Genomic DNA, 71820 nt, shown 5'->3' with positions numbered 1-71820 from the left:
GCTTTAGTCCCACCACAATTGACACATAATCAAATTTACATACATGTGCCGTGTGCCTCCCGGCATTGCCGTGTCGTTCCCGGCACCAATACAAAAAAGAATGGAACCACTCCATCTCTTTCCCATGGATGTCGTAAATGGCGACTAAGGGATAGGCTTACAAACTTGGGATTCTTTTTTTGGGCGATGGGCTAGCAACCTGTCACTATTTGAATCACAATTCTATCATTAAGCCAAATAGCTGAACGTGGCCATTCAGTCTTTTCAAGACTGTTGGCTGTGTATACCATGCAAGGGATATAGACGTGACCATATGTAGGTATATATGTATGTACATCCATGCATATAATCTCGTCTTTATCCCATAAAGGTTAGACAGAGCCATCAATCTCGCTAAGACTAACAGGCATTACTCAGCTGTGTACCTCTCCAATCCTTTCAATTTCTAGTAACAAACGCGACAGAAGCCGCGGACAAAACCTAGTTTACACCTTCGGGCCTGGTACGTGTTTCCATCACCCTGCCGCCTGTTCGTTATTACGACGCGTGAACCGTGAATAAGAAGGATGCGTGTGTCCATTTGCATGCGATACGATATTGCGGAAACGGACTGTGATCGCAGATCTTGTCGGGTATTCTAAATGATTATGTACTTTGTACTATTAGTTTGATTCTCTATGTGGTAAAGTACTGGAATCTTCTAGGTAATAACCCAACAGGGTGAGTCCGGTGAACTACTCCGACCTCTAGAGATCTTTAGCCGCACAAAAAATGTGGCGCAAGATTTGAAGCGGTATCGAAATAAAGGTGTTAAAGTTCTTTATTTACAATACAAGAAATACTGAGGTCCTTAGCTTTGTTATGTCTACGTGAGGCGTACCTTATAGCCTAGTTTAGTGTACTATCAATCAACTTAAGGCACAACGCCATAACATTACCGTAACATGGGTTTGACTTTTTATAATATACGAGTATAGTATCGTTGAGTTAGTATCTCGTAACACAAGTTTCGAACTTACTTCGAGGCTAGCTCAATCTGTGTAATTTGTCCCGTAGGTATATATTTATAATTTATTTTGTTTATTATAATTTAATATCAATTCGTGGGGCAACAAAATCGGTTTAGCCGTTTTTGCGATATTGTCTTGTAAAAAAATAAAAATGTTCTCGAGTTATAAGATCGCTAAGAACTACTAGTTGTTGAACATACATAATTTTATATGTATATGTAAAAAACCGTAGAGAAGACAAGAGAATTAAAATATCGTCGTAACAATCAACGGACACAGTCCCACCTGAAGTAAGCCCTAAGAGTCACCTGAATAATATTCAAAGAAATAGCAAAGCTCCCCCCACTCCTCCCCTCCTCCCCGCGCCGCACCCCGCACCCCGCACGGCGCATACGTGTGCAAGGTGACAAAGAATTATACTAATATGGAAGTGATTGATTTGTTTAATCTATGTATGACTAGTTTTTACGCGAAGTTTCGCTCCCGTGGGAATTTTCAGAACTAAGTCGAAAGGTAAAAAAGGAGTGTTTGACTTTTACAATCTGCACGGAAAGGGACTTGAAGTAGCTGGCATCTACCTATTTTGACTTCGTTACCCAGACTATCATGGAAGCATCCTACACTCAGTAATACATACTTATAGGTTTATAAACTTGGCATTCGCCTAAAAGAAAAATCCCAAGTTTATAAGCCTATCCCTTAGTCGCCTAATACGACATCCTTGGGAACGAGATGGAGTGGTGTAGTAATCCCAACTAATATTAAAAATGCGAAAGTAAGGTTGTTTGTTACCTCTTCACAGTTTACTGCACCGATTTTCATGAAATTTTGTACATGGAGAACAGAAAACAATATACGGTACTTACTATTACTATTTTTGCACGCAATGTAGATCGATTTGGCTTGTCAGGGATCATAGAAAACATACAAGGTCTCGGTATTCGAACCCGAGACCATCCGCTTGAGGCAAGCACACGACCACTGCTTCTCAGGGACCGCCTGTACTTAGTATATACTATTTCTTTCGCCCGGCTTTACCTTTCTAAGTTTAATTTCTATATTATAGTTTTAATTGGTCATATTTATTTACATTTACAGTTTATTATTGTTTAAGTGTTTATTAAATATTTATAAACATTTAATAAAGTTAAGAAAACCTTCAATATTCTCTACATCTAGCCGATGTCGAGTAACGAAGTATTTCAAACGCTGCGTCCGAACTATTACTGTGAGCACTCTCAGCCCTCTAAAGTAATAACGCGACTTTTATTTCAAATAGAAACGACACGTTTACACGATCAACACCTATTTAGTTTTAACACATGACGTAACAATTTCTTAATAAATGTTAGATGTTTTATTTCAATTTTTTTTAAATTATTATTTTTATCCCTTAGTGAAAAGGCCTCCCTGAAAAGTTTGAAAGCCTGCGTTCAGCTGTCTGACTTAATGATGGAGTTAAGATTGAAATAGTGACAGGTTGCTTGCCCATCGCCTACAAGTAAAATCCCAAGTTAGTCGCTGTAGCGGGAGCGATGATTCGGCTCGACCGCCACCAAAGGGAAGATCTTCCGCCAGGCTGGGGTGACGCCTGGGGAACCGCGCGACAGACGATGTTGTGTCGGAGGTTGTATATATAGCTCCAATCCGTGAAATCTTTGAAATCGCGTCTTAGAGTCGTTGCTACTATTGGTTGAGCGCGTCAATTTCTTCGCGATGATTGACAGTTGTTGTGTGATTTGATGTTGCGGCGAGTGGCGTAGAGATGTCGCCACAGTCGCCTTTTACGATAATAGTCCAACTCTCCTAAATTGCAATAAAAAATGTAATATCCTTTCTAAATCGACCTGCTTCGAATGAAATCGGCAATAATCAAATTTCACTTAGCAATAATCTCGGTGTAAAAACAGCGGGCTACTGCCCGATAGTATCGACGGGCGCTAATGACGTGTGGTACAAGTGACAGACGACAGCTGTGTGGACACAAATTGTTCACATTTATTTGTGTAGAGACGTTTAGTTGTGATAACTACATATACATATAGTCACGTCTATATCCCTTACGGGGTAGACAGAGCCAATAGTCCTGAAAAGACTTCTTTAAGAAAATAAACATACCTACAGTAGCGTCCCAGTACATTTTTGATCTTATAATGTATGTTAGGAAAAATACCTCTTTTTTTCAAAAAGTTAGTGCCACAACTGATAGAAATTTACGTAATAAACATAAATTAGTCATACCGTTTCATAGGCTTAGCAAAGTCAGTAAATCATTTATGGGGAACTGTATACGATTTTATAATAGGTTGCCGGAGTCTGTTCTTGATATGCCCTACCGAAAATTCAAAGAGTATGTAAAGAAAGTACTTTGTGAGAAGGCTTATTATAGGACTGATGATTACCTTAATGATAAAAACATCTGGCTCGAGCTTGGCACAGGAACCTCGTAATTAATTGTAGTTTAATTTGAACTTAAATCAAAATTTCAGTACACTCTGTACATAAATCTTTTTAAAATTGGCAATCCATAAAATATATATATATATATATATTTTTCTTTTTTCAATATTAAATCTCATAAATATATAAATCTCCCGTGAACAATGTATTCTCCCGTCCACATTATATTCTAAGTATAATTTAATATTGTGAAGTTGACGTTGTTAAAGAAAATGCTGCAGTGCAGTTTGTTACCGCTTCTTCTGCACTGACGCCTTGGAAGCGGCAGTAAACTTAGTTTTTAAGTAATATATTTGACGTCAACCAAGTTGTTAAACCATACGACAATTATTAAGCGATATAATAATATCCTATAATAATGAATAAAAAATTTTGAATTTTGAATTTTTGAACTGAACTAACTGAAGATTGAACTAATATTGTCAGAAACAGATCAAATAATAATCGAGACTATAAACTACAGATTTAATTTTTAATGATTTCGTAACGTTTCTTGCAAGTTTTTCAGGTGCGTCCTCACCTTACTGAAGAAGATCCTGGGGTACATCTGTGACCTGTGATTTCAGCCTCAATGGTGAATGATGCTCTAACATCATCACCCAGATGACAATCACTGATGAGGCAGTTAAAATGGTAGAATATTATAGTGAGAAAATTTAATGATCTTTGGAGGAATTGTCGACACGGTAAGAAAAAGAACTTTAATACTATGTAAGATATAAAAATCGCTCCCCGCTCATGCCTCACAACATCGCTCTATAGACTGGTTCTCAGAACAATAGCAGCGAATCATTACAGCTTTGCGACACGCAATCTGCGTGTGCATTATAATGCACAGCTTGTGATTATGTGACAGGACTGCATTTTGTCATATGCGAAATGAATTTTATAGTATCTGTTGAATTCTAGTAGAAATGAAGTCTAGTTTTAAGATATGAATAAAATGTATATATTTAAGGTCTATGAATAAGTAACAAATAAGTTTATGAATTTTTTATGAACTATCATCCTCATGGTGTTAGATCCGGTTACCTTTCCGGAGAGGAGCCCGGGGTGCGCTTTTACGACCATGATCCTGGATTGTGTGAGTCAGGCTATTCACAAAGCGACTCCCATCTGACCTCCGCAACCTTTGCAAGGGAATCATGGTTAAATATCAGTTGTCTGAATATGCAAGTTTCCTTACGATATTTTCCCTCAATGTACGAGCACTCAAACTAATGTACGTAACATAGAAAAGAGTGATTTGTTCATGGCCGAGGGGCGATTTGAACCTGTGACACACGCACAACTTGCGCATTTTAGCCTGGCGCCTTAGCCCTTCGAACGCCGACGCTCTCTCGTCGAATTAAGTATGTTCGAATTAAGTTGTACATTGTGGTACGTTTATTAAACTTATCTAATTGTGAGTACAATATTGTGAATACAATAATATATAAACCAAGCCTCTTTCAAGACGGGTAGGCAAACACTACATCTTTCCACTTGCCACGATCTCTGCATACTTCTATCGTTACAACTTTCTTCATGCAAACTCGGCGGATCAAGATTCTCTTAACCTGAGCTTTATTTGCAAGCAATGTAATTGTCATGTTGCAAGTTGGATGTCGGAAAAGGCGACTAAGGAAAAGAGTAATAAACTTGGGATTCTTCTTGCAAGCGATGCGCTAGCAACCTGTAACTATTTGAATCTCAATTCCATCGCTAAGCTAAACATGGCCCTTCAGGCCTTCCTACCTTGTCTACCTCAAGAGATAAAGCCGCGATGTTATTAATCATCGTATCGCAAGCGGATGTACGCCATTATACCGGAGGTCCTGCCTGCCTGCTACATACACAGACAGACAGCTCTCATTGAAGACTAGGTCTAGACCTGAGACTACACAGTAGGTCATTTAATTCATACTTATCATATTCGTTCTATCCTTACTTCGAAAGTTACAAATACGTCTGTTCCTGTGTCAGTCTGTATGTTGTTTGATGTCTGTGTGTATATATGTATACTTGGATCTTTAAAACTACACAACGGATATAGATGCAGTATTTTTAATAGAATGAGTGATTCAAGTGGAACGCTACCCGTGTGAAGCTGGGGCGGGTCGCTAAGATTTGATTTTGAGTTTGTAACGTCTAAACACAGTAAAGCCTCCACCAACGTTGATGAAATTTGGCGCCCGGAAAGTCGAGACCTTTGTCTTCTTTAGGCTACATTGCATTTCGCTCGCATTAATAAACGCTTAACATTCGCAGTGATCGCATGCGCCATACAAAAAGAATGAAAATCCTTTGGCACTGAGCGGATTTCTCACGGGAACAAAGAACAGAACTTCTCACCTCCGCTCGTGTGTCCGAACCTTACTCGTCAGACGTCTCCCGTCTTTGTGTTCTGATTAGACAGGCGTACGGCCCCCGCACAGGAATCAATGTGCAATGTGTCTGCTCGGCGGAGTGATGCCTGTGCTAAGACTTGTGTCAGAATTCAATAACGAACTATAATTACATTAGCATTGGATACGATAGTTAGAATTGGTTTCCGGCAATGTTGGATCTGTTATCTTTATCGCGCACATAACGTCACTTACCAAGCAGTAATGACGGCCAGCAACCTGTCACTATTTGAATCTCAATTCTATCATAAAGCTATACAACTACGTGACATTTTAGACTTGAAAAGACTTTTGGCTCTATCTACCCCATAAGGGATATAAACGTGAGTGTATGTACAGATGTATGTAAGTCAATTACGTCATTATCCCTTAAGTAGACAGAGCCAGTCTCGAGAAGACTGAATGGCCTTTACCTGTGCTTTATGATGGAATTAAAATTCAAATAGTGAGGCGAAGAGGGCAGTTGTTAACCTTCGCGTAAAAAATTAGATTCCCAAGTTTATGAGTCTTGATTCTTCTTACCTACACCTTCTTTTTGTTACAATTGAGTTCTTCTTCGTATTGCCAAATACGTAATTCAAAAATCCGAAAGAATAGTATGAACCTCATTTCTTTTTTTGGAGACTTAATATTTTTTTCATTACTTTTATATAGTTGATGAACGAAACTCCTAAAGCTGGGTCTACTCCAACCAGTTCTAGGGTCAGTTTTACGTGCCTTCAGGCAGCTACATTATTTTTAATATTTTGGTCTTTTTCGAACAGAATCGAAAAGAACTACAATCACCCAATCTGAGTCTAATATAATAACACTGACTTACACAAACTGTGCAGTACACACAAACTTATACCATTCTTCTTTTTGTTGGAGATTAAAAGTCGGTTTTGCAGTGAAGTCATTTATTTCGTCAGTAACTAATATGCTATTGCAAGATGTATATATATCAAGAAAGGAGGTTTGTCATTGGCGGTCAGCCGGTCGACGCTCAGTTGAGTTGTCGCTGCGATTAGTCGCAGGACATTGAAGAATTATCAGACTAATGATGATGCGCTTACGGTGGGGGAAAACATCGTAGGGAAACCTGCATATTCTAGCAACTGTTACCATCATACGAATATGGGTTAAGGTCCCTTTGCAAAGCTTGCGAAGGCCAGGCGGGAGTAGCTTCGTCAACCTAAATGTCTACCGCCGGGAGGAGAGATAAGGTGATGATGAGAGTTACATACGATTTCTTAACATCATCAGCTCAATTTCAATTTATCACTATTTGAATCTCTATTAATTTGTATGCAACGCGAAAGTTTACAAGTATTATTTGAATCTCTATTCCATCACATCACATCATCGTCCACATTCTATTCTAAGTTTAATTAATATTGTAAAGTTGACGTTTTTGAAGAAAATGCTGCAGTGCAGTTTGTTACCGCTTCTTCTGCACTGACGCCTTGGAAGCGGCAGTAAACTTAGTTTTTAAGTAATTTATTTGACGTCAACCAATGTTGTTGAATCAATAAGTCATACAGCTGAACGTGGCCTTTCAGTCTTTTTAAGACTGTTAGCTCTGTCTTCCCCGTGTGAATTAAGAAATATTTAAATGATGAAAATGTCGCCCGTCTACAACTCAACCGAAAAACTTTAAAATACTCAATGCTCTGTCAGTGACAATCTTCATCTCGTCTTCCGCGCCATTCCGAGCCTTATCGCCTAACGTTAGAGTGCAGTTCACATTGCACCGTAGCGACAATCGGTAAACAGCGATATCGTTTCGCTGAGTCGCGTCTGTATCGCCTTGCGAGGCTGACATAGCAAATTGTGTTAATGGACAGAAGTTTATCTCAACAATTTAATACGCTGAGCTTGCATGCTGGTCTGATATCTGTATAGTTGCATCAAATTGTAAAAATCAATAAAAAATGCGTTCTAAACTTAGAATCCTTTTTTGGCGATTAGCTTACTCAATGGTTCTTGGAGAGCTTAAATTATTATTTTAATCTCTGTTCTGAGCTGATCCTTAGTCTAAGCTTAATGTGACGACGATAGTGACTTTTGGCTCTATCAGTTGTAAGGGATAAAGGACGTAATAAGTGTGTGTACTTAATGACAAAGTATCTAGTTGACGTCGGAAAAACCATTAAAATTAGTATATTATTACACAATTCAAAAATACCGTCAAAAACATGAGAAAAAAAGTAAAAACAAAAAAAAAATACTGTTCTCCCACACCAACTAAGTCGTTTTTTTTTTACGTCGACGTCCGTGGGTCCCACAAATGGGTGCCCATTGCAAATTTCAACAAACTCATTAGAGCCGTTTTCGAGAACACATGTACAAATATATACTCAACAAATATTGCTAGTTTAAAAGATTAAATGTGGATGAAGCAATTAAAGTTACAGAGCTAGATCGTACAAGGGTTTGTAGTCTGAGTATAAAGTAAATATGTGTGTAACACTTGACCTTCTGGCCACGCTGCTGTGGCGCCCGAGAGGCATCGCAGCTAAAAGCTATTGATTCGCGGCGTCTGCAGCGGAATGTGTCAGCACATACACTGACTACATATTCCAACTTAAAAGCAAAGAAACATATATAGGTACATACATATAATCACGTCTATATCCCTGGTTAGACAGAGCTAAGAGTCTTGGAAAGACCGAAATGCCACATTCAGCTGTATAGCTTTATTTATGCAGCGTAGAAACATAAACACTAAAAAGTATGCCTAAGAAATGGTCAGGTCAAGACAACCCTTAACCGCCGAGCTTGCATGAAGAGAGTTATGAATGTGGATGTAGCAAAAGCAGAGATCGTGTTAAATAGAAAGATGTCGTGTCAACCCACCCCTCTGGGAAAACGGTGATATTATTATATATGTACCAATTATCTGGGCGCCGGGGCATCGCTCCCGAGGGAATTAAGATTTTTTAGTTGTTCTAGGTTATATTCTACCCGAGTACCAAAGTTCATCCAAATCCGTTCAGTAGATTTTGCGTGACAGAATAACAAACGTACACGCACAAAGCCCTACAAACTCTCGCACTTAGTGTGCGAGAGTTTCATTTGTGACTTCTAAACAAGTAAAGCATTAGCCAACTGGTTTGAGTTGTATCAAATGGTAATCAAACCAGAAGGCTACCTCAATAATTTAAATATAGATGTTTCATTAAATTAATTTCATATAATATAAATATTGTATCAAATTGCAAACAATCTAGAAAGCCAAATAAAGACTTAAAACATATGTGACCTAAATAAACCAAAAGACAACAAACAACAAATAAAATTAATAAAAAAAAAACTCTCGCACACTATTAGTATAAAGGATTGCAAACGCTACAAAACATTGTAACCGCCCATTCCATTGCTAAGTGCGTTACCGCGGCCACAGGACGCCATTCCATTCACTACCAACAGTATCCTTTTACCGCTGCACTTATTTCCTTACTCGGCCGTTACAACGCAGGCTTTCTGAGGAGTCGTGCCCTGAGACTCGTTGCAACGCCTATTGTACACTTGACGTCTTGAAACGCACTTGTTGGCTGGTAACATGGACGTAGAGGTGCTAGATGATAACGCAGGTAAAAATGTATTTGAAATCAGATTTTTACCGATTTAAACTTATCACTATCTTTTTCTCGTATTGGTCGTAACACTAATGTATGGCGACGAGTTGGGCGAAGCAGAAGCGGAATAAAAACGGAATAAACGCGGTGGAATCATTTCTTGACGCTCATAAGCTTAATGAAGTATATGCATTAATAAAATCACGCCTCTTTCTCGGAGGGGTAGGCAGAGACTACATCTTTCCTCTGACGACGATCCCTACATACATCTTTCACAGCAGTGTTCCCGTATCACGCTGGTCCTTATTCTATTACTCAATTTAACACTGATCGAACTCCTCGCTCTCATTTCCAACGCTTTTATTTTAATTGTTTCCTCCTGCGCTACACCTATCACTCCCATATATTAGTGTTGGGACATTCGGGCATCTAGATGTGTAACCACTATATAATATGGGTTAAGTTCCCCAGTAAAGGCTGCGGAGGTCGCGACACGAGAGCAGCTTCTTGCAACAAAGTTGCCCAATCCAGGATTTTGGTCACAGGAATACCCCGGGTACTCTCTAGAGAGGTAAAGTCGTAATGGATCTAGTGAACCTACATCTGTGACGGGTCAGCTCTCAAATATTAATACTTCACCATCAGGACTCTCATTGTGCTGTGGCAGCGAGCGACGAAACGGAATCATAATGCTTGTGGGTTTTTAGTTAGCTTGCAGCGGCTTGCTACGGGTTACAATAAGCGTAATACTTGGTATGTACACCCAACAGCGTATCATATGTATTTATTTAGATAAACCAGCAGTGATTACATACTTACTTCATTAAAAAAATATCTTTTAATAATCTTAGTTCTAATGTAAATTTACCACCAATTAAAGGTCTACACAACATTTTATTAACAACATAAAACTAACAGTCACACTGATCCAAACTTAATATGTAGTATATATGTTAATAAATTTCACAACTTCTTTTTAAAAACATTGTTAACCATCCGAAAATATTTGCAAACCTGGGATATCGCGAGACTATTTACACATTCTGTTTGAGGGAGCGTGACAGCCCAGGCTGGTCCTAAACGATGGCCACTCAATATTTTAGTTTCGGGGTGATGATATACCCTGTTATGTAATGTCACCCTGAATAGAACTCTATGATGTGGTAATAGAGCGAATTCGCAGTGAGTTTGGGCAGGTTGATGTGCTGTCTACTTTACCTTCCTAATAATAATACTAAGTCTTAGATGATTATGTGAAGATGTGTTAGAAAATAAATGTCCGTTGCCGTTGCCAGTCGGGTCTTGGTACTTATTCTTGGCTTACTTCTTATATAAATTATAATAAATTGAGGATTTACAAGGCAATAAGCATTTTTAGAGCCACCAGGTTACCACCAGGCAGATTGAGGAATGCACTCAAATTATTATCAAAAATTACTAGCTTTCTAACCTACCCTATGTCCTTCTGCGTATTCAACACTATATGCATGTATAATTTCATAGTAATCGGTACAGTGATTTTCTTGAAAGGTGAACAAACAAACAAACATATCTATAATATTAGTACGGATTTATTTGAGTTACAGTCGTAGCTCCTTCGACATAAAATGGAAATTGTCGTTAATTCCCGTGCCCTGGGAATTATGGGAGACTATTTCTTTGTGCACCGTTACACTCCCCAAAGAACTTGCTCAATTTTACTTTTACTTACGTTCACGGCGTTCAGAATTTTATTGATAAAATATCATAAAACCTTACGAAATACTTTTTACACGAATAAATGCAAACATTGGAACGCTATAATTTTATACACTAGCCGTACTTGTATTTCTTCAATACATCTAATTAAAATTTCATTATGTTTTTAAATTCAAAAACTATGTGATAAACAATCAAATGTTACCAGTTTTGTGTTTTTGTGACAAAAATATATCTGACTAGTTCAGTTAAAAGGAATCATTCAAGAACTATAAAAAATGTTACTAAGAAATGTTAAATTTAACAAGCATTTCAAAAATATATTGAAATTATTCAACGCAATCTGAAAGCCGTCATTTTTATAGATGTTCATTCTGTCAGTAGTTTTAGTTTTGGCTATTTGCTGGCGAAGTCAAGCGGACACTCGTAAAACAAGCAATGGTGCGTAAGTTCTTGGTAAATATTAAATAAAACTAACTAGCCTTTACGCGTGGCTTCGCCCCGATGGGAATTTCTATAAAAATAGCCTACGTTATTCTCAAGGTCTGTTCTATCTCTGTACCAAATTTAAGAGTCATAAATGTGGATGAAACGAAAGAATGAAAGAGAAAGCAGGGATCGTTCAGGAATCCTTCAGGAAAGAGCGATTTTATATGTATGTCTTTACAGGTTCCGCCTCGGATCCGCTGTTGGTCAAGTTGCGCAGCCAGCTCATGAACAACAACTACGATTATGAGCCGAGTGCGAGGTGAGGGTCACTCTGTACACGCAGAATTCTTCTGTTAGGTGATGTTCTGTCTCCTGTCATATCTCTGAATCTCAGTTCCATGCAATAAAAGAAAAATTAAGCCGCAGTTAAACTTTGAACTGATTTCTTAAGGAGAAAAACTGGCAATCTGTCGCTATTTTTCTTGATTACCGGAACCGGAATACCGGATACCGGAACATCCAAGTTTCGCCAAACCTTAAAGTTTATACCTGTTCGTTGTTCTTTTGAAAATTTCAATATAAAACAAATATTAAAAAGAAAACCATTTGATCAAAACCTTAAACTATCTGTTGCACAATTCGTCATGGATCTTTACATGGTTAAAATAATTATTGGAAATTAAATACTAATGATCAATAAGTTTGACTCATCAATACTGACATATTTTAAGCCGTGGAGCTAGACGTGGCTTTATACTCTTGAGACCAGGGCTCTGTCTACCCTGAAAGGGTTGTATAAGAACGTGTAAACATGTATTGTTTTAGTTTACAGTACTTCCAGACTTTTGCCTCGTCATAAAATATGAGGAACCATTTAATCATGCATTTTTATATGTATCTAAAGAGCCAAACAACAGGATGTGGCCTGTCAGTCTCTTCGGGACTGCTGGCTCTTCCTACTAAAGGATATAGATGTGATTATATGTATTAATCTAAAGAAACTTCATTTTTTCATGACAGTGATGAGAAAGCAGACCAAATGGGAAATGAGAGAGGCTTCACAAATGAAGACAAAAATAACGTGATGAGTGTGGAGAGTTTAAGGAAGGGTACGCAAACAGACTATATCTTTATTTTTAAAACAGGAAAAATTACGACGACAGCAATCAAAATTAATAATTAAAGGTAATTGAGGGAAAACATAGCTCACTATAAACCAACAACCTGCACAGTCTGACAGTGGACGTGTAACCGTGATAGAATATGGGTTTGGTTCCATGGAAATGTTGTTGAAGTTAGACGGGAATGCCTTTGTAGGGACTTTAAGCTGACGCTGCAAATGTACCGACGTGCGGGCAGTAGAGCCAGTCGTTCCCCGCGCGTCTAGATTTGGGCATTCAAGTTGCATAAACATTATGTTAGCTTAACTATACGTAATATTGTGAGTTGTAGGTACTGTACTTCTGTATAAACTGTGTAAATTAATAAATCCGGACTTTCGTGAACTGCACTCACTAGTTTCTCCTGAACATTGAAACCTTTATTTCCTGAACATTAGCTTACGTACACCTTCGATTGAAAACCTTACTTACTCAATCCAGGACCAAGCGTTTTGTTTTGTTTGCTACACTTTTACAGAAAGTTTAATTTACGTCCATAATGATAGTTGTAAATCTTTTTGTTTCAAAGACCTGAGTAGAGCAAGGGATCGGAGCGTCCTCAACGGGTACATTTCTGACACGAGCGACGTCAGAGAGAGCGGCGATACCGAGACTTCTACTGTTAATGCCGGTAAAGGGAGACACATTGAACTGCGGTACTTAGAATCAGAAACTCATGTCAACGTTTACTTCTGAGTGACTAACTCCACGTCAAGTTTAAAATAACAATTTAATTAAAATGTCTGTTTCTTACATTGGTCTATTTAAAATTTTTGATCGAAATTTCTATAACCAGGTGTGAACACCAAGCGGACTGAAGCCAACGCACTCGAAGTGGTCTCGCCATTTCTACACGCCATGGATACCACGACCGAACTGCCTTACAAGGTCTTGACGGTAAGATGTCGCAAGAAGTAAAATTCTAACTTGTGCCTGGAGGACTAACTACTAATTCTAACATGTGTTAGGGCTTATTTTTGACAAAATATGGAGTTGGCAAGCGTGGGAAAAGAAGCATTCAGTGATGGCAAGACTACGCGAAGCCACTCCTCTAAGAAATTAAACATTGCTTGATCGGTTTACCTTCATCAAGTAAAGATTTTATTACCTATAGGAGTGCTATTAGAGAGTTACAGTCAAATAGCCCAAGAACAGAGCAGGCAGTGTATCTCTGATGTTTGAATAAAGCGTTCAAATATAGTGTAAGGTAAGGTCTGATTCGAAATCAAGATCTATATGATTAATTTTACGTTCTACATCAAGATCCATATATTTAAAGTCGTCCGTCTATCTGGCCGCCGGTGTCCGTAGCTTTTGCCTTCTATGTTTGTAGTTATTTTGCCGACACTGTACAGGCACGCGGAGCCAAGCGTCGCAGCGGCGGCGGGCACCACTACCTGCGAGTGGCGCTCGGCGACGCCGTGGTGGTGGCGCCGCTCGACGCCGGCCCCGCCCCGGACTTCAGGCTGCCCAAGTAAGTTGCAGACTCACAAAACCAATGCAAAGTAAATCTTTGATACATTTTGTGAGCGATAGACCGCCAATTGCCAATAATTATATCAAAAACTGTAATAAAATTGATATTTTCAATACATCGACCAATGAGACCAAGAATTATTTTAAAAGTAAGAAATATCGCGTCTTTTAATATTTTTAGTATATGACCTCTCAGTCTCTGTCTCAAACAAATTTAAAAGAATTGCATGGAAGTTTCGAGTGTGTGTTCCGTAAATGTTTTAACTACGCAACCCATTGTGCCACTTTCTCGTTTGTCTCACTTGCCACTCTGCTTTTAACTCTCTCTCTCTCATCATCGCGTAATCCCAGTAGCACCCACCGCGATTACTCGGTACCCGGGGTCCCCTTCTGACTTTTTCTCCGCGTTGTCCGGTTCGCATCATTTTCAGTTTTCAAACCTTTGAGCTTTTAACTACATATACCTAATAAATTGGAAATGTTTCAGGAGTAGAAGACAATACATGGAGGGCACCGATGGCGAGACCAGCGGTGATGACGACGCTGCAGAACCAGAGTGACTGCATTAGATTACCAGCACCAAGTGACTGGACTCTTGATAATGATTGTGAAAATAATATAGTACCTATATTTTCTAAGTCTTCATTGTTTTATAACTATTGCTAGATAGCTGATTACGTAATGTTGGGCTTTGGAGTGCTCCGGTGGCATTTTGACGGCCTGCTTAATAAAGCCTTCCTGGAAGCCAAATCTTAAAGAAAGCAGCCTATTAGTTATAATTATGATGTAGTTAATAACACCGTTCTTATTCTTGACCCTAAATTCGGAATAGTATAAGATCCCGATTTGTATGGTGGGAATATTTTTTTTAAGTAAATAGTCAATAGTTTATGAATATATTTTTGTGAATAAGAATCACTTGCAATTTGCTCCTACAAACTTCCTTTCTTCCATTATAAATTTTTGGCTGAACATCAACCTACAGTTTACCATCAACAAAAAACCATACCATCAAAAAAAGAAAACAGATACACCAAATTCCTGGTCACGCAATTTTTACAGCTCTAAAACTGTGAGCAATGTGGACAAAGAACAGTGAAATGAAGGTCATAGAAAACGTTAGGCGAACCCTTGACGGCATTACGACCATTGAAACCACGAACTCTCTGACTCCAAGTTATGGTAGTGTTAGTGCAGAAAATAATCAAAGCACATTCCCTATAGCGCCCCCTTAAATTGTGTTCGTAAGTTTTTTATGTAAATTAATACTTGCATTTTAAAAATTGCGCTGATTTTTAAAGCAATGAAATTAATTAGCAATTATTCAAAACTTAAAAGTATTCCTCAGAACCAATCAGTGTTGATTGGTGATGGTCAATAACAAATACTAGCAGTAATGTGGGAATTTCGTCCATTCAACCCTTCGAAGGGTAAAGGAACCAAACTTTTAAAATGTCAAATATCTGATTCGGCTTCTTTCATGTATTTCCGAAATATGAAATTCTTTCCGCGAAATTCAATTTTCTAGTTGTTAACTACGTTCCAATGTCCATTTTAACGACACATTTCATTTCAAAGTGTAAGTACCGTTTTTATAGATTAAACTTTAAACTAAAAAAGTAGAACTTTAATAAAAGTGGAAGCGCAACAAGAGCAAAATGAACACGGGATAGACGTGTGCTGCAGCAATTTCAGAGCAATCTCAAAGCCATTTGGAAAACACGAAGGCATCTGAACCTTTCATGGCTTGCTATCAAGCGTTTAGTTTCGCAATCTGGCTTTACTGTTGGTTTATGGCCGCCATTTTATTATGCACATAACTCGACGTGTGGCGGCATGTCGGCTTTCCGAGCGATGCTGCTATTGTTCTGTTTGCAGCTCGCCGCCGCCGTGAGCATGAAGAAAGGTACATTTCAACTGCTTTGTTTATAGACTCTTTTATATTTCGAGAATCTTCAACGACCCATACTTGAGAGTTACTAAAACATGAGAAGATTTGATTTGTTTGTTATTCTGTTACCTATAACGCGTAAAATAGACTTCTCAAATAGCAAGCGATCATGTAACGGCGCAACGTAGATAATCCACCCAATATGTATATAAAGCTTAGAGCGCACGCTATTTCAAACTTATAAAAGCAATCTTCTGATGATACTCTCCCCATCAACCGCAAATAAAAACAATATGACACATTATAAATATACTTAGTGAACAAATAGACTGTAAAAGGAGAAATAGCAAAACATTTTATGACGTTGTTAGAAATTTTATAAAATCCTGAACGATATTCGTATACAGAATTTTTGTAAATTACTATGGGACATTTCTAACATCACAGATAAGACTTGAAATTAAAAATACCGTATTGGCTATTTCAGACCTTTCACGCATCACTGCCCACAAGACGCAAGACCTGGTGAGCCTGCTGCAGCAAGATCTGCGCAAAAACAATGACGACTATAAAGACATTCGCGAACCAAACACAGATGCCAAACCGAATGAAAAGACAGCGAACGGTGATGATAAAAAAGACGCGAATGATATAGAGGAAGTGCGAAGAAATTTTGGTAAAGAACACAAAGCTCTACTTCAGAAGCCAATGTCTAATGATAAAATCACAACAGAAGGTAAACAGATCGTGTCATACAATAGCCTCCCAATGTTAAAAGATAGAAATACGAAGGCGTATGATGATTTTATGAAGCCGCAGGATAAAAGTTCCCAAGCAGGAATCTCGAAGACACTCAACAGACCGATGTTTCAAAACAAAAATCTTAAAACATTCAATAAAATTCAATACACAAAAACTGGAACCAAAAAGTCAGCATTTGGTAGGGACTATCATTATAACAAAAAAACCACTTTGAAAACATTTATTCAAAAGATATCAAGTATCTACAAGAATGTGATAGGAAATGAAGTAAGGCAGACTAAGAAGGATGCAACCAAAGCAGATACCAATAAAGGTGAGAATTAGTTAAAATAAGTAGTCTTAAATGCACATTGAACGACAGACAGATGCGACAATGAATCACATAAAACTTTACCATAGATAATCATCATCAGGTTTCGAATTATTTGTGAATCCGCAGATTCAGTGTCTTATTAACATTTAATCACATTGACATCGTAGCAACGGCAAGCGCCGAAGCCCGGAGAAACAATGGTGAATTCGAGAAAGTGCACAAACTGTTCGACAAGCAGGGGCTGCTGAACGCTTACCTCAAGAACGGCACGGCGCAAGGCGGCGCGCCGCGGAACCGCGCGTACGAGATCGACTCCGACAACGAGGGGCAGCAGGAGCCGGAGTTCCTCAGGAGCGAGGAGCTGGACCTCGTGCCGGCCACGGGGGAGAAGATCGCGGCTCTCAAGAGAAGAGTAAGTTGTTCAAGATTCCAAAGGGCCTCGTTTTCTGAACAGAGACTGTCCTTGTCCAACTAAGGAAAACCTTCTTCTTTCCGGAGAACTAGGTTTCCGCAATTGGTCCATTCTCTCGCGGTCCTTTTTGCATTTAGTTGAACCCTCTTCGCTCGAAACATCCCAGCTCCCTTAAGAAGCGAAGTACAGGTCCCTAGGTTTTTAGGGACGGCCTCCTCATGGATGCGTAACGCGGCTTTCAGTTTTATCAGACTCCACGCAAGCTCTGCATATTGGGTTGTCTGTAAAACCTAAAGTATAAAGTAGGTGTTTGTTAAGTGCAAAATGACCAGTAATTAAGCCAACTAATAGTCGTGAACGCCTCCTTGAGTGCGCCGACATGCGTCGGGAATAGCGGCTATCCCAATTGGATAGTACTTCCCTTGCCTGGCGACAGGTTTTAAGTCCTTGTCATGATTGTGCTTGTCATACACAAATTTGCGATTGAGTAGACCCTCCCTGCTTAAATGAGATCGAGGCCATAGGAAATGGTCCCGTGGACTCCAGCAGGATCCTTTCTGCGCAAGTTTGTCCGCAGCAACATTTACTGTGACTTTTGATCAATTGTAGAGACTGGATTGTACTTATGAAATCTCTTCAATGACCTTTGACAATAGAGCACAAGAGCTGAGTCAATCAGTGCTCAGCGGAGTTCTACCGCCGTCCGTCAGGAACCATGATCAGGAAGAACATGTGTAGGCGGTGAGCTAGCAATCTGTCACTATTTAAATGTCAATTCCACCATTATGCCATACACCAATAGGTTCCCGGCACCAATAGAAAAAGAATAGGAGTTATCCATCTCTTGCCCATGGTTGTATTAAAAGACAACTAAGGGATAGGCTTATAAACTTGGAATTCTTCTATAAGGCGACTATTTGAATCAATTTTTATCATTAAGCCAAACAGCTGAACGCGGCCTATCAGTCCTTTCAAGACAGAAAAAATAAAAACGTTTTTTGAAAAAAGGAATTTTTTTCTTAGCCAGTATAGTTTGCTATTCATATCTACTTGTAATTACAAGCGGTGCGCAACAGAATTAGGCACGTACTCTTCCGAGCTTAACCGACACAAGAGGTCAATTCGTTTACCGATGCCCAGGGCCGCCTCTGCTACCGCTCCGTGCTGCACCCCGAGGGCCCCAAGTACGACAGCAAGGGCAAGATCTACGTGAAGGCGCACGCGGAGGGGCTGCGCGGACACCGCCACTTCGGCCACACCAAGAAGCCCAAGCGGGTGCTGCCGCGGTGCTGCAACTGCTGCAAGAAGTCGGTGCTCGGCTGCGAGTGAAATGAGAACCTTGTTGGCCGACAACTTGTTTTATTTATAGCTTTTTGCCAAACAATTCGACCAGACCTTTTTACTTCAGGCGTGATGAGAATCTGACATGTTGTACTATGTTGGGAATCAATGAAATAAATGAAAGAACCAACTTCTGACAATATTATATTATCGCTAGGAGGTAATTAAACTTAACATAATAACATCGGCGACGGCTGCCTCTCACTCCAACACATTCGCCCTCTCGCTCACACACACACACGCGCGCGCGCCCACGTCACTAGTCAAATAATTTACAATGTACAATCAGCAAGGAAGGTGATAGACGAGCGCAGGCACTGGCGCGCACATTGACCTGGAGACTAGTTCTCCCACAGACTTCTACAGATTTGGCACGCACTTATAATTCCGTCCGGTAGCAGGCTGATGCGAGTATATCTAGCACTAACAATTACGAATAAAAATCTGTAACATTTGGCGGTAAATGTTATTCCAAATATCATGCTTCACCCTGCCTACCCCTTCGAGTAAGAGTGAAGTGAATTTTATGTATGTATGTTCTTCTCCAGGCTATATTATAATATGTACTTATACAAAATTTCAAGAAGATTAATTTACAATAAACAAATAAACTTATTTCGGTCAAACATAACAAGCAGGCCAAGCACAAGTCACAGCATCAAACTGTTGCAATGTCGTCTATCACCTCCAACAGCACTAGTTCTCGTCCTTGTTCACTCGCACTCGTATTCTGGTCAGTATTCCAGCTCCGGTTGGAATTACATCTCTCTAGGACGCTGCAGTTTCATTTTAAATGTCACCGCAACACAACGCCATAACTAGCTATTTCTGAACGGTGGTTTTAGCTCCCTAGTTTCCAGCGCCAGTTAGACACGTATGGCGACGAATTACTTGATAATTTTTTGTGATGACTGATGACACGTTACAATTTAAAAAACTTTCAAGACTTCCAATACTTCGTTAACTGCGAATTTCTATAAAATTCATAATCTTTCTGCAGCGAGTCACAAATAAAAGTATTGTATAGTAAGTGTACCTATATTTATATGCGGCTCATTGTATTGAGTAAATTTATCGTAATAGCGAATCAACGCAGGCCGAGAGAAGACAGGACACACTTGCAATAAACACGAGGTTGTGATACCCGGAGCGCGAGCGCCGCCCGGGGTCACAGATACAACAACATTGTTTGCACAGAAATGTATATTTTATTTGTATGTCACATTTCCCTCGACTTTCGTTGACGCTGGATTATTTTTAAATTAACAACAATATCTCTGCATGTTTAAACAATTTACATCAGCAATAAATATATGCTATTTTATTACATTATCAAACGGATACAGTGTGGGCGTAAATGTCGACGTACAAAAATATGGTATAAAAAGAACTTTTTACAGAGGCTTCCTCCAAGAGCGCACACAAATTCGATAAAAAAATGCTACTTACAGGCCGGTGCCGGTGGGCCAGGGTCGCAGCAGTTTATATTGAATTTCCATCCTATCCTATTTATAAAATAATATTGACATGTACACAAAAAGATTTTGCATAGAATTCGTACAAAACACGAACCTTTTTGTGAAGAAATGTTATCGCCCGGAAGACAATACAAGGAGTGTATGATACACGTCACAGTTCTAACTTATTATATATTTATACATTAGCGCAGACCGCAGGAGAGCAACGCTTCAAATCATTAGAGTCTGAAATTGATTTACAACAATCGTGGCATTTCAGATATTTCGTAAAAATTTCTGTACAATAAATTTAGTCTCATTCGATCTACGCTAACTTTACATGAACGCAATATTATAGTGCGTTTCTTACATGTCAAATCATACGTACAACATAAACATCAGCGAGCAAGACAAACTCACTGTTTCCAGTTTCTAACTGTATATAGTAAGTAGGGCTATTTACAAAATCGAAGTGAGCGCCACGTCCGCCGCCATTCAATCAACATCAAGCGCTTACGTCCTAGTTTACATTTATATCTATTGTAATTATAATTCACGAGGTCTCCGTACAAGACTGGCAGTAGATTGACCGGTGAACAAACAAATCATTCAACTCTGCAAGCGCCTGACTCTGCGTCGCGTACAGACATTTCAACAAGTCTACGAGTAGACACACTAACTTTATCTATTTACAGAAAGCTCAGTCCACTTCACGGACACCATCACGTTTCAAATGTTTCAACGTTACTGGAAATATGTATAAATCTAACACCGTATAATGTCAATATACAAAAATAACAATTTTTCAAAGACAACAGTTTTTGAAGTGTGTATTTTTTTTTTACTATTTTCGTGGTAAGTCGCGGTGAGAGCGTAACATGTTCGTGTCGCGTGACAACGAGGGGAGACACGTCCCTCCTGCCGTGTCGGGTGGCGTGTCGTCATAGACAGCGACGTGCTCTACAACACATGTACAATCTCGCTACAAGTGTCAGAAACCCGTCCGTTAAAAAATGGATCTTAATACATTACGATGAAGCACACAATTCTTATAAAACTCTGCTCTTTCACAATGAACAGGTTTTATATTTAAGGATTTATTACATGTTAAAATCAATTTGTGTTCGATTAGCTGTTGTCTGTGAATGTAGTATGTATGTAGTTGATCGAAGGTTATTTAGTAGTGTTCCCGCGAGCTCAGTGCGGGTACTCGCCGTACACGTACTGCACGGGGCGCCGCGGGGGGCGGGGGGGAGACGGGGCGAGGGGGGGCGAGTTCCTGTGCGGAGAAGATGATAAAATATTATCAAAAAGAACAAATTTAAAATAATATTTTTATAACTTTCTACCAAAAACAAAAAACCGAGCGAAGCTCGGTCAACCAGGTACTTTTACTAGTTCGTGATTAATAATTTAACTTGTCAGTACAAACCGGGCCGGTCACTTGTGCAGGCCGCGCCGCTTGGCCTCCAGCTCGTAGATGAGCAGGCGCCACATCTTGACCACGAACACCTCGGCCTCGTCGTCCAGCACCATCTGCACGTCGTCCAGGATGCCCTGCGGCGCCGCGCCCGCCACCACCTTGCTGCAGATGAAGTCCACCAGCGTGGGCTCGGGCTCGCCGATGTACTCCACGATCTTCTTGTTGATCCACGGCCGGATGCGCTTCTCCATCAGCGCGCTGTCGATCTGCAAACGCGGTACCATTGACTGGACCATGACTGTGTTGGCCTCAACACCCACCAGAGATCTCCCACCAGGACAGATATTATTATTTAACCGTCACCACAGCCATTCAACCATACGAAAAATCTTCAATGAATTGTAATTAATTATTAACTGCATAGTAGGCGTGATAGGTCCAAAATGGTAATTTTATTGACGCGCTCGTTTAACGTGCTCTCGAAAGTTGAAATCACAAGATAACCTAACAAACCTCCCCGTAAGCAAATAGTTTGTGTTCGTTATAGGTATGTGTACCTTGTCAGTAATATTTTTTGTGACACTATTTATTTGTGTTATTGAACTAAATGAATGTGTAGACGGCGCTGAGACAGCTACCTGGTCGGTGTCGAGCTTGTACTGGAACAGCAGCCCCTTCTGCGTGGGGATCCGGTCGATGAGCGACTTCACCTGCCGCCGCTTGTCGTCGCCGCGCTCGCCGGGCGGCGGCGGGGTGCCGCGCTTGCTCTTCTCTTCTTTTTCTTTGCGCTCTTTATCCTTTTCTTTCTTGTCTTTAGCTGTACAATATTTTGTTGATTATATAACCTTAATGTTACAAAAGTAAAATACAAACAACAACGAAGGTAAGTGATAAAAATGTTTGGTCAAGTGGAGAGGATGAATAAAAAATGTTAACTAAATGAATATACAGAGTTTGAATGACGTTGGAAGGGGAAAGCCAAAGCGAACGTACGTAGTGAGAGTGAGTGAGAGTAAAAGTGACAGCGAGAGTGACAGTGAGTGTGAGAGTGAGAGTGACAGTGAGTGTGAGCGAGTGACAGTGAGTGTGACAGTGAGAGTGACAGTGAGTGTGAGTGAGTGACAGTGAGTGTGAGAGTGACAGTGAGTGTGAGTGACAGTGAGTGTGAGTGAGTGACAGTGAGTGTGAGAGTGAGAGCGAGTGACAGTGAGTGTGAGAGTGAGAGTGACAGTGAGTGTGAGTGAGTGGCAGTGAGTGTGAGTGTGAGAGTGGCAGTGAGTGTGAGTGTGAGAGTGAGAGTGAGAGCGCGAGTGACAGTGAGAGCGAGAGTGACAGTGAGTGTGAGCGTGAGAGCGAGTGCGGCAGTAGTTACCGGCGGGCGGGGGCGGCGCGGGGCTGCCGTCGGGCTCGTCGTCCGCGAAGGCGGCGTGCGCGCGCCGCGCGATGCCCGCCTCCTCTGCGGGGGACCACAAAAACATCAAAACGATTTGAAATTTTGTATGTTTGTAACGAATAAACTCAAAAACTGTTCTACCAATTGTGACGAAATTTGGTACACAGTAAAAATTACGCTCGTCTGGTTTCACACTAAAATCAGTAGCTTTGTTTCTTTTCCAATGAAAATCAGTTTCACTGCGTTGAAGAGATTTGCTTCAATTTTTTCTTGGATAATTATTACATACATACATGTTTTATATAAAGATATTTATAAAAAAGAATAGTTATGTTTGAATTTGTGAACTTAAACAGGTATTTGTAAAACATGCCAATAGAATCAGGGACCAAGTGTTGCCTTACACTTTGAAATCATTAGCAATAACGTGCCAGTTGGCATTAACTTCTACAGCGACCTACTATCTTACTGCAATAGGACAGTGCGACTGACCGTTGTTGTTGTCCGCGGCGAGGCTGTTCTTGAAGCTGATGGTGATGGGCGAGCTGGACGCCGGCGTGCTCGCTTCTGTGCCCGCGCTCTGATCACACAGACACACACACACATTAATTTATTATTAATATATCCTAATCACCTGAAAGCGGTCTATCAGTCTTTTTGGGACTGTTGGCTCTGTCTACCCCGCAAGGGATATGGACGTAAATATATGTATGTACAATATAGGTGTTACATCTTTCGTGCTCAGTGTCACATTTATCATGTTGACAAACGAAGAAGACGAGACTTAAATAACATAATGTCTAAAACTGTTAAGTGACAGTCGTTTGACTTTCGTGACCTTATCAAGAGTAAAGATTTTAACACTAAGGGAACGCTAAGATTCTTCATTTATATCCGTAAATGAAAGATGAAATCTAGGAAAAAAAATAAAGCATAAATAACTAGAGACAACATCAACTTGTAAAAACAAGAGCAAGCGTACGATGTGTAACATCTAACATCTCACCAACAACACATGCTCTCAGGTACGTCAATATAAAAGGTACTGACGCCGCCTAGCAGAAACTTTTGGTTGTAGGAAACTGAAATTTGGTATTTAGCTTTTTTTCCTCAGTTAAAGTGGATATCCCAAAATTCCCACGAGAACAAGAATTTAGGTTTTAAAGCCAAAACTTATGATAATTTCATGATCTTAAGTCAGTTGAGACAAACAAAAAAGGGTATTTTGAGGCGTTTAGTGTGCTACAAAAAGTAATTCCGTTATTCCGGACAATAGCTAGAAACATATAAGTTATCTCGGCAGGCAATCATAACCGCAACTGAAATGACTACGAGATATAAAGTCAAAAGCATGCCAACTTACCCGGCTTCCTACCACACACTTCCGTGCCTTCTCGCGGCACTCGCAGGTTGCGGGGAGCGAGAGGAGAGATGTTACACATTAAAATTATTGCTATTTTCATGTATGTTAACATGATGATCACAAAAATAAAATTCTCTTATGAGAAGCCAAAATGAATCTATAGATCCCACTGAATTTTTGCATATAGACAGTAACAATGACTTTGTAAATACGAATGTTTATAAAAACTTGTGGGGAACCACATAAGCGAAGCCTTGAGCAAAAGCATTTATTATTTTCGTTATTATGGATGTATTATACGCGGTGGCTTGTTAAATACCAGCCAAATATCCTGATCATGAATCACATCAACTTTGCTGAACGTCAATGAAAATAGTACAAAATTATGTCTCTTCATTAAAATTGAGCTAGTTTTAGCCAATATGGCTCTTTAAAAGTCGGAACTTGTACAACTAAAATTTTCATAAAGCATATTTTAAAAGAGAAGTGAATGAAACCTGAAGAATGAAGTTATAAAGTGAGCAGGATTGCAGTATATATTAAGTTTATTACCAAACTTTAACTAGAACTAGTTAGTTTGCAATAATTATTTTAGTCCAACGTAAGTCAAACCAATTTGGCTGACATTTAAAGTTAGCATTATTTTAAACGGTATTATAATAATGGACAATGTACTCACATGTCTGTGTTGCCGCTCTTTCATCTCCGGAGAAGGCGGTCGCGGGGGGGTGGTGCCGCCTTCCGAACTCTAATACACGGATAAAAATACAATTTTAATCATTTTCTCAAACAAAAGTCATGGAAACATACATAATAAATATGACTGATAGTGTACTGAGCAAGGTGTAAGACAGCGATGTGTTGCGACACCTTGGCTGTTCAACCTATACATAAGTAGTAGGCAAAACTTTCATATTATAAAATGTTTTCGTATACGAGGAGCGTCATTGATAGAGTAGTCGCATATTTGTACTATTGCAATGTCGCGGTAATTGACCGTGAAGTGGCAGTTGTGTGCACTGACCTCCCTCTGGCGGCGATGCCTGTGCCGGTGGTGGCGGTGCGCGGCGGGCGGGGCGGGCGGCGGCGAGGCGGGCGGCGAGGCGGCGGGCGGCGTGGGCGGCGAGGGCGAGTCGGACTGGATGGGCGAGGCGGCGGCCGGCAGCTCGCGCGACGCCGCCAGCCGCAGGTAGCGCGAGCGCGAGCGCTCCGCGCGCGTGCGCGCCTGCGACGGGAACCACACGCTCACACACCGGTAGGGGAGTCAATAACACACGACTTATAACATTTGTAACGTATCAAAAAGGAGGGCAAACGCGACAGCGGCGCACTCCGAACTTGATTCGGTGACGATGCCCAGGTTGGTAGAACCATGATCGGTCGACTTCAACAATATTCAAACATCTCTAGTGAAAACACAACTTAAAAAACAGACAGTATGTGTGACTGTGAGAGTGAGTAAGAGTGACAGATAGTGACAGTGAGTGAGTGTGACAGATAGTGGCAGTGAGTGATAGTGAGTGAGTGAGAGTGACAATGAGTGACAGTGGGTGACAATGAGAGTGAGTGACAGTGAAAGTAAGATTGAGTGAGTGACAATGAGAATGACAGTGACTGTGAGAGTGAGAGTGACAGATAGTGATAGTGAGTGAGAGTGACAGATAGTGACAGTGAGTGACAGTAGGTGCGAGTGACGGTGAGTGACAGTGGGTGACAGTGAGTGACAGTGAGAGTGACAGTGAGTGTGAGTGCTCCACTCTGTCTACCCCGCAAGAGATACGTCACCTCGTCTCTAGCCCGCTGCCGCTCCCGCGCCCGCTCGCGCTCCCGCTCCCGCTGCTGCGCGGAGTGGAGGCTCACGTCCACCAACAGCTTGGGTTTGTACTGCTCCTCGTGCGACTGCTTCGCTCGCTCGAACGCCGCGGCGGCCGCTGGGTCGTCTGCCGGTCTGAAATAAACGAAAAACTATTCACGAAAAAGGTCTATAACATCAATAAGGTGCGGTGAAAGTCGCAGATTTCACCCAGAGTCAACGCATACAAAACAAAGCTTATCTAATAGGAAACGTTATTACTATTGTTTAACCAAAACGTGTAATATAGGTGTCACTTGTCCCTGTACACAACATCTGACCCTGTACACAACATCTGACCCTGTATACAACATCTGACCCTGTACACAACATCTGACCCTGTACACAACATCTGACCCTGTACACAACATCTGACCCTGTACACAACATCTGACCCTGTACACAACATCTGACCCTGTACACAACATCTGACCCTGTACACAACATCTGACCCTGTACACAACATCTGACCCTGTATACAACATCTGACCCCGTACACAACATCTGACCCCGTACACAACATCTGACCCTGTACACAACATCTGACCCTGTACACAACATCTGACCCTGTATACAACATCTGACCCCGTACACAACATCTGACCCCGTACACAACATCTGACCCTGTACACAACATCTGACCCTGTATACAACATCTGACCCTGTACACAACATCTGACCCTGTACACAACATCTGACCCTGTACACAACATCTGACCCTGTACACAACATCTGACCCTGTACACAACATCTGACCCTGTACACAACATCTGACCCCGTACACAACATCTGACCCTGTACACAACATCTGACCTGGCGCCGAACACCGCCCGCCTGAGCTCCGACAGCTCGCGCTGCTCGCGCTCCCGCTCGCGCGCGTCGCTCTCCGCCTCGCGCACTGTATACAACATCTGACCCTGTACACAACATCTGACCCTGTACACAACATCTGACCCTGTACACAACATCTGACCCTGTACACAACATCTGACCCTGTACACAACATCTGACCCTGTATACAACATCTGACCCCGTACACAACATCTGACCCCGTACACAACATCTGACCCTGTACACAACATCTGACCCTGTATACAACATCTGACCCTGTACACAACATCTGACCCTGTACACAACATCTGACCCCGTACACAACATCTGACCCTGTACACAACATCTGACCCTGTACACCACATCTGACCTGGCGCCGAACACCGCCCGCCTGAGCTCCGACAGCTCGCGCTGCTCGCGCTCCCGCTCGCGCGCGTCGCTCTCCGCCTCGCGCACGCGCGCCCCGAGGCGGCGCTGCAACTCCTTGCCCTGAAAACAGACATCCACGTCAACAAATATTGCAGAAGAAAAATATGCCCTTATCACTTCTGACACAGACATTAAATGTTTCAAAATAAATGACGTAAGAATATCTCCAGTTTTAATTTACAATCTTTATGATTGGAAGAATTAACGAAAGCATTTGATTGTGTTTTTCAGTACACTTGATACTCACTCGTAAATAAAACTCGTTTTTATTGAATTCATAATAGTAAATATTTTGCCTTTTATAAAAAATTCAAGCGTTATTAACTTGTATCCCAAAATTACTTTGCATTAAACTTAATATTAGACACGGTATTCCACAAGGGTCAATTCTTGATCCCCTGTTTTTTGTAAATATTAGTTTGCCATCAATTATAAAAGGTTACTTTTATTGTTTGCCAAAGAAATCAAGAAGATAAAGAAACATTCTACTTATAATCACGTCCGTTTTCCCTTACGAGGTAGACCGTCTCGAGACTGAAAGACCCCGTTTAGCTGTATGGTGTAATGATGTCACCTTATAATATTTATGGTCGTCCCTCTCGTCGTCGTAGTCCTCGAGGAACTCCTTGAGCCGCTTGGCTTCCTTCTCCCTCTCCTCCTCGCGGCATCTCTCTCGCTCCTTCTCCTTCTCGTACTCCTTCGCTTTGCGGCGCTCGCGGCTCTCCCAGTTGCGTAACCTGGATTGAATGGGGATTGATAAAGTTTGAGTTTCCTTATAATTTGGTAGAGCTCCGCTGTTGCGGAAACTACAACAGAAACATTACTCGATCACCTCAGACGCGTCGTGACGAAAGATCAGGTGAAGACTACTATTATTGTATATGTATTGTAGGTAGTGTATGGTATATGTATTGTAGCGTGAATATATGTATGTAATATGTGGATGAAGTGGAAGAAGTATGCAGGGAGTGACTCGCTCCGCACAGCAGTCCGTTCTCTCCTCAACATGTATAGATAGTGAGTTGGCGTACCTCTCCTGGTAGGCGGCCTCCTTCTCCCGCGCCTTCTTCTCGCGCCGCTTGCGCTCGCGCGCCTCCTCCTCCACCTCCTTCTCGCGCCGCGACTCCGCCTCGCCGCGCGACCCCCCCCGCGACCTCCCCCGCGACCGCCCCCGCGAGCGCCCCCGCGAGCGCGCGCGCGACCGCGAGCGCGTGCGCGTGCGCTCCCGCTCCCGTTCGCGTTCGCGCTCTCTGCAACGACGGCAATAGAGTTATCATTTCATTACAGTAATACCACTTTCATAAGTCGCCTCGGCAGTTTTCGGCGGCCGAGAATAGTGCACCTTACTGCCGTATGAAACTCAAAGAAATGACGACGTTATTAAAACTAAAAATCGAAAAATAAAATCTCTTGCTATCTCACTCATAATAATGCAATAGCGAGGTCGCCTGCTGGCAAACATGATGCTTTGTTCATAAAACTCAAACCTTAGAAGATCATGTTTTTCTGCAAGATAAGAGTACGAGCTGTACATACTATGTAATCGGGTCCCAGGCCTCCACTCATGTGGCGAAGAATGCAACTTAAAATACGCGAAGATGAGGCAGAGAGCGAAAGTAAATACTATCTCGAACTAAACTAAAAATGATCTGAAATTTTTCGTTAGAAAGAATCTTATTTTAATCTAAATTACACATCGCAATCTTTCCGATCACTTTAAGATTTTCAATCAATCTTTACCATTGCTCAATCGACGCTCAAAAAAAACGCAATGTGAGTACAAATTATAAAATTACCGGAGTCCCGAAGCGTCCCGCTTGGCTCTGTATATCTCGTGCCGCGTGCGGATGTACGGGTACAGCGATGGTAACACTACTAACGACATTTCACAGCTTTTAAAGACTATCAATTATTACTTTAAGTGTCACTTTGAATCTTGTTTTACAAAGTTTGTTCTAAAAGACTCGATCAATTTAATTTAACACCCATGCACAGTGTATACAAATGTATACACAGGAAACAGCTCCTCCCAAAATACTTCAGCACTTTTGTATTTCACAGAGTATAACATAGAGCATGTTCCTTTCTATTCAGATTTGTATAAATGGCACCACGCATGTCCAACGTTGAAACTCTGTATTGATATCCGCAATTTGTATGAACCTAGGAGAAATGGCGTCCGATAACGATATGCGAGCGCTGCCGCTGGCGACTTACTAACCACGCCTTATCAATGGAATATACCTTTAGATTAATTTTATGGCCAACCCGCAGGTTTCGACCGAGATCTATTTAACTAAAAGTAAAGTACCTTAATGCACTATATATTTTTTATTTTATGTTTTCAGTCTCGCCCGTACACTCGGCGCAAAGGTAACGTGGGCCACCGGGAAACAATAATAAAGGCGAGGTACCACACCTATATCTTGACGCCACTGTACAATCATTAGCTATTTAATTATATTACATATACATATATATTAATAATTAGCATTTTTACGGTACTAAGTACATGAAGTAAGGTTCATAAGAGCTAGTGATTTTGACAGTGAAGTTGAAACTCTCTATCCCTTAGGTACTATCTTCGGTCACATCAGTACTTTAATCAGTTGGCTTAGACTTTATTCGGTTTCTATTAACAAAAATAACTAATAAATTAATATTGTCTGTCCTGTTAGCAAAAATATTTTTTTTTCGTAGACAAAAGTACCAAATGATCTGTCAGCAAAAATAGTAAATGAGATGACAGCTATTCAATATGTACACTCACCTCTCCCTGTCCCGCTCGCGCTCGCGTTCCCGCTCGCGTTCGCGAATCTCCCTTTCTCTTTCCCGCTCTCGTACTTCCCTGTACAAAACATAGATATTATGATTATAATTTATTTTTATTACTTAACGGTTAATGACAAACATTGGCGATAATAACATTCATTATAAGCGTATTTATCTGAAATAAAGGTATTAAACATTAATATTTGGTTCTAAAAGAATCTTAAGACAAAAGTGTTGTCGGTGGATGCTATATCTATGTAACAAATAGAAGACGAAACATACAATGTGACAAGTGCTCACCTACGTGCCACATTACACAGATGACACAGATCAAAAAGTCATCCATACTTTACATAATATCATAAACATTTTGACATGGTGTTGACATAATTTGTACAGTACGACAGTTTTACACTGAGTAGGTCGTTGGTGTGTGTGTGTGTGCGAGTGAGACAGTCACCTCTCGCGCTCGCGCTCCCTCTCGCGCAGCTCGCGCTCGCGCTCGCGCTCGCGGTCTTCGCGCTCGCGCTCCTTGTCGCGCTCCTCGCGGCGATCCTTGCCTCTACGGAGAAGTAAACAACATTATTAAACCTTCCAGTCGGAACCATTACAAAAATTATTAAAGAGAGGTCCTCACGCCAGAAGACCAGAGAGAATTTGCACGAGGAAGAAGAAATATAAATGATATCAGCCTCTCACCTAGATGAGCTCCGTTTCCTTCTCTCCTTTTCCTTGTCCTTGTCCTTATCCCTGTCTCTGTCTCGCTCTCGTTCTCGTTCTCGCTCCCTCTCTCGCTCCCTGTCTCGCTCCCTCTCCCGCTCCGGGGGCCGCTCGTCTTTCTTCCTCCTCACCACCACGTCCGCCTCCTCCTGCGGTGACGACAGAGTCAGTGATCGTCCACAAATACATTGAAGATACATTTATTATTGTGATATAATGGCCGCGGGCGGCCGCCACGCCACGCTCGCTACGCTCCAACGCGACACACGCGAACACACATTGCGCAGTATAGTCGACACACACACGTTATGTAATACGGACCGATTTAATATTTCTCACAGAATTTGACAGAACGTTTAAGCTTCTTATTTCTGGAAATGCCCACGTAAAAGTGTCAAGATGGGAATTTAAGTTAAATGCTGGCTGAGCTGCGGGAGACAGCAAGTAGATATCACTTAAGGGCTGAGTATCGAAATAAACAAGTAATTTTAATGGTAGTGGTAACTACTTGATTTACATCATCATAGCCCTTAAAAGAGTTAAGTAAAAGTATTTTAAAACGCACCGCGGTCTATTTAAACTGTAAAAAACCTTTGTACACATGTTTACAAGAAATTGAATTGACGTTCAATATAATAGTGTGTGCGCGTGTGTCACAACTCTATGGTATGGATGTGGTTAGTTCAGCCTCCCAACCTACGCCCGCGATCGGCGTTTACGACGGCAGCGTCAAAGGTCGCAACTAACAATACAAAACTATATTTCCAGCAGTCAAAAAAATATAATTAATTACCATTAGTATATTTTTTCAAGTTAGTGGTGTACCTACTTATAAAGCAAAACCTTTTTCTTTACTAGATGTTCTTAAATGTCACGACCTTTAACCCTGTCGCCAGGATGAGAAAGTTACAGGCAACACTCAAGTTTTTCTCTTACCAATGAAAAAGATCTGTAAAAGAAACATCAGAGAAAAAAATGTCAAAAAGCTAGTGCGGGTGGAGTAGGCCAGGCTGATGAGAAAGGAATATACACAAATATATGTTATATTCGTAAAAGTACTATGTATTCGTAACAGTCACAACTATATTTTTTTTCATTTCGATTAATTTACAAATATTGTGGCAGCTGTCAGAAATACCAAAAGCAGCAGTAATTTCATCAGCCCCCAGCATGGCACGCGCAGCGCAGTTTCTTCGCGGGAAAAACTATCGTTGTCCCGTTTCACATCATAATAAAAAACGAAACAGCGATAGTTTTTTGCGATAACAATATCGTCACGCGTGGAATGCTGCGGGGGCAGGTGTTTTATTACTTAACAGTTTCAGTATCAAAAGGAAAGATGTCTACCAACACTTTCGTTGGTTTTTTTTTATTGAACCTATATTTTGTTCACAGTTCAGCCATAAATTCGTACAAGTTTAAATATCGAATACGCAGACCTACAAGCATAACATTATAGCAGTAATATATTCCCTTACAAAGTTGGGGAGGTGGGGGCGGCGTATAGTTGGCGGCGCTTGCGAGTCGTGGCTAGACGGTGACCGGCCGTCGCGGAGTTAAGACGCTTTCGACGAGCAACCGAGACCAAATTGACACTCGAACGTAAATACAGCGAGTCATTTATACATAACAGGAAGCCGAACATACAATAATTTAAATAATATAAGCTCTGTTCCTTGAGAGCATAGAGTGAATAAATGAATTATAATGCGAACCTACAACTGAAAGCAATTCGAAAGAGATTTATAACGCGTATTGAAGTACTGTACTCGATCTATTGATTTATATCGATTATACACCTAACTAATTTTCACGCCGATATTTTGGATTCAAGGATTTACGTCGCGCATTTAATGAATACCGCGAAATGTTAATATTTACTTGGTAAGTCAACTGAGCAATCGTTTATTCGCTACTTTAACCGAGCATAGGTTTATTTATTGGCTAATTCAGCTGGACATTTAGTTATATAACTGAGTATTAATAGTTTCACTAAGTTTCCTGAACACTTATTTATTTGCTCTTTTAACTGAGCATTGAATACCTCACTAAGTTGTCTGAGAACTACTTATTCGCTCACTTAACTGAGCATTGATTACTTCAGTAAGTAGTCTGAGCACTGATTTATTCGCTAACCTAACTGAGCATTGATTACTTCACTTAGTTGTCTGAGCACTGATATAATTCGTAAATTGGCTGAGGGTTGATTAATTAGGCAAGTCAAATTCAAAATTTTTATTCGTTATTAAAGGATACTTCATATCACTTAATAATTGTCATATCTTTTGGTATCAAGCTAACTGAATATACATTCTCCTCTAATCTCTTTTTGTAATTGAAACCTATCAATCAACCGAAGGCTGTCACGCTTTCGCTTAGACTTATCCATCGACAACTCATATAATGTAACGTTATACTCGGATTATGACCTATCATCAAATCGCGGGCTAATTCTACCGCTCGAGTGATATATGTCGTAACGTTATACTCGCAGTGATTACTTGTGTCGTCGCGAAGGTCCTCTGCGCCGCCGCAGGCTCCGCGCCGCGTCGCCCGCGCCGCCGCCGCGACCTGAAAAGCGCCACCTGCTGGTACCACGGGCTTACTCTCAGGTCCGATACTCTCTACTCACACTCTCTCCGGCGAAGATGATGAACTCTGGCGGCGGCCGCTTGGTGATGGTGATGGTGCGGAGGTGGACGAGCTGCTTGGCGTGACGGGAGATGTTGCCATTTACAATAGAGATTTTGTTCCGATGTGTTTGCATTTTTCTAGAATAGCTTAGACCTATTGTTTGTCGCCTTGATGCATCTAGCCGAGCTAATTTTACAATGACTAGTACATTCTAGATTTAATATCTTTTAGTGAGAGTAACTTGAAGTTAATTTTATTCGTTTTCTAGCATAACAGTTTTGTGTCAATTATAATAGGAGTCACTCTAACCGAGCGTTATCATCCAATGTAAACTTGACCAATTCATGAACTACTATGTGTTTTCTTAATAAATTTACATTTTTCTTTGACTATTAATGGATCAGTCAGGCTCGAAGGACCATTAACTGGTCCTTCAGGCCGGATTTAACATTATTTTTTTATATAGTTTTTTTATTTGCGAACCAATGCCAGTAAAAACATTTCTTAATTATAACGCATCATTTGTAAGTATGATGACATGTCTTATGCAATTAAATAAGCTTTAATATGCGTTCCGCGAAACACTATTCAAGCTAAATGTTTTATTACTAAATTTCCCTGAATAGATATTAATAAAATCTGCGATAGTAAATGGGAATTGCAACATCGAACTACCAAAAGGCTTATTAATAGACAATGGCGACATCTTCCGCGCGCGGCCGCGCGCCCACAACTTACAAATGTGGACGCCGGCGCGGCCCCTCCGCCTACACGGCTCTCACACTCGCGGCCCTCAAACGCTGCGCACGATATCTACTTTACATGCATGACTTTACTAGAACTATAAGACTTCGTGGTAAATGTTAGTCTACTGGTCAAGAGATATTCTTACAAAAAATAAGAGAACGTATTTGAGAACAAACGTCAACGTTTCGAGAAATCGTGTCAGTCAGAACTCTGTGAAGTTATTTGATAGAAGTGAGAACAAATAGATTCACATTTAGCATTAAAAAATTAGAGACTCAACGTTGTTTCAAATAGTTCTTATACTTATATATTTCATATTTTTTTAATCATTTGGTCATATCCTTATCGACAACCAAAATTTAAGTAAGAAAAAGTTTGCGCAATGCTTTAAGTAGAAATCGTTGTCTACCACACATCTGACGCACATCTATCATTCATCATAATTTCTATCGCTTTATACACATGGCCGATTAATTACTTTCAATGACAAAATGCAATGACAGAACAGTAAAGGCAATAACACACATTTCCGCCGCAAAGCAAGAAACTTAAAGCCTAGAAATATAAAATCGTTACTCCATGTTCCGATATGTATTTGGATAGGACGTATGTGCTTTCACCTTTTTATTAAAAACCATGTTCCGTGACATACTTCATCGAAGTTACTATTTGTTCAGCTATCTTTAAGAACATGAAAATCAAGAAATTTATAGCTAAAAATAACAAAGAATGGTAAAAAATTAATGAAATTGCCGGACAAATGGTAACATTCTCTCTGATGCGCTGTTTTGATAAATACACTTACAAATAAAGTACAATAAGAAAACTATTTCAAAATCTGTACTGTCATTTTTGTAACATAATAATAAGTGAAACCAACAAAGAGTGTATAAAAACCATGTAGTTCGGAGGGAGGCCGATATCTTAAATAATAATTTAATATATAACATCACCATTAGTTGAGCGAAGATAAACTCCAGGTTACCCAAAATCCTGGGAGTTTCGTTCCCACATGTAGTAGCTTTGCTCACTCAACATGTGGCACTTTCACCCAATTTGACCACTCAGTTGTCAAATTTTAATTGAAGTAAATAATTTAAAATAAAATATTCTTTTTTTCTAACATCAAATAAATAAACCCCATACATAAATAAGTTCTGTAACATAGATTTAGTTTCCAACAACATGTCAACGCCATCTCCGCCTTGTTAAGACAACGAGGTGTAGTGTTTGCTCATATTTGGTACCCGGCCTCGTCACGAGGACGGTGGAGGGAGTGGAGGGAGCGGTGGGAGCGGTCCTACCTTCATGCTCTCCCGGAACTTGCCGATCTCGCGGTGGATGACGTCGCGCTTCTCTTCCGAAATATCCGCCTCCTCGAGCACGCGAGCGGTTTTCGAAATCGCTTCCTCTGCAACAAAATTGTTAAGATTTATGTCTCAAAGCATATTTTTGTCTGTCAGAGTGACGGCGCATCTCTGATTACAAACAATAGAGAGGGAAATGGTTTATTTGCTTTTTTAATTTACTCAGTTTTGAATAGGCAAATTTGTATGCATCACCTACAATATTAGTAATTTATATGGTTTGAGGTTCGAGGGCTCATGTACGAAAATGCTCTCAGCTATGCATAAAGATGTTAGACAGAAGGTGTAGCAGACAATAGCTCGGAACACGAACCTTTCTGCTTGGCCTCGTAGTTGTTGATGTCGTGCTGGTAGTCCAGCATGATCTGCGCCAGCTTGCGGCCGGCCGCGTCGTCCAGCGCGCGCTGGCGCCCGTCCAGGTACGAGTCCGCGTCCGCCGCGCCGCTGCTGCCCAGCCGCGACCGCTGCTCCGCTGCAATCAATGCCCGCTCACGTCACATTCACTCTAATTCATCTACTATCCAACATTATATACACTTTGACATTGTCCTGTAACATCAGTGCGGTTGTTGGGCCACTCAGTGAATGGCTCCTTTTCACTGCACTTATAAACATCTTATTTCCATCCTCAACATCCTCCTGTCATTAGTCTTTCTAACATCCCCTTTCTCAAAGTTTGTATAAGTCAGGTTTTCACACAAGAATGTTAGTGACTGTAATGATACCCACTCTTGTAAGTATCCACTAGCGCCTGCATCTTGCCGTCGGTGCGCGCCAGCAGCTTCTTGTCGGCCAGCGGGCGGTCGTGCAGCAGCCGCACGCAGCGCAGCGCCGCCTCGGGCGACGCGAACTCGCAGAACCCGAACGTGGACACGCGCTTCCACGACAGCACGGGCCCGCACGCGCCCAGCAGCGCGCGGATCATCGGCTCGGGCGCTCGGGAGGTTATGTTGCCTGGGAACAAGTGTACACAAAGATCATTTAAATACATGTCCTAAATAAATATAAAAGTGCAACTTACATGGTCACCTCCCTTCTTCAATAAGGCATTATCAAATTTATTATTATAAGACTTACATACATTACAATCAGTATGCAACAACTCACCTATAAAGACAGTGACAGGCGGTCCCTCGCTGTCCTTAGCCCCATTGTTCCGGGTTGGTCCTCGAGAGATCACTGCCTTGTTGGCTGCCGGAGCGGGCAGCAGGGCGCCGCGTGTTCCTGCACCGTACGCTCCTACCATCACCTGCAGAATGGGTTAATCATATTGCAGACCTCAAACGGCAATAAAACATTACCTACTATATAAAGTGTAAGACTGTATGACACTTTGATGCACTGTTTTAAAATTAATTTGACCACTAACAAACTGACTACTGAGTAGGAGTGTGAAATGGATAAAGAATTAACCGTTTCTTAGAAATTCACTCCACAGTCCTCACTGAGAACAAACAGAAGACGTGTTCCATGTCTTGCTGGAATGTGGCCAGTTAGAGATCTAAGAAACAAACTTCTACCTAGTATTCATCTGGGCAATGGTGAACTTGAAGGCAAAAATCAATTTGTTTGTTCTGAAGAGCTGTGGTGTCCCAAAAAGTGAAACTCTTTATGAGATGACAGCTTTTCCTGTGAAGTGACGTATGAGGCTGACAGTCACACCAAGTTATTAAAGCCTCAATAAACAATCTATTAACAGTTTATTTGGCATAACAAAATTATAATTTTATTTAGTGATGTATTTGTTGTATTAATTAATGGCTGATTCTAGAAAATATGTTTTAAGCTACACCTTTTTATAAAGATTCTATTCTATTCTTCCATTCTGCTAAAGCAATAAAGTAATTATAAGTATTGGTTACCAAGAGACAACCAAGCCAATCCACTAAAACTGGAGTCAGTTTGGTCAATAACTATGCCAAAAATCCCGTCTCCCTCTCATCATCATGTACGACGTGTGCCCGGGAGCCATGGGCCGGTGGCTTTGACAAGTAAAACAGCATGTAGGTAAAATTTACATGCTCAGAAACGATTTGAGTGTTATTGTCCTTTGAACTGCATGAACTCTTTGAGAATGGTAATTTGTTATTTCGCCTATCACAACTTTCTGCTACTACTACTCACTACTGCACAAAGATATGAATTGGTTTCACCGGAAACAGCACTAAATGAAAAAACTTTTTACATAATTTTATCAGTAACCAATACCTGATGAAAATGACCTGAAATTCAACCAGCTATTCTTTGGAGAAGTGCAAACAGTGGACAAAGTACAGTTAGAAAGTGCTTTATTTTCTTGGGAGACCCTACCAGACGGATATCACGCCAGTATTGGTCGGCATACAATAAGGTTATTTGAGCAAAATTAACAGGACTTACATGCGTGGCCATTGGCATCGTCACAACACTGGGCGCGATCCCGTACGGCACCATCGGTGGCCGCGGTGGGTACGACATACTCCAATCCAATTTCTAACACCTATATTTCATCTAAAGCTGTCACTTTTCACAAATTAGGTATCTCCACAATGTAGCGTCTATTCACTTGTTGAAAATCACTTGATAACTGTTATATTCCACTATCTAGGAAAAATATAATATCACTTTAGTTATTATCTAAATTAATTTCTTCTATTCATTTACGCTATAGTCAAGAAAGAACAAACGATAATTATTTATTTCAAGAAAAAACTGAATTCCACGATAGAGACTGCCATGTTGTTTTACAGGGCGGCCATCTTGGATTTTTACTTTTTTTGTGCTCGTTGCCAATTTGTTGCTTTTTTCGGCTTTGTGTCGTGTCATTTCTTATTATTAATAATTAATCCATTAAAAAAGAAGATAATATAGAAACCCGTACATCCATCTCAGTTTGGTCCAAAGGTTCGACTGGCAGAAAATGCCTTGTGGCATTAAGTCTATTTTACGTGCATAAAGTTTTAATAAAAAAAAAAATTAAAAACTGATATGTAATAGGTACTGTACTGTAAGTATGTATCGAACAAAGTGGTTATATTCTCTTGGCATCGTACTACTAGTCGTTCGTCGCTAATATAATAGTAACCGCTTTGATGATGATGTATGTGTAATAAATTATTACACAAAAAAATAATTTCTTAACGACCTCACTCGCCTGATCAATAATTTTTAAAAAAAGGCACAAAGAACCTCTTATAAATAAATAAATAAATCTCTTTAGATTTATTTATAGCATCATCACCCTTGTCGAGTTCGGATTTAGGAGTCTGCGCCCACAATCCAATAGTGTCAGGTAACTCAAAACACCCAGTTTTATTAGTTGTTGATCTACGTGGGGCGTGGCGACATCTCTACGCCACAAGTCTCAACTCAGCCAATCACAGCGTTAATGCTATATCGCGATATCAAAGTTTCCACAGATTGAAAAACATTACTTATTACTATATAGGTAAGTATTTATGTCTGTGAAAGTTTCCACGGATTGGAGCATATACAACCTCCGACACGACATCGTTGGAGCGGAGGTTTCCCAGGCATAAACACCTAGCCTGGCGGAAGATCTTCCATTTGTTGGCAGTCGAGCCTGAACTATCGCCCAGGCTTACTACTTAGGTACTCTAATACTTCTCTTCCAGTCACATTCATTAGATTTATGAACTTGGAATTCTTTTTTTATCTGCATTCGTCCACATTTAGACTTAAGAGACTTATATTTGTAAATTGAAGTCCGGTGAAAATGCTGCAGTGTAATTTGTTCCACCGCTTACAAAGCGCATGTGTAGAAGACATGCGCTTTGGAAGCAGTAGTAGATATACTTAATTAGATTTAAGTGATGTGACTTCAATAAGTGATACCTTTTATCTAATTTTGAAAATAAATCTATTTTATTCTACCGAGATGGGCTAAGCGACCTGTCACTAATTTAATTTCGATGTGGCACTTTCAGAAGTTTTTTCGTTTAGTGTTTAATTTTTCTTACTAAATATAAATAAAACAAACCATAAATGTATAAAAAAAATATTTATTTCGCAGCACAGCAATGAACACAATATTTATCATACAGACTAGCTGTGCCCGCGACTTCGTCCGCGTGGAATAGTTATTTTGGGCATCATATTTATTTTTGCAAACATCCTCCTCGGCTTTATCAATTATAGCTGCTAATTGTTATGCGACTTGGCGACGACTTGGCCCACATCATTACCCGCGACCGAACGGAGACCGTATATATGCGTTTAGGGTGAGCTGGATGTTAACATATATCTCCAAAACTACTGGTCCGATTTTAATGCGGTTTTCACTACTGGATTAAGATTTGATTGGTGCATGTTCTTAGATAGGTGTTACGGTTACAAATCACCAGGATGCGCTGCAGTATACAATTGTTTACATAAATGAATGTTAGCATGTATCTCCAAAACCACGGGTTCAATTTGAATGCAGTTTTCACTGCTACATACAAAGGAAGTATTTATTATAAGTAGAATGATACCTATCTATATGTAGGAAGTAGGATAGAACAGGGCGATCGAAAGATGCGGGGTGAGGGGCGGCGACAGGCGGTCACGCGTATTAGAAAGAACGCTGGTTCGCCGTATTAAATGTTTCGCTGCAAATTGCTTATAACGACTATATCTCAAAACCGATTCGTCTGATTTATATACTGTAAATGGCAATTTTAGTCTACATGAAAATTCAAAAGTAATAAACATATTTATTTGGATAAGGATTAATACTGAATTAAAGAAAATTGGTTTCAAAATAACTTATGTTTATAATGAAAAAATGAACACAAAAGTGGTTATTGTAAGTAAACCTTAAGAGATAGATATATGCTCTCGCGGACTTTTTTGTGGAAAAAAATGAGTACTTCACATCTTTAGTACATTGTTTTACTATATCTTTGTTGGTTTGCGCAGCGTTCGCGTGGAAAGCTCGCAGATGGCCGACTCATTTAACTTTCACCTGCATTGTTGACGTTTCCCGTAGGAAATCCGGGATAAAATGTAGCCTATAGCCTTCCTCGATAAATAGACTATCTAACAGTGAAAGAATTATTCAAATCGGTTCAGTAGTTTCTGAGATTAGCGCGTTTAAACAAACAAACAAACAAACAAAACAAACTCTTCAGCTTTATAATATTAGTATAGATTGATGCCACCACCGCCGCCCGCGCGGCATTAACCCTCCACACACAGACGCAGAAAGCTGCACCTGCTGAATGCGCCCAAATCCTTAGCCGCCTGTGCACGAAGGGTATAACAGACTTGAAGTCTCGCTTGTAAACATCAAACAAATAAGATCACTGATCAATAAATCTTTATTGCCAGCTGATAACTTATTTTCATGTTATTGTGCCACGGCTATCAAGTGCCTTCGCTTCGCCAGTCCAATATAGTGTGTGGCTACCTTATAGTTAGTAGGGTGAGCCAAACGTCTCGTAAACTGTGTGACTGGAGTTTTCAGGTGCAGTTAGATTAGATATCTAAATATCATTACGCTCCTTAAGGAAACCAAAAAGTTTTTGAGAAGTTTTTACATCATAAGTTTCGGATTTATTACAAGTGAAATAAAGTTACATAATCGGCTTGATTAACATTCACACCTCATTGATAATTCTTCCCGAGCATGTTTAGTTGCTTCTGATGACTTCATTTAATAAACTTTTTACTACCTAAGCTTACTGCACTTAATAATATTATGTACAATGTAAAAACGTATTGCTGTTGCCTTACAAACCTAACTTCAACAAGTGCGGTGCTATATCACAGCGTAGTGACTATCATTCGATAATATTTATACAACTATGATTATTTACATTTAATTATTGCTACTTACATAAAAAAATAATCATATTTTTATTGCACAAAACAGCAAGGCATCTCATAACTGTCTGTTCATTTTAAACTGAGAATTACTAAAGCTAACTTACATTAAACATGTATTATGATTATGCAATATTTTTATTAATTAACACTTTGTACAAGCTAAGATAGACCTACATAGTTTGTGCGAATATTTTTTTAAATTCTAGAAAAGTTATACATTCTTTTTGTAATTTCTACATAGGGAAACTTAAATACTGACCTGTGTTATTCAATTAAGCCATAGACATTAGCTATTATTGTTCCTGTGAAACAACATTTCACTCGTGATCAGAATGAAGTAACACAGCACGATCATCACTGTTGTTTCTGTATCTGTTCGCGGCGGCGGCGGCCGAGCAGGCGCGCGCCCGCGTAGCCCAGCGCCGAGCCCGCCAGCGCGGCGCACGCGGCCGCCTTGGCGCCCAGCAGCGCGCCCGCCGGCCCGCCCAGCAGCGCGCCGCACAGCGCGCCGCCCGCGCCGTACGACGCCGCGCGCAGTCTGCGCACACACTCACTCAGGGACTGCCGCACTGGCCATGGCTCATGTGCTCGTTATAGCGGACAGTTTACTTTGCGGATTAGACTATACTTTCGTGCCATACAAAATGTATACAAGAAAAAAAAAATACAAAACAAATAATTTAAACCTGATGTACCACCTAAATTATAGTGTAAAAACAAAACATACTTTTCAGCCATAGAGAGATCGGCGCGGGCGGCCACCACGTTCTCAGCGGCCTCCTCCACGTGGCTCGCTGTGGCCTCCACCTGCAAACAGACGTGAGATTAACATTTTGCCAATGTGTGTCGTGCGTGTCGTTTGTGTGTGTGTGTGTGTGACGATGGCCCACCTGCTGCCTGTGCGCCAGCGCGGCGGCCTGCACGTGCTGCCAGGCGTCGTGCAGCGCGCGCACCTCGGCCTGCAGCGCGCCCCAGCCGCGCAGCGCGTCCTCCCGCGCGCGCAGCTGCAGCTCCTGCTCGTTGGAGTTCATTTGATAAACGAATAATGTTATGACCGGTTTACAAATATTATACGAAAACACGGCATTGTGAATCCAGACTAAAACTCATCATACAAGGAACTTCTTAAAAAAAATCGTCATTTTTTTACCGAAGAGATTAGAATTTAGCAACGTAAAAATTTGACATAGGAATATTGATTTCCGCTGCAAATATGAACATTACCCGTGTGTCGAGCTGCAGCTGCACGGGCTCCGCGTCGTGCTCGTCCGCGGCCAGCACGCCCACCGACTCCGACGACGCCGCGCTGTGCGCCGCGCGCGGCGGGCTCTCTGCGGGGGACGCAGTACGGTCGATGAACGAGTTGCAACTACCTACTTGGAAAATTAACTTAAAAACAGACACTAACACGTGCCATGTTTCTTTCGTAGAAGGAGAAAGAATATTCAAAAAAGACGCAAATAAAAGCAATTACTTAATTATTTTGATAAGAAAAATGCGTATGAGGTCCGCGATACATAATTTTGTTTAAAAATAGAAAAAAATAGTTAGTTTCCATTGATAGTGATAAAATCTACAAATCATCAAACTCACAATCATTCCTTTCAAGAATGAAGAATTACACAGGTGCATGTGGTCTGTCTTAGCCAATGTATGCAATAAACAATTCACTTTAGTAAAAACAAACAAACATGCTTCATATCTCAATAGAAGCCGGTCCGTATTACACACTTTAAAATGATTCCAAACGATGAATGCTCAGTATCATGAGAATGAAGAATTGATTAGGCAACAATATCTGATTTTCACATTTATTATAATTCTTTGGTTAATTTCAATATAAAGCCAATCCAAACAACGAAACGGTGAATCATCGCTACGAAGATGGTGACGCATCTCGCCCCCGATAACAAAGAAGAACATTCATAAGTAGGACAAATAAAATTATTTGTAAGTTACGTACTATTCGAGCAAATTAACAAATAGTGCAACTTATTGAAGGTTTACGGTGCTCTGAAGAGAACTATTATCAAAACATTGTCGACTTGAAGCGAAGGAATCTCTAGCATCGGGGGCCAAATGAATACATAGGCATATTTACATCGGGCAACAAATAATGACTTGCAATGACTGACTTCTACGATGTACTCAGGACTTCATACTGGCGACGTTAAAATTCCCTACTGGTTTTCGCCATGTTGGCGCTGGGTGTACTAACAATGACATGAGCGTCGTTGCACTAGGTACTTGCGGAAAGTTAATCAGCTTCCATTCCATCAATTAATATCACAAAATAAACAGGAAAATGTACAAAGATGTGTTTGTTACAATTCGCAACATAACAAGATCGCCATTTAGGTACTCAAATGTAATTTTGAGAACCAAGAACGCTTGAGGGGTCAACAACTAGCCGTTATTTTGTACACAGCATTTAATTTTGATGCAGCATACTCGTGTTATTCAAGTGAGTGTTTCACTCGCGTGATCGTCTCACCAGCGATGCGGCGCGGCGCGCTGCCCGTCGCCACCAGCGTTCTACAACTGCTCTCTATGATGCCTACAACCATAACCATCCGTACATACGAGCTAATCACACATGTGTGCTGTTTGGGAAACTGGGAGGCGACGTTATAGGCAACAATATAATAATCAGTGCTGACCACAAAGCAATACTTGAAATAGAACGAGATTCAGTCATTGCTTTCTCAAATAGTCCAAGCATGGAACTGGGCATTGCTCGGGTTTTAACCAATTATGCACTCCACCCAATACTTTTTACTTTGGACAGCTGTCGTTCTATGGCTCTGCGACTAATTAACAGAATTATGTTTCTTTCATAATGACGCTATCATTTATAGCAGAAAAGTTTTAATCTATCATTAGAGTGTAGTAGTAATATGCGTGGTTTACCGAGATAGTCGACGATGGCCCGCAACGTGTTGTCCCGCGAGCGCTTCGTGAGCGCGTCGAAGCGGACCAGATCTTCATTCCGGACCTGCAAACATCTTCCAGTTCATTAAAATTATTATAAAAAAATATTTGGAAACGAGAACAGGTACAATCAAATAACATTAGATAAAGGTGACACCTGCAGAAGTTATTCAACTGTGTCGCAGATGTCAAAGCCCACCTTCAGAAAGACATTTATACATTTTATATTTTCCTTAATCCTACCACCAAATTAATTTAATTACAATAAAAACATTAATTTTTTAATGTTTACTATATTGTGAGCCAGTTGTGTCAGAGCTTGTGTGTGTAAGAGTGACAATTGCTTGTAGTGTTTTTTATTTCCTTAAATAATATATTGGCAGGACATAGCTTCATGATCCAGTACCTGCCTCCTCAAGCAGTCGAGTTCCCCGAGCAGCACGCGCAGCTGCGACGCGACGCGCCGCGCGTTCGTCTGCTCGGCGCGCACGCGCGTGTACTCGCCGCTCTCCTCGTACTGGAAGCACAGGATACCAACTTTGAGAGACTTACTCCCTTAATTAACTTTAACAGTTTGCAAGAAGAGAACCGTATATAAGTGCGCGCTCACACCCCAGACATCCACTATAGGACCTCTTTCTTTACTTCCAAAAATTGTAGGCCTAGTTATATAAATATATATGTTTACCTTTAAATCTTTAACTTTACCGGCAACATTTTATCTAAAATCTGTATTGACTGTAACTACACACACACTATGTTTATTTTTCACTACCAGATCAGCATCAATACTGTCTCGCAGCTACCCAGAAAATGGCATAACATCACACATCAGGAATTAGGGGCTTAATGTTTGTGTTCAGACCGAATGTAAACAACTTCCGTAGTGAGTCAACTGTGGTTTTGGTCCACTGGATGATTGAAAAAGGAAATAAAAAATTATACCGATTTATATTTGTCACCAATAGTACTTCAACTATATTAACTGCCTCAGATTAATTATACTTTATTACTCTTACTTGTTTTGCATGAATTGATAATTCGCTCCATAATATATATTGCAATTTAAATACATAACTTGTGATTGGTGTTGTTACAGTTATGTTGCCAAAATCGCTCCCACTAGACACGCGTCTATAAAAATAGATTGCTTGTATCGTCACAAGCTAAATCTTTCAATACTACTTAAAATAACAGCAATTTCAAACTGGGGATTGGAATATCTACAAACAACAAATAATTAAATAAGTAATTTTGTTGCTCGTCATTTATTTCCACCAACCTTCAGAATATTGGCCTTATGCTGTCGTAATAAGTCCAAGTGATGCGGAATAGCCACTTCGTTGAACTTCGTCAAAGAGAGCTCCACTCGCTTTAATGGCAATTTGTTTTCTTCTTCCATTATGTATTTAATTCCACATTGAATATGACATTGGCCAGCTAATTGGTAGTAATTGTGAGTGGATATAAATCTATATTTGTTCAAATTCACAACACTAAAGTTTTTAATTGTTTCGTTTTTCACTTTTATTTATTTTCCAATATCTTGTCCAATCCAAACAAGGGTGAATGAAGGAGTAGAAATTTTGTCACGACTGACACTGACATCAACAGTGACCCAAGACAGTGACAGACATGAATCTGAAAACAACATACATACACATAAAATCACGCCTTTTTCCCGGAGGGGTAGGCAGAGACTACATCTTTTCACTTGCCACAATCTCTGCATACTTCCTTCGCTTCATCCACATTCATAACCCTCTCTTACTAAGCAGATATACAAGGAGAGTGGAGGGAAAGGTCGAAATAGAAAGCCCTAGATGAACGTATCTTGATCCTAAAACAATCTGTATAAAAAATTAAGAAAATAATTAATACCGGATTTCAAAATACACTAAAAAGCATAAAAATAATTAAAAAATTTATAAACATAAAATTATCATTGTTTCATACCCAGTTGGGCATGTTTTCTAGTAGATTCCATTTAAAATCAAAATTAGGTTCATGTAACTCAAAAAAGAATTAGATACTAATTGGTTATATGGCTGCGGGATAGCGGTAGTTTGATAAAAACGGCGTCGGGCGTGCTATGCTACTGGGCTAGGTTTAAATCTTATATCGCAGTCATTCACGAATACCTAATTATTTTTTGGGGGCTGGTCATCACTCTTAATACCTATCCGTCTGCGTGACGTCTAAGAGGGTTATTGTATTTGGGTATCTTAACTGTCTTATTCAACCGCCGACGTTGACAAATAACAGTGGGCTACCTATAGATAAAATGAAAGTTTTATGATTCTAAATATAAATTGATATATTTTACAGCTTACTCGGCCATAACGAGAAAGGTTCTTATCAATAACTTTTTCAGTTGACCTGTTTTTGTTACAGACAAGTTTTATCGCTCAAATTCTGTGAATGATTCTATTAACAGTGGGCATTTCACGTGTGTCGAAAGATATAACTCAGAAAATTGGAAGGTGATAAAATAGCTTATCTGATGCGGGATTTTCATATTGCGTAGATCTTAAATAACGGTTTCTCGCCATATTTTCTTTACACACGTTCAATTCAGTCTGTCCGAGTCGGTCAGACGAAATTAGCGGCACTTAAGGGCCCCTTTACTGATAGACGTAGAAAAAAAAGGCGGACGGAGTGTGGCTTAAGTGAAGCATCGTATTGGCGGCGTTGTATGCAAGTGTGAGTGGCAGAAAACTTCACATAACTTTTTAATATTAAGGCTCCATCGTTTACCAAAACCAGGATTTTGCCAAATACGAATTTTAAACCTCCTCCTTTTTATGAAGCAAAGGCAAAATATATTTAAAATTTTGCCAGCAAAAGTTGACACTCATTAGTGATATGGTACGCAGCATGCTAGGATGTTTAAAGATTATGAGTTCGGGTCCTGAATCAGTGATATTATTTTTTCATTTTTTCGTTATGGACCTTTTTTTCTTTGCAAGTGCCTATTTGCTGTGTTGTGTCTTCCATTTAGTCGGAAGTTGCTCGCAGTCCGAGTAAATCAGGCGTGAACCTATTTTTTTATTATGCATGCAGCCAGTTCTCACACCATCTTTGACAGACTCCAACTTCTAAGATTCAAATCTTTAAAGACATCCTTAAAAAGAAACAAACATTGTGTATATTCAGACACTATCCTCGTCAAATCAAAACTTCCAACGTGATTACATCTTAGAGTATCTACTAAATATACTTACAATTTTTATAGTTAACATTATTAAAACCCATCCAGATGTAAAGTAATATAAAGATAATTTATATATTTACATCCACGGACCATCTTAAAAAAATAACATACATACATACATATGGTCACGTCTATATCCCTTGCGGGGTAGACAGAGCCAACAGTCTTGAAAAGACTGAATGGCCACGTTCAGCTATTTGGCTTAATGATAGAACCGAGATTCAAATAGTGACAGGTTGCTAGCCCATCGCCTAAAAGAGGAATCCTAAGTTTATAAGCCTATCCCTTAGTCGCCTTTTACGACATCCATGGGAAAGAGATGGAGTGGTCCTATTCTTTTTTGTAATAGTGCCGGGAACCACACGGCACTAAATAATTCATTTTTATTTTCAACTGGCCGTTGTCTAGTGAATGCAAAAAAAAATCCAGATGTCAATGTCATTCTAACCAAACCGAAACCAAAACGAAAAATCGCGAAAACTAAGAAAGAAGAGCCCATTCATTCGTTTCTTTTTCTTCATGATTTTCGGGGTTAGACAAAATAATCAGGTTTAAGTTAGTAATTAAAATGTGTTAATTGGTGACCGCAAAGAAGGATTAGTATATAACAAGCTATAATTTGATGTAAGTGCCCTGCGTTGTACTGAAATTCTCATCTTCACAATGGACGTGGACACAGGTTTGTACATAAAATTCGTTTATCCTGCAATTTATTTATAGTTATTATTACATACGTTGATACCTACCTTATTATATGCACGGTTCAGGATGAAATTCATAATATTCTACCGGCTAAATCCGCCGGCTAATTGGTCCACAGTTCATTTCGGCATATTGTTTCAATGTGCGATAATATTCAGATTCATTTTAATTACCATGCAGAGTACTAAAGTATTGATTTTCAATTACTCGTCAAAATATCAAATTTACTCTATATGAGTCAACATTCAGTTGATATATTGTGTATGGAAAAAAACATAATATAAGTAAAAACACAATTGTTATTAACATAAATCTTTGTCTCTCTTATATTAAACGAAATAGCTCTTGGTCCAGGGTATTAAAAATAAAGGCTAAACCTGGAAGGTTTTGTGAAAGCACGGGTTTATAACCAAGTGCTTAAAAATATTTCTAAGATTGAGTCTGAATTATCATGTTGGAGCTGTAATAATTTGCAGATGATCTGGCAGGTATTTAGAATTGCTGCTTTTTGTAATGTTAAATATGTATGTTTTGGGAGGTCTAGTTGATGAAGGTATAACTCTGTTTGTTGATAGAATAATAGGCATTATAGTCACAGAGTCCATCTTTCACATTTTCCTAACTTCTTCCTGTAACTCGGTGCACTTTAATATCTTTTCTGCTATTGTAGACTGTATATTGGGTATTGGGTACAGCTATATCAATTAAATATAATATATATATGTTTGTTGTGTGTATCTATTAAGGTAATAATATAATTTCTGTAATTCTCTAGCTATTATTAGATCTTGAATGGCAATCATGATCCCTTCTGTTTCGGGGAATAACCCTGCACAAGAGAACTTTTTATTTGATGCATCCATATCTGTGTGAGTTTGGCTTAAATCTTTAGGGTAGGTTTTGTTTGTCTTTAGATATCCGTGTTAAGTCTGCGTTTCCTATGGTTTCATCATTTAGGTTTAATGGGGTAAACTGATAATCTATTTGGCAAATGTCGTTATGTAATGATTACTATAATTATTATTATCCATTATTAGTTAGTTTCTTTGACAAAGGTTGTGGTAACCTCAGATAGGAGTCAACTTGTGTAAAAAACGTGACTCACCCAATGAAGGATCCTGATCCAAGGTGCACTGGAGCCCGTGCAGATGTCTCTGGGACTAATTCCCAGGGAGTAGATGTCAAGTTGACACACTTTGAAGTGTAAAATGCCAACTTCAAAGCAAACTCCAATATAAATAATACCCATATTTTAAAGTTTTTCATTACTTAGTTAAATATAGTTTTAGAGCATCGGTGCTCGAATTGTTAAGGTGCCTGGTTAAAATATGTGATGCATAGAAAGGCACTGGTTCAAATTCCACCTCAGCCATGAACCAATGACTATTTTCAAATTCAAATTCAAAATTTTTATTCATTATTATAGGATACTTCATATTGCCTAATATGTAATTGTCAAATCTTTTGGTTTCACAACATTGGTTGACGTCAAATAAATTACTTAAAACTTGTAAACAAAGTTTATTGTATGTTGCTTTGAATAGTTACCAACACTCATATGGTGAGGGTAAACATCGTGAGGAAACCTGCACATTCAGGCAAATGGATGTGTAGCTATGGATCCAATAGGAGTTAGATTTACTTGCAAAGGTTATGGAGGTCAGATGGGAGTCAGAGTCGAGTCGTGAGCCTGACTCACCCAATCTAGAATACATCTAATGCAATCAATATATCAAAGGCATACCCTGGGCTCCTCACTTTTTGATTTCATCTATCTCTGAAAAAAATTATTGAAATGTAAAAATGTTGTCTCCTTTGCAGATGGGCGAAAGTCCCGCTCTCGCAGTCGATCGGTAAGTACTTTGTTTGGTGTTTCTGATTTTTATTCAACATTATATTAAATATTTCTGTTATAATATCTAGGCAGCTTTTATTTCATGAATTAAATCAGAGTTCATAAAAATCAAGTAAGAGCATTATTTAGCGCACCATCTCGACTGCGCGGCGACCGTCACACCGTGGCGTGTAGTTGCTGTCCCACGCCAACAATCCTCGGTTTATTCATTTATTTCATATCTGGGTCAGGTTCATTTATTTCATACCTGGGTCAGGCAAAACCTTACCCTTCAATAGACCACCTCAGAAAAATTTTGTAAATGGCAATAAAAGCAGGTAAAAATGTTTGATGTTTTACCTACTTTTATTGCCTGTAACCATTATCTCTTTAATCGTTCAGACAAAATATTAATGCTAAGCAGACAAAAAAAAAGACATACTGTGTTTATAAGTAGAGTTGTCAGTCAAGCTTTTTTGTTAAATTACTTTTTTCTTTAGATTTGTTACATCTTGCAATAATAGGCTAAAGTCAAAGACTATAACTTCATTGTCTCATTGTCAGTAGGTGAAATTTGTTGTCAGTTGAATTGAGTATTTCAGACAGGTATTAAGGTGTTACTAAAATCTAAATAAAAACAAAACAACTATAATGACATTAAAAAAATCGTAGGTACTTTTTCCATAAGGAAAATCTAATATCAAAACTATATGTTTGTTACCTGTCTTTGCATTTTCACAGTCGAAACTATTGTATATTGTTTTTGCCCTTAGTTAGTTTCATATAACATATACATAAATATGTAGTTTGATGCAACGTTGAATTTGTTACGAGTACCTTGAGTTACAAAAAATTTAAGGCTAATAAACTTGGGATTATTATTTTGGCGATGGACTAGCAATCAGTCATTATGTAAATCTCAAATCCAACATTTAAATTTAAATTCAAAATTTTTATTCATTATTATGGGACATTTCAAACATCACTTAATAATTATCATATGTTTTGGTTTCACAACATGATTGACGTCAAATAAATTACAGTGTAAACTCTATATAACGACACATTTATTGGCGTTAAAGAGAGTGGTCGTTAAATGGAGAGAATAAAAATCAGAATTAGAAAAAGAAAACAAAACGATTAAGAATATGATAACGTTGTAATCTGTGACTCCTACTTATTAGTCATGGTCTACACGTGCAAGCAATCCCAATTTGTAAACAAAAGAACGAATTTCTTAAAAAGCTCCGTAAGCATGATGCCCGACAATAGAGTTGTTAGGCTAGGATAATAAAGCGACAAAAAAAGTACACAGGTGCGCAGTTTTTACTAATTTTAGCATCTTAAAAGTTACTTTTTATTACTCAATTCTGTCGTTATATAGAGTGGGTGTAATGCTATGTAGAGTGAATCATTGTATAGAATACAAGCTAAACCAACCAAAGCCAATTGATTTCGACGCTTTAGAGAGTTTATCGTTAAATCGAGTGACGTTACATGGTACTTAAATTAATTGCTGCAGAAGCCATAAAAAACTGCATTGCAGCATTTTATTTGAATAACGTGAACTATTAAGTGCATTAAGCCATACAGTAGAACCTGGCTTTTAAGTTTGTTATTGTTGTTTTGAAAACATGTCTAACACACAATGTTTTACCCACAGGTGGAGTCCGAGTCGAAGATGTCTCACGATGGTTCCCCACATTCAAGGAGATCCAAATCTCGCAGCGTGTCTCGTTCGCGTTCGCGATCCAAATCCGGTTCGCGTTCTCGCTCCGGATCCCCCAAGTCTGTTCAATCCAGATCTGGATCCCCCAAGTCTGTCCGATCAAGGTCTGGATCTCCGAAGTCTCCTCGCTCGAGATCCGGGTCCGCCAAATCCTTGCGATCCCGCAGCGGCTCGCCCAAACACCGCTCGAGAAGCAATTCGGCGCACTCCCGTTCGAGCCGCGGCTCTAAATCCCGATCCCGCTCTCGCAGCGTTTCCCGCTCCAAGTCTCCAGCTAGGAGGCGCTCCCACTCCGGCAGTCCCGCCGACCGCTCCCACTCCAAATCCCGCTCCAAGTCGAGGTCGAAGTCTCCGGAGAAGATGGACGTAGACGACGGCGCACAGGCGCGGTCCCGCAGCGCGTCGCCGGAGAAAGGGCCTCAATCTCCTGCAGGCAAGTATATAAATTGACGTTTTTATTGATTAAAGCGTTGTTCATCTCTTGTGATTTTCATTTATCCGTGTTGGTCGGTTTCGTTTTTGAGTAGTATCAGGGTTAGTCCCAGTTGAGATAAAAATGTCATCTTTTAACGAAATTTTTGGCTGGCGTCTTGAATATTAATCAACTGGACTATGTCCTCGGTCCTGCCAGCGTCAGGCGAAAAATCTCTTTAATTTTTGTTCCCGCAGGTATTAAAGGAAATCCTCTCTTGTTTTCTTATATTTGTACAACAGATTTATAAATTTTATTTGTTATACAGGAGACCGCGCCAGTCGCTCCCGCTCTCGATCAGCGTCCAGGAAGTCCCGTTCCCGTTCCGGTTCCGCCAAAAGCAAGTCGCGTTCCCGCTCAGGGTCGCGCAAAAGCCGTTCGCGCTCCCGATCTGGTTCAAGAAAGAGCAAGTCCCGGTCAAGATCCCGATCAGGGTCGGCAAAGTCCCGGTCGAGGTCTCGTTCTGGCTCTAGGAAGTCCCGGTCGAGGTCTCGTTCTGGCTCTAGGAAGTCCCGGTCGAGGTCTCGTTCTGGCTCTAGGAAGTCCCGGTCGAGATCCCGTTCTGGATCTAGAAGATCCCGATCTGGCTCCGTAAAATCCAGATCGCGGTCCCGTTCGGGATCAAGAAAGTCTCATTCAAGGTCTCGCTCTGGCTCTAGAAAGTCCCGATCGAGGTCTCGTTCCGGGTCAAGAAGATCCCGATCGGGCTCAAGAAAATCTCGTTCAAGATCAGGATCAAGAAAGTCCCGGTCTAGATCGCGGTCAGGATCTAGAAAATCCCGGTCAAGATCAAGATCCAGATCGAAATCTGTTGGAGTAGGTAAGTAATTGAATGAAATTTATCATCTTAAGTTCTTGAAATCTATCTAAATTGTACTCTCATAATTGATTGCTAGTAAGATGTTTACATTGTGAAAAACGAAAGCTTAGGCAGTCAGAGCTAGTATATAATTTAACTTACATTATAAGCATAATACTGGAATTAGCTAAATATCACTACATGTTCGACAGATGGAGAAAGAAAGAGTCGCTCCCGCTCCGGCTCCAGGAAGTCCCGCTCGAGGTCCCGATCCGGATCCGCTAAGTCTAAATCCAGGTATGTATAGTGTGTCGTGTGGTGGGTTAGACGCACATTCATCTAGTACAAACTCCCATGCTGATCCGGTAACGGAGAAAAAACATTCAAACTCTTTTCTGTACATTGTAGAAGTCCATCATGGGAAAAGCTAATGATGATGATGAACTTTAGATTGGATGTCATGTTGCGAATGTTTTCAGGTCTCGTTCCCGCTCGCGCTCCGGATCTGGCTCGCCTTCGCGGAGGGGTGAGTTTTATATCATTAGTTTGTGTTATTAACCACAGATAATGTATTTTATAAAGTGAAAGAATTTTTATGATCGTTTCAGTATTTCTGAAGATTAGCCCTTGCAAACAAAGTTTACCTCTTTATAATGTTGCCATGGATATACCACCATACATCACGTTTGTTTTTGTGAAAACTTTCGGAAATCCTCTCTTAATGCACATAGACTTGTTAATTTTTAGTATATGCTGAATTTCAAACGACTTGATCCAGCAGTTTGGGTTGTGCGTTGATGTGTCAGTCAGTCTATCAGTGTCTACTTTCATATATTTCGAAACTTAAAGGGTATAGACGTGATTATATATATTATGTATGTGTACTCCTAAATAAACGTATTCGTGTGTCAGGCAAGAAGCGGCGCGCGCGCCTCGCGTCGGAAGACGACGAGCAGCCCGCGCCCGCCGCGCCCGCGCCCGACTCCTCCGACGACGAGGTGCGGCGCGACGGTGGCAGGTCAGGCATTTCTATTTCACTACAAATTCGTTTCCGTTTAGGGTAATTTGATAAGTGGATCTTTGTTAAATTTAGTGCTCTTGTTCTTCCTGGCGTGGCTCCCGGTTACATCCTCTTCTTTTTGCAAAGAGTCCGGAGTGCGAGTATTACCATGAGCATGGATTGAGTGAGTCAGGCTTAACACGAAGCAACTTCTGTTTGACCTCTTTAACTTTGGTAGGGGAACCTAACCTCAACTATATTTTGAAAGATGTGACATCGATGTTTCGTAATTTCGCCAACTAAGACATTGTCGGGAAGTTTTGAGAATAAGTGTTGTTTGTTCAGTCAGTCAATTAGCATCCAATGATTGCAGCCAAGAGGCGACGGGCGGCATGTCGGACTTCGAGCTGATGCTGGCGCGCAAGCGCGACGAGCGGCGCGGCAAGCGGCGGCGCCGCGACATCGACATCATCAACGACAACGACGACCTCATCGCGCAGCTGCTGCGCCAGATGCGCGCCGCCGCCGACGAGGTATATATAGATGATATCATGTACAGAGACATCGACATCATCAACGACAACGACGACCTCATCGCGCAGCTGCTGCGCCAGATGCGCGCCGCCGCCGACGAGGTATATATAGATGATATCATGTACAGAGACATCGACATCATCAACGACAACGACGACCTCATCGCGCAGCTGCTGCGCCAGATGCGCGCCGCCGCCGACGAGGTATATATAGATGATATCATGTACAGAGACATCGACATCATCCACGACAACGACGACCTCATCGCCGACCGCCGCCGCCGACGAGGTACATGTCTCGCAGCGGACCTGGCCTGGTGCTGTTATTATGGCATTCTCAAATTCTCTAAGATTACGGGATTCTCCCAAACTTAGACTTCTAAATAGAACTCTTGTTTATGGATTATGTTTCAAGTCAACTCTAATGACGCGACAAGCAATATACTAAAAAAATAATACTCCTCACAGGACCGCGAACTAAACCGTCGCAACCAGCCAGCCGTGAAGAAGGTCTCCATGCTGAAAGCAGCCATGTCGCAGCTGATCAAGAAGGATCTCCAGCTCGCCTTCCTCGAGCACAACGTGCTCAATGTGCTGTGTGACTGGCTGGCCCCGATGCCCAACAGAGCGTTGCCTTGTCTGCTCATTAGAGAGTCTATCCTGAGACTGCTCACTGATGTGAGTATCTCTCTAAAACAGGAATTTCAAGTTTATAAGACTAACACTAGATTAAAATTTGAATTGAACAAAAATACTCCCCTGGGGTACCCCATATAGGTATTATTCTATTTCAGGCTAAGGATATTATTTATACCCTTATATTTGATCCTATCTTTAAAATATTTTGCAGCAAGTTAAGCCCATATCCTCTTGTATCTAAATTTTAAACGTGTGCAATGAAATAGGAGATTAAATTATGTCAATTGCAATCGTAACATCCATAAATTTTGGATAGCATTCGAAGAAGACAACTGTAACTCGAAGACTGTTCTGTCCACCCTGCAAAAGATAAAGACGGTGTTCTTGCCCACAGTTCCCGGCCATCGACAAGTCCTTATTGAAGCAGTCCGGTATCGGCAAAGCCGTGATGTACCTGTACAAGCACCCTAAGGAAACGAAGCAGAATCGCGAGCGCGCGGGCAGACTTATTTCCGAATGGGCGAGGCCTATTTTCAATCTCTCTACAGATTTTAAAGGTAAGGAATATATATTACTAGCTGTACCCGCGTCTTCCTCCGCGTGGAATAGTTATTTTGGGCATCATTGAAGCCCTCAAGGATGAATAATTTTCCCCGTTATTTTTTTCACATTTTCCATTATTTCTTTCCTCCTTAATAGGAGGGTCATGTTGTATAGCCTAAAGCCTTCCTCGATAAATGGTCTATTGAACGTAACGTCTGCCCGCAGCCATGAGCCGCGAGGAGCGGCAGGCGCGCGACGAGGCCATGGCGGGCGCGCGGCGCGAGCGGCCCGCGCCCGCCGCCGAGCCCCGCGCGCTGCGGCCGGGCGAGCCGGGCTGGGTGGCGCGCGCGCGCGTGCCGCTGCCCTCCAGCAAGGACTACGTGTTCCGCCCCAAGTCCACCTCCGACGTGGACATGAGCAGGGTATGTGGTCGCTGTCACAGCTCTCCGCGGTGCCGCTGCCCTCCAGCAAGGACTACGTGTTCCGCCCCAAGTCCACCTCCGACGTGGACATGAGCAGGGTATGTGGTCGCTGTCACAGCTCTCCGCGGTGCCGCTGCCCTCCAGCAAGGACTACGTGTTCCGCCCCAAGTCCACCTCCGACGTGGACATGAGCAGGGTATGTGGTCGCTGTCACAGCTCTCCGCGGTGCCGCTGCCCTCCAGCAAGGACTACGTGTTCCGCCCCAAGTCCACCTCCGACGTGGACATGAGCAGGGTATGTGGTCGCTGTCACAGCTCTCCGCGGTGCCGCTGCCCTCCAGCAAGGACTACGTGTTCCGCCCCAAGTCCACCTCCGACGTGGACATGAGCAGGGTATGTGGTCGCTGTCACAGCTCTCCGCGGTGCCGCTGCCCTCCAGCAAGGACTACGTGTTCCGCCCCAAGTCCACCTCCGACGTGGACATGAGCAGGGTATGTGGTCGCTGTCACAGCTCTCCGCGGTGCCGCTGCCCTCCAGCAAGGACTACGTGTTCCGCCCCAAGTCCACCTCCGACGTGGACATGAGCAGGGTATGTGGTCGCTGTCACAGCTCTCCGCGGTGCCGCTGCCCTCCAGCAAGGACTACGTGTTCCGCCCCAAGTCCACCTCCGACGTGGACATGAGCAGGGTATGTGGTCGCTGTCACAGCTCTCCGCGGTGCCGCTGCCCTCCAGCAAGGACTACGTGTTCCGCCCCAAGTCCACCTCCGACGTGGACATGAGCAGGGTATGTGGTCGCTGTCACAGCTCTCCGCGGTGCCGCTGCCCTCCAGCAAGGACTACGTGTTCCGCCCCAAGTCCACCTCCGACGTGGACATGAGCAGGGTATGTGGTCGCTGTCACAGCTCTCCGCGGTGCCGCTGCCCTCCAGCAAGGACTACGTGTTCCGCCCCAAGTCCACCTCCGACGTGGACATGAGCAGGGTATGTGGTCGCTGTCACAGCTCTCCGCGGTGCCGCTGCCCTCCAGCAAGGACTACGTGTTCCGCCCCAAGTCCACCTCCGACGTGGACATGAGCAGGGTATGTGGTCGCTGTCACAGCTCTCCGCGGTGCCGCTGCCCTCCAGCAAGGACTACGTGTTCCGCCCCAAGTCCACCTCCGACGTGGACATGAGCAGGGTATGTGGTCGCTGTCACAGCTCTCCGCGGTGCCGCTGCCCTCCAGCAAGGACTACGTGTTCCGCCCCAAGTCCACCTCCGACGTGGACATGAGCAGGGTATGTGGTCGCTGTCACAGCTCTCCGCGGTGCCGCTGCCCTCCAGCAAGGACTACGTGTTCCGCCCCAAGTCCACCTCCGACGTGGACATGAGCAGGGTATGTGGTCGCTGTCACAGCTCTCCGCGGTGCCGCTGCCCTCCAGCAAGGACTACGTGTTCCGCCCCAAGTCCACCTCCGACGTGGACATGAGCAGGGTATGTGGTCGCTGTCACAGCTCTCCGCGGTGCCGCTGCCCTCCAGCAAGGACTACGTGTTCCGCCCCAAGTCCACCTCCGACGTGGACATGAGCAGGGTATGTGGTCGCTGTCACAGCTCTCCGCGGTGCCGCTGCCCTCCAGCAAGGACTACGTGTTCCGCCCCAAGTCCACCTCCGACGTGGACATGAGCAGGGTATGTGGTCGCTGTCACAGCTCTCCGCGGTGCCGCTGCCCTCCAGCAAGGACTACGTGTTCCGCCCCAAGTCCACCTCCGACGTGGACATGAGCAGGGTATGTGGTCGCTGTCACAGCTCTCCGCGGTGCCGCTGCCCTCCAGCAAGGACTACGTGTTCCGCCCCAAGTCCACCTCCGACGTGGACATGAGCAGGGTATGTGGTCGCTGTCACAGCTCTCCGCGGTGCCGCTGCCCTCCAGCAAGGACTACGTGTTCCGCCCCAAGTCCACCTCCGACGTGGACATGAGCAGGGTATGTGGTCGCTGTCACAGCTCTCCGCGGTGCCGCTGCCCTCCAGCAAGGACTACGTGTTCCGCCCCAAGTCCACCTCCGACGTGGACATGAGCAGGGTATGTGGTCGCTGTCACAGCTCTCCGCGGTGCCGCTGCCCTCCAGCAAGGACTACGTGTTCCGCCCCAAGTCCACCTCCGACGTGGACATGAGCAGGGTATGTGGTCGCTGTCACAGCTCTCCGCGGTGCCGCTGCCCTCCAGCAAGGACTACGTGTTCCGCCCCAAGTCCACCTCCGACGTGGACATGAGCAGGGTATGTGGTCGCTGTCACAGCTCTCCGCGGTGCCGCTGCCCTCCAGCAAGGACTACGTGTTCCGCCCCAAGTCCACCTCCGACGTGGACATGAGCAGGGTATGTGGTCGCTGTCACAGCTCTCCGCGGTGCCGCTGCCCTCCAGCAAGGACTACGTGTTCCGCCGTGAATAAGTTCCATTTGATTGCTCCAAGTTGCCATTTTCAGATCTTTACGTGATAGCTACCTATAAAAATATAATAATAATATATATTTCCGAAGTGGTTCTATCCAAAATGAGAAATCACAAAAATCTGCTTATAATTGATGAAGTACCTAATTCTTATCATACTTTTTCAACAGATGAGCAAGAAGAAAATGACCCGCTACGAGAAACAGATGAAACGCTTTATCGATCAAAAGCGGCTTCGAAGCGGCTCGAGACGCGCTGTCGAGATCTCTATAGAGGGCCGCAAGATGGCGCTATAAACAAGTTTGCAGCAGCACCAATAGATGGCGTTGTAAAATAATTCACCACTTTACCGCGAGTTGATGCTATAGGGAATCATTGTTCTGTAACAAGTTCGCACGAACTGAATTTGGAGCATGGAATTGGCTAGCGGGCCCGGTAGTGCATACTTAACTAAACTAGAACTGAAAAGGACGAAACAAATAGTTTGTGTTGAATATGTTTATTTCAAGGTGTTAAGTATTCATATTAGACTTAATTAAGGAATATTTCAACTCAATTTGTGAAAGCAACTTGTATTCCGTGATGGGATAAACACATAGCTATTCCCAAGGCAGCAAATCCTCGAAAAACAACATGTTCATGTATAATTCTCCTTCACTTTTATATCCCACGATTTCGCGTGGAACCGGGAAAATAGTTTCTTCCATTTCGATTTATTATTTACTATATTACTACGAACTACCCCCCTAATGGTAACTTGTAATGATGTCGTTCTGTAAATAAAGCGAAGGAGAATTAGAATATGTTAACAATAATATTAAATGTAAATGTAAGGTTATTGAATGCAATTGTACCTATGTAGTTAAATAAACTGGTAAAAAAATTGATTATTTTGCTACGGATTGGCTACCAGGGTGTAAAGATTTACGCGTAGAATTTACTTTCTGTCATAATTATTATTAAAATACAATTAAATTTTGCTGTAAAGCACAAAGCGAACTTTTTAAATAGTATATTTTATTTTTAAGAAACAACTGCATTACCCAGATCATCTTACGATACAACTTATTGAACGTAAGCACAGATATTTCTATTCTTAAATCTGTTTAAATGTGTGTGCCTAATTTGTACTGGTATTATTCTGTTCAATCCGGATATTATGTGTTTTCGTTAGTGACTTCAATTGCCACAAAGAAAACCTTATTGACCGTTTTGTACATCATCCTGTTATGACGTCATGGTACCGGCATTCAAAACCACGTTATATCCGGATGTCATATTTATGTATTCGTATTGAGATTCATAGAATACGTTGTTACATGGGAAGTCGGATTTCAGGCGTATTTGTATTTAGGATGTTTGTTACTGCGTCAGCGCGACAGTGCAATAACCACGGGAGATACGGAAAGTTCAGTTATTGCAATAGCAATCTTGGTGCAATACTCGTAAAGAGAAGCTTGCGAGCCGCACTGACGTCTGCCGTTGCGACAACCCACACCGTCAAATCGCGAACTTTTAATTCAAGAATGAAAACTTAGTATAAAGAAACATGTGATTGTGTTTGTTTTGTTTGTATAAAATGTGTGAACCGCGGGCGCTGTGATGTGAGTCGCTAGTTTAAGGGTTTTAGCAAATAAAACGTACGATTAATAATTTGTGTTTTATTCTCCAATACCATTGAAATACGTGCGTGGATAAACATTTAATTTTCCGGCTTGTTACAAGATGGCGCTGCAACGAAAGTTAAACGCGCTATGGTTTCGCATTAAACAAAAACAAAAGAAGAAAAATGCCCGGGCGGGCGGGGTTAGGTTTAGAGGGGGGGGGTTAGGTTTAGAGGGGGGGGGTTAGGTTTAGAGGGGGGGGGTTAGGTTTAGAGGGGGGGGGTTAGGTTTAGAGGGGGGGGTTAGGTTTAGAGGGGGGGGGTTAGGTTTAGAGGGGGGGGGTTAGGTTTAGAGGGGGGGGGTTAGGTTTAGAGGGGGGGGGTTAGGTTTAGAGGGGGGGGGTTAGGTTTAGAGGGGGGGGGTTAGGTTTAGAGGGGGGGGGTTAGGTTTAGAGGGGGGGGTTAGGTTTAGAGGGGGGGGGTTAGGTTTAGAGGGGGGGGGTTAGGTTTAGAGGGGGGGGGTTAGGTTTAGAGGGGGGGGGTTAGGTTTAGAGGGGGGGGGTTAGGTTTAGAGGGGGGGGGTTAGGTTTAGAGGGGGGGGGTTAGGTTTAGAGGGGGGGGGTTAGGTTTAGAGGGGGGGGGTTAGGTTTAGAGGGGGGGGGTTAGGTTTAGAGGGGGGGGGTTAGGTTTAGAGGGGGGGGGTTAGGTTTAGAGGGGGGGGGTTAGGTTTAGAGGGGGGGGGTTAGGTTTAGAGGGGGGGGTTAGGTTTAGAGGGGGGGGGTTAGGTTTAGAGGGGGGGGGTTAGGTTTAGAGGGGGGGGGTTAGGTTTAGAGGGGGGGGGTTAGGTTTAGAGGGGGGGGGTTAGGTTTAGAGGGGGGGGGTTAGGTTTAGAGGGGGGGGGTTAGGTTTAGAGGGGGGGGTTAGGTTAGGTTAGGTTAGGTTAGGTTAGGTTAGGTTAGGTTAGGTTAGGTTAGGTTAGGTTAGGTTAGGTTAGGTTAGGTTTTTTTTTTTTTTTTTTTTTTATAAAATCGAATGTGTTTTGTGGGCAAAGGTAAAATCTATATGATAAGTTTTATACATTCAATTGTAGGAAGATTAGCGGTGATGGGTACCTGCTATTTGATACAGGTACCACATCTTCGCTACATCTCTTGAACAATAGTGGATTTAAGTGTTATTTATTCGTTTCAAGTGTGTGACGATGTAGTTCACATGTTCTGTGAAGTATTTGATGGCATCTTCAGATTTAGTAAGCGTGTTAATTTTGAAAGGTTCTATTTTCATTTTAAGGCATGTCATTGTGTATTGTTCCCGGGTTCTGTAGAATATTGGGCAGTCTTTTAGGAGGTGGTGAACGTCCTGAGGAGTCTCGCCGTCGCAAGGACAACGATCGTCCTCAGTAATTCGGTATTTGTGCAAATAGGTTTTGTGAAAACCGTGTCCAGATAAAATTTGTGTGATGGAGAAGGAGATTTTTATGTATTTTCTGAACTCAGCTATTTCGGATATAGATGTGAAGAAAGATTTTGTGGTGGCCCCTTGTGGCGCCGACACATATTCCTCTTGCCAGGCATCGAGGGTGCGCTGCCGAAGCAGCCTTTTGGCATGGGAGAGCGGGAAGAAATTGTGCAGAGTTGCTGTTTTCCTCTCAGCCGCTTCTTTTGCCGCAGCATCCGCTAGTTCGTTGCCTACGATTCCAACGTGGGCCTTGGCCCACACGAACTGTACTTTGGTGTGCCGGGATGAAAGGTGGGATAACATATGGTGGATTTGATTCACTAATAGGTCTGTATTACTCCGGTTTTGGATGGCTTTCAGGGAAGATTGGGAGTCAGAAAATATAACAGCTTCTACGAAATCACTATTGATGAGCCATCTGAGGGCTTCGGCTATGGCGAAAAGCTCGCACATAAAGACAGAAGCTGTGCGGCTCAGCTTGAATTTCTTGATGATCGGAGGCTGTCCTTCTAGCATTATCACGAACGAAGCCCCCGCTTGTCCGTCTTCTTTCTTGCTTCCGTCGGTGAAAATATTGGGCGCATCTGGATTGATTAGAGCTGTGGTATCTTCTTGCGTGGTGGCTTCGTTGTAATTTATGGTGACTCGGTTGGCCGGATGTAGGAGATCTCTGACTTTCGATTTTGGGTATAATATGATGTCATCAGGCAATTCATTGCATGTGCCGGTCTGTTTGATATGATGAATCTCGAAAGTCTCATTTATGATTAAGTGTAGGGGAGGGAACTGAGCCAACGCCAACGCTGCGACTGCCGAGATGGTGTGGAAGCCCCGTATTGCCCTAATAGCGAAGTTCCTTTGAAAGGATCTTAGGGCTTGGCGCACTGAGTAGAATCTAGTGGCCGAGCCCCAGATGCCTGCTGCATACGTGATAATAGGGACAATAACTTGGCGGTATATACAGTCGACGTTCTCAGGGTGAACACCCCAAGTCGGCCGGACAAATTTGCAAAGGTTTTTAAATATTTTGGTTGCTTTGTTGATGGCGTACTTGACATGCTGTATGAAATTGAGCTTTGAGTCTATGATGACTCCTAAGATTTTGATGTGGTCGGTCTGTGGGATTGTGGTGTTCTTCATTTTGAGGGTAGCTGATTTGGTTTGTGATGTGAATGAGATGGATTGAGTTTTGTCCGGACCGAACGTGAGCTTTACGCGCTGACCCCAAGAGCTGACAGCGTCCAGGCAGGTGGAGGTGACGGCTTCTACGTCCTCCCGTTTCGAGCCCTCCACTATCAGCAGGACGTCGTCTGCAAAGGCTTGTATGTGGGCGCCCTGTGGTAAAGGCAGGGTGAGCAATTCGTCCAGGATTAGGTTCCAGAACACTGGACCGCAGGCGGAGCCTTGGACACAGCCTTTTGACGTCGTTTTTGATGCTGTGCTATTGGCATAGTCCAGCGTTACGGTTCTGTCCGAAACATAATTCTGGATGAGACGGTAGATATTGTCCGGGCATTTCATATGTTTCAGGCGTGCGAATAGGGCAGGCCACCATGCGTTGTCGAATGCAGCCTTGATGTCCAAGGAAACCGCGACCACTTGTCGACCGTTGGATTTCGCTGCTTTCACGACTTGTATGGCCTTTTCAAGTGCATCCGTTGTGGAAGTTTGCTCTCTGAAACCATACTGTCTAGAGCTTAGAGTGTTTTCAGTTTCTGCTTTGAACATTATTCTTTTAACTATCAGCTTTTCGAGGATTTTGCCGAATACGCAAATGAGGCCGATGGGTCTGTATGAACTCAAAGAGTTCATGTCGGTTTTTCCTGGTTTTGGCAAAAATTTGACGGTTGCTTGTTTCCAGATCTTCGGGAAATGGCCGGTTTGTAGGCATCTGTTGTATATAGCTGTGAGGAAGTCCGGTTGAGCCTCGAATACCGCGCTGCAGATGTCAGATGTTAGATGGTCAGCTCCGGGGGCTTTTTTGGGACTGATGAGGGAGAGACACTCTCGGACCTCGGCTACCGTAAACGGTAGGTCGTCCTCCGTGCCAGGTGCGTCGTGCATCGCAGTCCGCATCTCCCGCTGTTCATTCGAGCTGTCAGGGGTGTCGTCCGGGTAAAAGTGATTTAGGAGCGCAGAGGCTGTGTTTTGGGCGCTGTCCGTGAATACCCCCTCACATTTCAGTGTTTGTGGGGGTCTTCTTAGTGGTGAATCTTTAATGATGCGGTTAGTAACGGCCCAAACGTCCTCCTTGCCCTGCGCCTCGCAGAACTGTCGGAAGTGTTCAGTTGAAGTTTTGGACAGAGTCCGTGCATACTCCTGCTTCGCTTCGCGATACAGTTTTATGGCTTCGTCAAGAGGTCTTTTGGATTTTTTAAGGTCGTGAAGACGATGATGGAGTCGAATACACTCCTTTTTCTGTTTCTCTAGGTCGTCGGACCACCAGGGGTTGTAGAATTTTGCTCCCGGTTTGCGGGGGAGGGTGCTATGGCAGGTGTCCTGCGCGATTGCGGTGAGCCGGTTCACGACTCGGTCTAGCCCAGTGCTGGTGAGGGAGCTGACTTCCGTTTCATCTACCAACAGCGCTATCCTCTCATTGAATTTCTCGCGAAACTTGTCCCAGTCGGCCCTATAGGTGGAAAATCTAAAAGTCGTGGTACTCTTGGGTTTCTCCGGTCTGCGTGTAGCATGGAGCTCATAATCTACAGCGTTGTGATCGGAGGATGGACATGCGTCGCTGTTGACCTTCCATTCGTGTACAGCATCCGCGATATTTTGAGACGAGTAGGTGACGTCGACCACCGAGGAACAGTGAACGCCATGTCGGATAGCCTCGAAGGTTGGGGCATGGCCCACGTTGCATGCGACCATGTTGTGGGAGGCCATTACCGCGACAACATCCTCCCCGCGGGAGTTCGCCGACGCCTCGCCCCACTCTTGGTGACTACCGTTGGCATCGCCGCCAACCAAACGCAAAGATGACGAGTCCGCTGACCGAAGGAATCGGTCCAGCATTCCGATGGTGTTGTTGCTATCGACGTTGGGTTCAATGTAGAACGATGCCAAGTTTAAGTTATTGAGACCCAGGCTAATCCTTACTATGGCCAAATTCGCAGTAGAAAGCTGCGTGATTCCTATAGCCGCCACTTTGGACGTGGTTGCAATGCAAGCTTTGACGCGCGAGCCATTTGGGAATTGGTAGATGTTAATACCGGGAGGGGGTTTTACCTCGAGGGAGGCACCCACGTATGGTTCGGAAATTAAGGCGATGTCATAGGAATTTAGGTGAAAATACCTAAGGAATTCTTGCTGTGAAATATAAGAGCGCTGGAGGTTACACTGTATAATCTTTAGTTTGTTATTAATAACCATAATCGGTGCTTTCCTGTAGGGATTTGACGGCGTTGATTATTCTAGGGCATAACTTATTGTCGGTGGCTGCATGGTTTGTGTTCGCGCTACGCACAGATTTGCAGTTATAACAGCACTTTTTGTCAGGGTTGGCACGGTCGGGGCACGAGGTAACGTGGTGAGCAGTGGAGCCGCAGTGGGCGCACGGGTAGAACTCTGCGGTGCATTTGCCGTTAGTGTGCCCGAACTGCAGGCACTTGTAACATTGCACGAAGCGGCTGAAGTCCGCCACGTGCACCCGCTGATGCTCCACGTTGGCACGCCCACCCTCGACCAACCTACGCCGGATTGCCGGGGCCACTTCTAGCACTGCATTGTAAAAGCGCTCATTCCTGTTTTTGAGGAGAAAGCAGAGGCGGACGTCCTCGGGTGGGATTTGGTTTTGGTGGCTTACCACGTCCACCAATTCCTCCCTCTGTACCTCCTTGCTGACTCCCTTCAGGATTATGAGAGGGCGACGCAGTTTTGACTCTTCCGCTACAATTCCGGGTATGCTGTTAACCTTATGAAGGACCTCGTCGCGCTGTTCATTTGTGTCGAATTCGACCTTTATCATGTTTTGGCGCAGAGATTTAACTTTGTTGGGGGCAAAAGTTGAGTTGCGAAATGAGATATGTTTTCTCCATTCGTCGTATACGACTGTCTTTTTGTCGCTGGCTTCTTTCGCTTTAACTATTATTGAAGGTAGGGTGCGCGAAGGGGGAGGGATGCGTTTTGGGGAAGGCGCCGCCACGGCCGCGGCAAAAGACTTAGTGAGCGCCGGTGGAGAGGGCGCTGGAGCCGGCAACATGGCCTTCAGCTCCTCGCGGATGCTCTCCCGGATGACCGAGACAATAGAGCTCTGATCCGGGAGGATCTCTGAAGCTGGAGGAGGAGGCGCAGTTTTCGGCTCGGCCTCATTGACCCTTGCCAGGGCCTGCGCAGCTCTTTGGATCTCTTGCGCTGCCGCGGAGATGAGCCGTTTATTAGTGGCAGTGACGCTCTTTCCCTCGTTTACCGCTTTATTGATTGTGTATGTCAGTTTTGTGATCACGGTCATGAACGAGTCTATGCCTTTCACCTCCTCAGAGTGAGCCGGCAACTCTATGACCGCGTTACTATTGGAGGACTTACTCGATTTGCCGGTAGTCGGTTTAGAGGTTGGTGCAGTTTTGGTGGGTATTTGAGAAGTAGATAATTGAGGGGTATTACTTATGCTTATGGCGCTGATTTGAGAGCCGCTAGCTGACTCGCTGTCCGACGCATACTGCAGCCGAGGCATTTCGGAATCGGAAGACACATGAAGGTCCACGTTAGGGGTGAGCAGAGCACCGATTTCGCTGGTAGGCGACACGTTCGCTTGGTCGGAGGGGCCGGATGCTGTTAGAAAGGCCCTGGAATGGCTCGGTAGGGGTGGGGAAGGTGGAGGGGGCGTGGGGGGTGCAGGGGGAGGCCGAGTGGTCGCCTCCTTCCGGGTGGGAGATCGGGTGAGCACCATGGTGTAATCAGTAGACAACAAGAATTTACCAATATACGTGAGACTAAAATGAGCTATTGAATTAAAACTATTGCTTCTATAGGAATAAAAACAAACCGGGGGTAGTTTTTAGGACCGGACAGACAATATACGATGATCAAAAGAGAGAAAAATCTAAAGGGAAAAAAGTCGATTTGCGATTTCGACTTACGTCGGCGAGCGGTGTTTACCTAGCTGAGAAAACCAGGGTGGGCGGGGGGGCGATTTTTTCGCGGATTTTTACCGGGAATGGCGCAAAATGAGGGGATAGGCAGCAGGAACGATATTCAGAAGTAAAAAGAGGGAGTTCGGAGGGAAAAAATTAGTTTAGGGATGAAAAAAGGTATTTAAATAGCAAAAAAACCGTTAGAAGAGAAAAACGCCGAAAAAGTATGAAAAACCACAAGGATCGGGAACAAAGGGGGTGCAGGATGGATGGCCGCGTCGAGACGAAGAGATTGAGGTATCACAAGTTGGTGTAAGTACTCAAGAGATGGGTGGTTAGGTTAGGTTAGGTTAGGTTAGGTTAGGTTAGGTTAGGTTAGGTTAGGTTAGGTTAGGTTAGGTTAGGTTAGGTTAGGTTAGGTTAGGTTAGGTTAGGTTAGGTTAGGTTAGGTTAGGTTAGGTTAGGTTAGGTTAGGTTAGGTTAGGTTAGGTTAGGTTAGGTTAGGTTAGGTTAGGTTAGGTTAGGTTAGGTTAGGTTAGGTTAGGTTAGGTTAGGTTAGGTTAGGTTAGGTTAGGTTAGGTTAGGTTAGGTTTTTTTTTTTTTTTTTAAGATGCTAAGTGATTTGTTTGGTAATTAATTTTTTTTATTAAATGGGTATGCTGTGTTTTTGTATGATAAGTGTAGCGTTGGTGGGTCTCTGCTATTTGATACAGATACCCACCGTCGCTATTTATCTTGAGCGATGTTTTTTTTTTTTTATGTTAAGGTGCCATAGATCTGCTTTTTGATTTGCATTTGTGACTGTTATGATTGAATGTAATATTGAATTTTGCGAGGCGATTTCGCATTTCGACAAGGCGCTAGAATTAGAATTACAGTTACAATTTTAAATTACAAGGCTCTTCCTTCTTCTTAAGGCGCATCTTTGCTTCAAGGGCGGCCAACGTGCTGCTAATAGCCATAGTCAGTGCTATCCTGAAGAGCTTTCATGGCATTGACTATGCGCGGGCATGCTTTGTTGTCGGTGGCTGAATGGCTAGTATTGGCGCTACGAACTGACTTGCAGTTATAACAGCACGTCTTATTCGGATCGGCGCGAACGGGGCACGAGTTGATTTGGTGCTCAGTGGAGCCACAGTGGGCGCACGGGCGGGACTCAGCGGTGCACTTGTTATTAGTGTGCCCGAACTGCAGGCACTTATAACATTGCACGAAGCGGCTGAAGTCCGCCACGTGCACCCGCTGGTGCTCCACGTTCGCGCGCTCCCCTTCGACCAGCCTGCGCCGGATCGCCGGGGCCACCTCCAACACCGCGTTGTAAAAGCGCTCATTTCTATTGTTCAAGAGGAAGCAAAGGCGGATTTCTTCGCTGGGGATTTGGTTCTGGTGGCTTATGATGTCCACCAGTTCCTCCCTCTGGACCTCTTTGCTAATCCCCTTCAAGATGATGAGAGGGCGACGGAGCTTCGACTCTTCAGCTGCAATGCCGGGGATGTTGTTCACTTTTCGGAGGATTTGGTCGCGCTGCTCATTGGTATCGAACTCTACTTTGAGCATGTTTTGGCGCAAGGGCTTTACTTTCGAGGGAGCAAATGTTGTTCTCCGGAATGAGATGTTCTTTTTGAACTCGTCAAGTACGACTGGCTGCTGTTTTTGTTTATCGCTAGTCTCCTTAGCTTTGATGATGATGGAGGGCAAGGTGCGCGAGGGAGGAGGAATGCTCTTAGGGGGGGAGGGCGTCGCCACGGCCGCGGCGAAGGATTTTGCAGGCGCTGGTGGAGAGGGCGCTGGCGTCGTCGGCGTCATGGCCTTAAGTTCCTCACGGATACTCTCCCGAATAATAGAGAGCAGTGTGCTCTGGTCCGGGAGGATCTCCGGAGTCGGAGGAGTCGGCGCAATCGCGACCGTTGGCCCGGTCTCCTTGACCTTCACCAACGCCTGCGCAGATCTTTGTATCTCCTGCGCCGCCGCCGCAATGAGCCGCTTGTTGGTAGCAGTGACGCTCTTTCCTTCGTTAACAGCTTTGTTGATTGTGTACGTTAGTTTTGTAACTACCGCCATGAAGGTGTCGATACTCTTCACATCTTCAGAACGGGCAGGTAGTTCAATAATTATTGCGCTAGAAGATTTGCTGGACTTGGTTGCAGTTTTGCGAGCGGGCACAACTTTGGCGGGAGCTTGTGAGGAGGCAGTAGCGTCGCTCACTTCGGGTGTTTCGGTGTCAGACATGTACCGAAGTTGGGGCATGTCTGATTCGGGGGAAAATTGGAGGTCTACACTAGGAGTTAAGAGATCCTCCTCATCCATCTCACTTATGGGCGCTATGTACGGTCGAGTGCGTTCAGGGGGGCTAGCCGTAGTTGGGGAGGCCCTGGAATTGCCTGCCACTGGTGAGGAAGACCGCGAAGGGCGGTTGGGGGGTGCAGGAGGAGGTCGAGTGGTCGCCTCCTTACGAGTCGGAGACCGGGTGAGCCCCATGGTCTCGTCAGTAAACTATTGAACTTTAATAAAATATGTCAATCAAAATCCAACTATATAATTAAACTATTGCTTCTAAGAGGGTGTTATCTATTGAAATACTATTTTTGGGACCAGAAGAACACTATGAACTAATCGGAAGAAAGAAAAAATACGAGGGAAAAAAGTGGATTTTTGGTTTCGACTTACGTCGGCGAGCAGAATTTACCTAGCTGATGAAACTAGGGTGGGCGGGGGGGCGAATTTTTCGCGTATTTTGTCCGGGAATGGCTTAAAATGACGGGGTAGGCAGCCGGAACACTAATCAGAAGTAATTAGGGGTAGGTTCGGAAGAAAAATTTGGTCTATGGACAAAAATGAGTATTTGGATGGAAGAAAAACCGTTAAAGAAGAAAAATGACAAAATAGTATGAAAAATTCGGCGGGATGGAGAAAGCTGGTATGCAGAACTGATGGCGGCAACAAGACGAAGAGATCAAGGTATCACAATCAGGGGTGGACACACTAAAGATGGGATGCCGATGTATGGGTGCGAGGTATAAGGTAACCTCGGTAGGTATTTAAAAAACGAAAAATATTAATAATTAAAAAACTATTGGACGGATTTTAAAGATTGGGGTGTCAAAAGAAGCGGGGTGACGAGGGGGATGATAGACAGAAACTACTAGACTATTTTTGATAGAAAAAATTTGAGATATCGACAAAAATGTGTGTTTTTTGAGATCTGAAACTACTAAATTACGAAAAACTTAGCGAATTCTCCGCGTATTTTGTCCGGGAATGGCTTAAAATGACGGGGTAGGCAGCCGGAACACTAATCAGAAGTAATTAGGGGTAGGTTCGGAAGAAAAATTTGGTCTATGGACAAAAATGAGTATTTGGATGGAAGAAAAACCGTTAAAGAAGAAAAATGACAAAATAGTATGAAAAATTCGGCGGGATGGAGAAAGCTGGTATGCAGAACTGATGGCGGCAACAAGACGAAGAGATCAAGGTATCACAATCAGGGGTGGACACACTAAAGATGGGATCGGTTAGGTTAGGTTAGGTTAGGTTAGGTTAGGTTAGGTTAGGTTAGGTTAGGTTAGGTTAGGTTAGGTTAGGTTAGGTTAGGTTAGGTTAGGTTAGGTTAGGTTAGGTTAGGTTAGGTTAGGTTAGGTTAGGTTAGGTTAGGTTAGGTTAGGTTAGGTTAGGTTAGGTTAGGTTAGGTTAGGTTAGGTTAGGTTAGGTTTTTTTTTTTTTTTTTTTTTTTTATTTATTTTATTTGTTGTCACTCTGAGTTTGTTGATCACATGTGTAAAGCAGCTTCCTGGTTTGTGTGCTATTTGATGCATCTTCAAGCCAGGTTGCTAGTGTTCTATGCAATGTGATAACGCAAATGGTTTATTCTATATTTATATATGTTTATATTATATTAAATTGAATTGAATTTTGAGTCACATCTTTATTTAAATAATTGAGGTAGCCTTCTGGTTTGATTGCCATTTGATGCATTTCAAACCAGTTGGCTAATGCTTTGCTTATTTGAAATGGTTCACAAATGGTTTATGATTTGTATATATATTATAATGTATTACTAAATTAAATTGAATTTTGTGAGACGTCTATATAAAATGATTGATGTAGCCTTCTGGTTTGATTGCCATTTGATACAATTCAAACCAGTTGGCCAATGGCTTCCTTATATTGTTCTGAAGTCACACAACAGTCACAGATGGTTCATTATATATATATATATATATATATATACTATTTATTTATTACACATATTTATATTTTATTACACATATTTTTATAATATTTTACCCAAAATTGGAATCCGCTTTACCCGTAGTCAACACGGTCCAGGATTCTGTCCCTCATGGCTCTCAGTCTCGGGCATTCAGCCGAGATCGCTTGGTGTGTTACCGATCCTTTGGTTTTAAATTTATTATTGTGTGAGACACAGTTGGCGCACTTGGGTTCTCCTTTTTTAGCAGCCGTGGGGCAGTCCTTAGCCGTGTGACCGTTTAAGGCGCAATAGGCGCATGAGGCTGGTTCAGTTGCGGTGCATTTCGCCTGGGTATGTCCAAACTGCAGGCACTTGAAGCACTGCAGGAACGGGGAGAAGTCACTTATATGTACCCTGAGGTAATCAATGCAGACTCTTTCGGTTGCGGTGGCCGCTCGCCACACCCTGGGGCTTGCCATGAAAACCGCGTTGTACAATTTAGGATTGCGATTGTTCCTCAGGAAGCGGAGGCGCAAATCCTGGGGGCTCTCAATGAGGGG

General features: G+C 42.4%; 3 protein-coding genes and 1 long non-coding RNA gene across 6 annotated transcripts; 2 read left to right on the top strand and 2 right to left on the bottom strand.

Moving 5' to 3' along the window:
• Positions 1-19030: 19030 nt before the first annotated feature.
• LOC106137167 (RNA-binding protein 25) lies at positions 19031-38652 on the bottom strand. Its single transcript, XM_013337951.2, has 19 exons — positions 38267-38652; positions 36995-37136; positions 36617-36841; positions 36201-36359; positions 35825-35931; positions 31119-31288; positions 30880-30981; positions 30418-30495; positions 28679-28897; positions 28222-28384; positions 27589-27707; positions 26321-26483; positions 25560-25760; positions 25215-25283; positions 23665-23752; positions 23152-23235; positions 22418-22596; positions 21789-22045; positions 19031-21635 (listed from the first exon to the last, which is right to left on the bottom strand). Exons 1-18 carry the CDS (start codon positions 38342-38344, stop codon positions 21797-21799), a joined length of 2595 nt encoding a protein of 864 aa, XP_013193405.2. The 5' UTR covers positions 38345-38652; the 3' UTR covers positions 19031-21635; positions 21789-21796.
• Positions 38653-39090: 438 nt separating this feature from the next.
• LOC132903518 (uncharacterized) lies at positions 39091-46164 on the top strand. The gene is made up of 3 exons (XR_009657432.1): positions 39091-39158; positions 42430-42514; positions 45010-46164. It is a non-coding gene; the product is annotated as an uncharacterized LOC132903518 (long non-coding RNA).
• LOC106137169 (uncharacterized) lies at positions 39925-46043 on the bottom strand. Of its 3 annotated transcripts, XM_013337954.2 has the most exons (8): positions 45909-46043; positions 45033-45143; positions 44606-44690; positions 44190-44252; positions 42920-43026; positions 42586-42708; positions 42423-42502; positions 39925-42233 (listed from the first exon to the last, which is right to left on the bottom strand). In XM_013337954.2, exons 1-8 carry the CDS (start codon positions 46026-46028, stop codon positions 42050-42052), a joined length of 873 nt encoding a protein of 290 aa, XP_013193408.2. In that variant the 5' UTR covers positions 46029-46043; the 3' UTR covers positions 39925-42049. The 3 variants fall into 3 exon arrangements, with proteins under 3 accessions (XP_013193408.2, XP_060808001.1, XP_013193409.2); XM_060952018.1 differs by lacking the exon at positions 44190-44252 and having other exon boundaries at positions 42920-43068; XM_013337955.2 differs by lacking the exon at positions 44190-44252.
• Positions 46165-48282: 2118 nt separating the features above from the next.
• LOC106137168 (protein IWS1 homolog) lies at positions 48283-60591 on the top strand. Its single transcript, XM_060952013.1, has 12 exons — positions 48283-48519; positions 50364-50395; positions 52040-52538; positions 52846-53397; positions 53589-53673; positions 53856-53902; positions 54289-54394; positions 54750-54909; positions 55378-55587; positions 55943-56105; positions 56317-56513; positions 59109-60591. Exons 1-12 carry the CDS (start codon positions 48504-48506, stop codon positions 59232-59234), a joined length of 2193 nt encoding a protein of 730 aa, XP_060807996.1. The 5' UTR covers positions 48283-48503; the 3' UTR covers positions 59235-60591.
• The last annotated feature ends 11229 nt before the right edge of the window (positions 60592-71820 follow it).

This window comes from Amyelois transitella, chromosome 27, assembly GCF_032362555.1.
Source record: "Amyelois transitella isolate CPQ chromosome 27, ilAmyTran1.1, whole genome shotgun sequence".
Taxonomy (NCBI): Eukaryota; Metazoa; Arthropoda; class Insecta; order Lepidoptera; family Pyralidae; genus Amyelois; species Amyelois transitella.
This window is presented reverse-complemented; position numbering and strand designations above follow the sequence as displayed.

Excerpts from the sequence above, each read along its gene's own strand:
- LOC106137167 (XM_013337951.2), bottom strand. The coding sequence starts at position 38,344 with ATGTCGTACCCACCGCGGCCACCGATGGTGCCGTACGGGATCGCGCCC. Across the intron at positions 27,708-28,221 it reads ACGACCATAAATATTATAAG|GGCAAGGAGTTGCAGCGCCG; the intron begins GTGACATCATTA and ends GTCTGTTTTCAG. Across the intron at positions 23,236-23,664 it reads CGCCGCGGACAACAACAACG|AGGAGGCGGGCATCGCGCGG; the intron begins GTCAGTCGCACT and ends GGTCCCCCGCAG.
- LOC106137169 (XM_013337954.2), bottom strand. The coding sequence starts at position 46,028 with ATGGAAGAAGAAAACAAATTGCCATTAAAGCGAGTGGAGCTCTCTTTG. Across the intron at positions 44,691-45,032 it reads TCGACTGCTTGAGGAGGCAG|GTCCGGAATGAAGATCTGGT; the intron begins GTACTGGATCAT and ends AGATGTTTGCAG. Across the intron at positions 44,253-44,605 it reads GGCCATCGTCGACTATCTCG|GCATCATAGAGAGCAGTTGT; the intron begins GTAAACCACGCA and ends TTATGGTTGTAG.
- LOC106137168 (XM_060952013.1), top strand. Across the intron at positions 50,396-52,039 it reads CCCGCTCTCGCAGTCGATCG|GTGGAGTCCGAGTCGAAGAT; the intron begins GTAAGTACTTTG and ends TTTTACCCACAG. Across the intron at positions 55,588-55,942 it reads TCCTGAGACTGCTCACTGAT|TTCCCGGCCATCGACAAGTC; the intron begins GTGAGTATCTCT and ends TCTTGCCCACAG.